At 33.9% G+C, this 72,089-nt stretch overlaps 2 protein-coding genes and 3 pseudogenes across 2 annotated transcripts; 3 read left to right on the forward strand and 2 right to left on the reverse strand.

Annotated features, from left to right (window-relative positions):
- Positions 1–7,999: 7,999 nt before the first annotated feature.
- LOC120125627 lies at positions 8,000–10,319 on the reverse strand (annotated as a pseudogene).
- An 11,106-nt stretch (positions 10,320–21,425) lies between these two features.
- LOC120125637 lies at positions 21,426–23,588 on the forward strand (annotated as a pseudogene).
- Positions 23,589–23,994: 406 nt separating this feature from the next.
- Positions 23,995–28,839, reverse strand: LOC120125649 (ubiquitin carboxyl-terminal hydrolase MINDY-3-like). Its single transcript, XM_039144026.1, has 6 exons — positions 28,774–28,839; positions 26,327–26,478; positions 25,641–25,764; positions 25,361–25,546; positions 25,127–25,198; positions 23,995–25,010 (listed from the first exon to the last, which is right to left on the reverse strand). The coding sequence occupies exons 1-6, from the start codon at positions 28,810–28,812 to the stop codon at positions 24,459–24,461; spliced, it is 1,125 nt and encodes a 374-aa protein (XP_038999957.1). The 5' UTR covers positions 28,813–28,839; the 3' UTR covers positions 23,995–24,458.
- A 30,638-nt stretch (positions 28,840–59,477) lies between these two features.
- Positions 59,478–61,244, forward strand: LOC120125258 (uncharacterized mitochondrial protein AtMg00810-like). Its single transcript, XM_039143737.1, has 5 exons — positions 59,478–59,632; positions 59,726–59,801; positions 59,913–59,958; positions 60,076–61,058; positions 61,143–61,244. The coding sequence occupies exons 1-5, from the start codon at positions 59,478–59,480 to the stop codon at positions 61,242–61,244; spliced, it is 1,362 nt and encodes a 453-aa protein (XP_038999668.1).
- Positions 61,245–65,120: 3,876 nt separating this feature from the next.
- The window catches only part of LOC120125659, an 11,619-nt pseudogene continuing 4,650 nt past the window's right edge, over positions 65,121–72,089 (forward strand).

The raw sequence follows: 72,089 nt of genomic DNA on the forward strand, positions 1-72,089 counted from the left end.
CCTTTAATATTCTACTCATATACATACTTAAACTAATTTATACCCATTTATTTCATCTTAAACCTCAAAATTCTATCTCCATAGAAATCAATAATCACACCAAATGTTCCATGTTACTCAAACTTAATTCTAACACTTCTAGCTTCTCATTCTCATATATGACAAGTCAAATTCATCCTCTAAATTCATTTAAAACCTTTTTATTCAAATTTTAACTTAAATACTCCAATCTTTGATCCATATTATCTTTTCATCTTATAGTTTTAAGATAACTTAAGCTTTTAAGCTTAAGTATCATCTTATGATTAAAACACAATCTTAATTTCAACTAAAAACCAACTAATAAGAAATCTCACCTTGCTCTTGGCTTCCACGTGAAGAAGAAAGGAGAATAGAGAACTCTGGAAACTGGAACCTTGCTCCCTTCATTTCCCGTTTATCCATATAAAAGGAAGAAAAAAATCTTTCTGTGAAATTACCATTATACCCTTCATCTAATCCAATAAGGAATTATCATATCTAAATCATTGAACTTTCAGCTATCCACTTTTATCCCCAAATTCTAAATTTTACCATTTAATCACTAACCCGTATTAAGGATGTTACAAATCTCCCCTCCTTTTAAGAAAATTCATCCCCAAATTTTCATTGCACACTTTTTGATAAGAACATTTCTCCTAATGTTCTATGTTGCTCATCTACTTACTCTATCAATCCTTTGGTTCTTCAACTAACTTTTCCTATATTCATTCATTACTGTCGCTTTATATAACCAGTAGCATCAATTTTTATCGCTCAAAATCATAACTCAATCAAATTCTTGAGCAATCTTTAATTGCCTTGCAATAATAACCAACTTTTTCCAACATCACTTAACTACTTCTAAACTTCCTTAATACATATAAATCATTCTTTATTCCTCTGATTAATCTGCTTGACCAAGAACATAAAATTTATCACATCTGCTTCTTTAAACTTTATCCTTTCATTTCCTTATTCCATTATTCCTTTATTCAAACAATCAAATCTTCTTATACAATCATATATTTCTTTCATGCTCACATACTCTTTTCCTCTCACTTATGCTCATCTCAGATTACTGATCTTTATCATCTCTTCATAACTTTGATAATCAACACTCCTGCAGATCTTATTCTTCGTAAAGTCCTTATTCAAATCACAATACACATATCCTTGACTTCCTTCAACATAATAAGCTTTTACTCTTTCACCACATCACCCGTACATAATCAATCCATAACCATTTACAATTTACGCCATACTCTGTAGCTTATCCTGTCTCATCTTTAATCTTTTAACTACATTCTTCATCACTTAACTTTGTCAGTAACAGTTCTTCCAATCATATGCACTCTTTCCGTCGAAACTAACTCAGTATTTATTTGTTTAAGTTATTCAACTCACATTTTTACTCGTTCACACCACAATTTTTCCTGGGTTCAAACTCAGACATTACCCTTTTCCTTTCTAAACTTAATTTCATATTCATTCTTAACTCCTTATTTAATCTTCCAGTACCAAACTCTACTATTCAAACGTATTTGTCTTCCCAGATTTGATCATTTGATATGGAATACAACTAATTCCAACCAAGGTTGTATTTGAAACCCAAACTAACCAATTCTTTTTTAATCCTTTGAACTCTCTCCTTAGAACTTAACACTATAACCTCCTTCCATCGGAAACATCCATTCATAACCACTTGCATATCTCATTTCCTTTACTTTAGCCTAATAGTAATTCCTTCAGTTTATCAAACCCATTCTTATCCATACACGTTTCAATTCCCTTTGTTTCAATTCATAACCTCTATCTCCATATATTTTATACACTTGTTACTGATGCACTTATTCTTAAGCTTTCTGTAAATACTCACCACATCATTTGATCTTTTAACTTTCTTATGATGACACTTGTTCACCATATTCTATCGTATCCATGAAATAATAAGAATACTTCATATCACTTTTCTGATTCGAACCTGTGAAAACTTCTATCATTATTCTAATATGATTTCAACTTTCTGAAATCAGTCTTTGATCTTATGAGGCACTTCCTGAGGTGTCCGCTCTTCCTCTTGCCTGGCCAGGGCAGGTGAATTTCTACTACCATCAGGTTCACCCCTCAATCTTTGAAATTTTTCCTAATAGATTTCTACTATATTAAACTAATCTTATTCTATTAGCAAGACAACATACTCCTTACAATGTCATATCAGAAAATTTTCACTTTGTGTTGGCATGTACATTTTATGACACTTTGGACTTCGGTTTACGCCAAGAATCGATTAAACCTTAGCTCTGATACCATTAATTGTAACACCGCCAACCCGTACCCGACCCGAATACGAGTCTGAGGTGTCATATTGACTTTTCAAACTTTGACTCATGACAAAAACTCGAGAAAATTTAAAACTTTTATTAAAGTCATAGATGTTTATTTAACTCAATCAATTTGTGCATGCCAACTATATCAATATACAGAATCCATCTAATTCAAGATATCTTTTCTCTGATCTTCGGTAAGAAGTACTGAACTGTCTTGCTCCTCTTCACTTTTCTTCTAGCTTTCCGGAACCTACGTGTGAAATACTCACACGCTAAGTCGATGACTTAGTGAGGCATAAACATATAATTCCTACTAATGCATTCAATCTATACTTATTATATCAGACACAATCATACATTCTGTCATGCAACCACTATCCACTTGTACACACACCATTCACATTTCTATCATATATCATTATAAGTAATCCAATTTAACAATTGATCTGGTACCTATTATATTAGTTTTGTCATATAACACACACATCATTTCTCAAGGAAGGACACATCACATCATAATTCTTATAACAGGTTTCATAGCACAAAACATGTAAATCATATGTAAGGTATTTATATTATCTCTTTATTAGTCTTATTTTCGTTCTTTATCTTTTTGTCATATGTTCTTGCATCTATTCCTCTTAACCAAGCTATATACACATCTCATATCACATTTATCACTTCACACCATAAAGATTACAAACCAATCGCATACTATCATGCAAGGTTCTTTTATATTATTTCCTTTATTAGCCCATGTACACATGTGAGAACCATAGATATGTGAGTCTATAGAGGTTGCACTAATGCTGTCACCACAGCTCATATAAATTGCACCGAAGTTCCATAAGGTTGTCCCTAAGGACCACATATCATTCCTTAAGAATCATATACATATGCAAGGATCAAGTATGTGTCTCAAAAGACCTCACACATGTTCCAAGGAATACATATATGTCCCTAAGGACCACGTAGACCCTCGACTCTTGGCATGCCAACTATACCCCTAGCTCTCAAGACACATAACATGGCATCTTCTTTTATACTTATCATTTCACATAACATAGTTCACTTTCACATATCACGTAGCTTATATACTTTTCGTGTCATTTTACATTTCTTGAGACCTTGCTTACATTCTATTATTATGACTTCTCATAATTACATATACACATAATCTTATAGTTCATTCACATAGCTCATCATAAATTTTTATAAGATCACACTCATTCACGTAGATCATTTCCATATATTCACCTGTATCTATTTGTTTCTCATATAATCACATAGTCTTATAATATTTCATACTACCTCATACATCACATCACCTAGATACATACTCAAATACTCATAGTTATAGTTTAAATTATTCCTATTCACATCATTCATGGTCATATAGCTTCCATCACAAAAGTCACTTATTTTATCTCTTTTCATGTATTCATATTTATCATATAACACATAACCTATGTCATATTTATAAAACAGTATTTTATATTCTATGTGCATATCATCACTTTATATCCAAATCTCCTAAGATATTTATTCTCAGTTCCTTTTATAGTTCAGTCTTATCTAGTTTTCCTCCATTCTCCATAAATCTTACAACTCTAATGCACAATTTCCCAAATTGATCATATCATACTTACTTGTCTCATTTTGTTTCTTATTATTATATAACCTTTACCATATTTGCCTAATTCAGTTCACATACTTATCACATATGCAAGTCTTCTAATAAATTATCATCAAAAGCTCCTATAATCTCCTATAACTTCATAGATCTTTACCATGTAATTGATCTTACATATCCCTATAACCAGTTCTATCAATATCTCCTATATATATATATATTAATCTCATATTATTCTATAGTAATGTTATTTAACTTATCTCACATTTTATTTAATCCCTTAAGTGATTCCACCATTCCCTTATATCTAAATCAGGTAATTTATATCTTGTTCCATATTTTTGTCACTTTCACTTGTTAACACATAAGTCGTGGTTACTTTACATAATTTGTGATCCTATAACTTATATCTCATGTTCATATAGCTCATATAACAATTTTCCTATAATACATAAATCATTGTCATATAACACATATCATAAATTCATACCACATAACATATACGAACAAAACATATTCACACAATATCAAACATAATCATTCTACTCCTACAATCATTGGAAACAGACTTGTCGCAAGTCTAATTTCCATATACAATACGTATATTATAATAATACGCACTCACCTGGCCTCACTAGTCAATATCGATCTCTTATCTTTTCCTTGATCGATCTTACTTGCTAAATATACGGAATTGCTTTACGCTTAGAATCTACATAAATGTACATTTTAAGGCAATTATTAGATACCTACACCTTGTTAATTGGATATAGCAACTTAAACGAACCTATTAAACCAATATTCATAACTTTTCTTTAGAGGGGAATCGTTCCCCTATGACATTCTGTATTTCTGGTTCGGTTGAGGGGTACCGATTCCCATTGAATGGGTACCGATTCCCATTGAATGGGTACCGATTCCCATTGAATGGGTACCGATTCCCCTAGCCCATAAATCATGTTTTGAGCTCGAAAATCACTTCATTTTCAGCTCCACACTTCCTATTTCACTTCCTTTAATATTCTTAACTCATATATACATACTTAAACTAATTTATACCCATTATTTTATCTTAAACCTCAAAATTCTATTATCCATATAATAATCAATACACACCAAATTTTCCATGTTACTCAAACTTAATTCTAACACTTCTAGCTTCTCATTCTCATAGATGACAAGCCAAATTCATCCTCTAAATTCATTTAAACCTTCTTATTTAAAATTCACTTAAAAAACTCCAATCTTTGATCCATATTATCTTTTCATCTTATAGTTTTAAGATAACTTAAGCTTTCCTTTAGCTTAAGTATCATCTTATGATTAAAACCCAAGCTTAATTAACTAAACCACTAATAAGAAATCTCACCTTTGCTCTTGGCTTCCACACGTGAAGAAGAAATGAGAAAAAGAGAACTCTGGAAACTAGAACCTTGCTCCCTTCATTTCCACGTGTTATATCCTATATAAGGAGGAAGAAAAAAATCTTTCTTATGAAATTACCATTATACCCTTCATCTAATCCAATAAGGAATTATTCATATCTAAATCATAAACTTTCAACTATCCTACTTTATCCCCAAATTCTAAAATTTTACCATTAATCACAACCGGTATTGAGGATGTTACAGTAATCTTTATCTATTCTCATTCAATTCTGAGAAAGATAAGGATGGGTAATGAAGAATGGCCCATGGCATAGCTACAATAAACCCTTGTTGCTTAGGAAATGGGAACCGAACATGTCAAAACTGAATTTTGACTTATCTAGAATCCTTATTTTGGTACATTTATTCATGTCCCTCTAGAATTGTTTTCGAATGTAGGCCTTAGCTATATTGCAAGTTCCATAGGTTTCCTTCTTTCTATGGATTTTGTCATTGCGATTAAAACTAAACTCGAATTTACGAAAGTTTGTATTGAGATTGGGGCAACTGATATAATCCCTAAGTACATCGATGTTATCCTTAACAATGGTCAAACAATCTCAATTATGTTGAAGTACCGTGGCTCCCTCCCTGTTGTAATAACTGTAATATGTTTGGTCATAGTACAAAAGGATGCAAGCATAACTCAAGTTTTTTCCCAACCTCAATCTTATTTAGAGGAAAAAAGACACTGTCACCTCTTCTACACTGACTCCAGAGGCAGTTTGTACTGAGGATAAATAGGCTCTTAAATCGTAGTTCCGAATTGTCTGTGAATAGTCTTTGTAAGGATAATGTACATGAAATCTATTAGCTTCAGACCCTTCCTTTTCTTCTATCCTGGTTCAGAGACAATTTGTACTGAGGAAAACCAAGTCCTAAATTCTACTGTTCCTGAATTGACTGTGAATAACTCTGTAAGGATAATGTGGCAGAAGAAAATGCTAAGCTTCCTGATCTGTTAGGCAAGAATGTTGATACCATTCCAATCCCAGCAACTACTAAGAGAGGAAGAGGAAGGCCATCAAAAGAAAACAAAGTCTTAACAGGTTCTGCTAATCGATTCGAAATACTTAATTCGATCGATGAGGTTCATCATTCCTCAGAGAACAAAGATAAAAAACATAGAGCTGCAGCTTCAGGTGTGGCTGATCTGATCAAAGAGCTTAAATTAAAAAGAAGACTCACCTCGACAAGTCTAAGGGTTCTATAGTTGGAAGTAAAGAAGGGGACTTGGGCTCCTCTTCACAAGGTAAATGATTTCTGGAATGTAGGAGGGTTAACAACCCATCTTAAACAAGGCAAAATCCTTAAAAGGGCTGTAAAAATAAAGTTGATATTCTCTGTTTGATGGAAACTCGAGTGAAAGTTGAAAAATCAGCTGACATCTTAGCAACATCCTTTGAGACTTGGAATGTTCTTAATAATTACGATTATGTAGAGAATGGAAGAATTTGGTTTTGTGGAGAAAAGATATTGACCTCACATTATGTTATGGGGCTCAAAGCATCTCAGTAAAAGGAATGTTCCATGAAGATCCCTTCATTATTACTGCAATCTACGGCAGTAATAACGGAATCACGAGAAGGCAGCTTTGGATCGACCTTAGACATATAAATCAAACTTTTGTAAACCAAACAAATTATTCTCAAGAGAATCAAAATAATCAAATGGATTGAATTGATAATTTTTATAGATTATTAGATTATGTATATATAATAAAATAGTTGAATTGATTTATTCTTAATGGATATTTAATTCCATATAAATATAAAATAAATTCAAAAGTTTGTATGATTTAGATTTTCAAAATCAATGCTCAACCCATATTAATTTTAAAACATTCTATTAATTCAATTTAACTACCATTTGTTCACTCTATATTTAGATAACCATTGTCACATTTAGGACTAGATTGAATACAGTTCGATTGAGTAATCACAGTAATTAATAGATCACGTTGAACTGAAGGAATTAATTCATCCTAATCACACTTCGATTCTTAAGGGGAGTGTAACAATTAAAGTTATCATAATATTTTAAAAAAAATATCATCTAATCCTATTAAATTATTTTTAATTATATTATATCAACTAAATATGTATAAAAATAGTATAATTATTCTCTTTCAATTATCCTATTCCTATAGTGTTAAAACATCAATAATTAACACTATTTATTAATGATGAACAGATTTGAATTTGAATTTTTTAATAAAAAAATAGAGTATTGAATAAAATAATGGAGATGTGATAAGTACAGATTTAGGTTTTGGAAGATTGGTTTTGAAGTGGAAAGAGGTCCCATGACACTACAAGTGATATTTCTGCATTATCTTTTCTGCAACACCACCATTTCCCCTTTCTTATGAATTCACATGTTGAAGTGAAAAATGAAGCCAGAAGAACAAGTATGCTTGAACAATTACCATTTCCAACACACCACAGGTCTCTTTCTTTCCCTCTTCATTATTGTGTGGAATGAGATTTTGAATCTCTTTCTCAACTTATTTTTTAGCCCAAAAAAATAATAATCAAAATGAACCACATAAATGCTACACCTCCACCCATAAGTGTACTTACCTCTAAACATCACTCGCACGACCCCATGGAAGCCGCTTCGCTGCCTACGATTTCGTACTCATCCCTTCATCATCTCTTCTTCTTCGTCATCGCCGTCGTCTTGGTTTTGATCGCTTTCTAAGTCTTCCATTCCGTGATCACGTTGGTGGTGCTGTTGATAAGGCTCGGAAGAGGAGGAGGAGGAGCCATTGCTGCTCGGGAGTACCATCAAGGGAACTGAGTTTTCGGGTTTTATTTGATTGGAGGAGCTGTCATGTTTGTTCTTTTCTCTGTATAAAGCATCAAGTTGGTGAAAGTAGGGACATGTTTTGGAATCATCGGGTCTTGTCTTGTGGTTATCTTTAACCTTCTTAAGTACTTGTTTATGTTCTCCCATTTCTCTTTGCATCGTTTGGCATTGCGATGTAACCCAACCTTTTCATTGCAGCTGATACTCCTCCCATAATGGTCCTTTTGGACCACTGTCGTGGTATTTATTGTCCAGCCTATTCCTTAGCTCAATCAATGCTTGAACCTCCACTTTAGGCCATCTCGATGGGCTTGGCCTGTAACTTGGATCCCCATTCTCCGTCTTTGACACAGATAAATCCAGCGGAGGCTGTGGAGCAGGCACTGCTGCTGCAGCCGCTGGTAGTGGCGGCAGTGCTTGTGCCACCGTCGTATCGACGGTGTTGGCGGTGGATTATTTAATTTATTTGTGTCTGGCCGGGTTTTGCTGGTCGGATATTTTTGCAGGAACGCCTTTAGAGCTGCATTCTTTGCCGCTGCTATTGATCTTTCTTGGGCTAATAATTCGCGTTCTCTATTTTTCTCGCCTCTTGCGTTCGCCAAGCTTCTTCACGAGTCATTCTTTCCTGCTCGTGTTTCTCTAATGCTTCCAGGAATTTCTTCTGCATCTCCTCCTGCTCTTGAACCACCTGCTTCATTAGCTTCTCGAAAAAGCCCTTCCATTTTCGTTTCCTCTTCCTTCGACCTTCCAATTCTAAATCCGAAGACGTCGATGAGGAGGTCGAATCCGACATTAGATCTGCGGAGATATTAGGAAAAGAAGGAATTGTAGGGTTTATGTTTATCGGTACAATGTTTTGAGGCAAACTGGGTAGTACTGTTGTTGCTGATAGAAAAGTGACATTATTAGTCTGACTCGGAGGATTATTAGCTGCGCCATTGTCGCCTGGGGCTGAACTGGAGGCTTTAGTATTGGCGGCGGCAGCGCTGCTGCAGCTGTTGCTGGGGAGTGAGCGGAAAGATGGGTTTCCAGGGCTAGAAGTTGATCGGAAAAACGATAAGTCTTGCCGTCTGATTTACCAGTTCGGCCATCTTTGGTCCTCTTTGTGATACTTGAAAACATTCTCGAATTTCTCCTTGCATTTCTTGGCACTTCGATGATACCCAAGCTCTGCTAGTTTCCTGATATCGACGTTAGAGAAAACTTATACTTCAATTCAGCAGTAAAAAAAAAAACCCCCAAACGCTGATTCCCACGTAAAATAAACTACGAACTGAATTTCACATATATCCAAACAATAAAATTTTAATAGAAGCATAAAGAAGAACTATGTTAATGGGAACTGATGACGGGAAAGTAGAGAGAAATGGACTAAAAATTATGAGCAAAATCCAGCTTAAGATTCCCTGTGAAAATATTGGGAAAAGCAAATGCCAGAAATGATAAAAAAATCCAATACCCGAAATGTCCAAATATCTTAATCATATGGACACTGAAGATGCTTAAATTCTCTCAACTTGAACTTATAAAGAGAAAATAAACAGAAAGAATACAATTCGAAAACACAGATCTCCACTCATTAAACATAAACGAACTTCAAATTTTCCATCGAGTTATCTGAAAAAGGGAATAATTAGTAATAATATCACCTGGAAACCTCTTCCCATAATGGACCCTTCCCATAATGACGCTAGCGTCACGAAAGGTAACATCCATGTCCGACCTTATCTTCAAGAGTGCCAAGTCTCTTGCCTCGGCCACCGGTGCCCCCGTAAAAACGCTCGCCTTCCTCAACCCTAACTCTCTCATCGTCACCCGAATTGCTATTATTGCCATTGGAGCCAAACATGTTGCCCGCTACGACGGCACCATCTCTTTCAGTACTGCTTCCATCACGAGCTCCACCGCTGCTAACCATAGAAGCAGCGGCGACGTTACCATCGCCGCCGCCGCTCCCAAGAGCACCAGCAGTTGTGTCACCACCACCCATCATATATGATTTTGCAGATACGACAACTTCGTTTATTTCTTTCACTTCTTTACCCCCACCCGGCAAGAGCTTGCGATTTACTTGCAGCTTTCAATGAAGAAAGGGAAAAATAATAAACTAATATGAAAAAAAAATGAACTCTGTACGCCTCTATTCGATCCTATCTCTCTGAACAGAGAAAAGAGGGTGGTGAATTGCTTCTTCGTTTTCAAAAATAGTTTTTGTTTGGGTGAATTTATTAGTAATTTGTTTTTGTTTGAGGGATCTGCTTGTCAATCTCAAGATTTTTCCTCATCCATTTTATTGGAATCGTAAGGATTTAATTTTATTTTTTTAAAAGACAGTCTGTTAAAAAAGTAACGAGTGGTATGGGTTTTATTGATTTATGAAATAATATATAGGAATTTATAATTTTTATATTGATTTGTATAGATATAAATAAAGCATAAAATTATTAATATAATAAACTTCGAAAAAAAACATAATGCATTTTAAATGCATACATCAAATATATGTAACAATTTAGGTTGAGTTTTAGAATTTTATAATTGCAAGAAGAAATAATAATAAATAATTTTAAAAAAAATGAGACATTGCAGTGGGATCCATTTTTGAAATAAAACATGTTAGACGTTGTAGGTCATGTATTAGGGGCCAAACCATTTATGAATCGATGTAAATTGGTGTCCATTTTCTGTTAGGTTGCAACCTACCGTCATATTATTATTTCCATGGCTATAAATCGATCTTAAGCCCCATCAATTTTATCCATGATTGGATTTTTTTTAAATGAATGTTATTATGAAAAATTGGGACCATTTAACTTGGTTGGTCAATTGGATTGTTTCACTAATCCTGTCTTAAGAGAGGTGACTTGTACCATACAATTAGTGTGGGATGTGACTCCCACGTCCAAATCAATAAGTTTAAAAAATTGATAATTTATTTAATTCAGATAATTTTAATATGATGAAGTTATCAATTTTATTTTTTTAATATTTTAAAATTATAAAAAAATCAATCTAACAGATTAAATTATGAAAATTTTAAATTAAACATTTGTTTTATTATTATTTAAGTGTTGTTAACATCGACCCGCATGAACCCATCGAGAATATACATTACATTATTTTTCTGTTACGTAGTTTTCAAATTCAACGGCCCTTTTGATTCAGTGCAAATGCCCTATGAGTTGTGATAAGGTTATTGATAGCTATTTCCAACATTATTTTTGGAAAGAGATTTGTCATTTCATGTTCAGTTTTATTTCTTTACTTAATCTCTGTTAAAAAAAACAAATAACGTCTATGATTTATGTTTCAAGTGCGATAATTCAAGTTTTCTTATTTTAATAAAACTGAGATTTAGAACTGGATATTTCTAATGTGTTTTACTTCATATGTTTCTTAGTAGTGTATAAAATATGTTCAAGGATTTTATCTTAATTTTAAAAATATTCAATTTAACTTTAAATATAATACTCTCTTTTCCCCCTAAAAAAATAACTAGTATAATAACCTTTGGTTAGTATTTAGCAAAAATCGAATGCAAGAATTAAAGGGTCAAATATTGGTACGATCACTTTTATTTTAGTTTTGTTCACTTTAGATCACCGATATTAAAAAAATTATAATTCATTTACTTATATTATTGATTTATTAAAGTTTGATCATTTACATTGTCGATTGTTACATTTGTTGATTGAGTGATTCATGTTAGTTTGATGATGACATATTAGTAAAGGGAATAATTTTAAATTTGACCCCTACACTTTAGATATAACATTATGTTAACCCTTGAAATTGATCAAAGTTTATCGTTGTTGGTCGTCACTTACATCGTCGCCACCGATCATTGTCATCGATGACTGTTGGATCCAAAAAAAAATTAGTTCGTTTCTGTTGGTCTCCTGAACGTGTATATGGTGTTCATTTCACTGAAAAATATCCTAAACTCAACATATATAACGATAAACAATGAGATTGATTTGTGCTATTGCTAGACTCAAATCATAACATTTAAATTTTTTATTTTTTTATTATTTCTACTTTCATACTCTTAATATTCTTGATACTTAAATTTAATATCTCAAGAAATAACCACAAGTAACGAAAAGTTACTAAAGTATAGACTAAAGGTTTTACTTTCACATGGGGATTGGGGTGGTACGTCATGTGAATGTAAACTCACACACGCACGCTGTCAACCATGTGTACATTTATGTCCCTCCAGCTCACCAAACACACATCCCACCTTCTTTCATCCTCAAATTTTCTCCTTTCTTACAACTTGACAATTCTCGTTCCCCATACATATACACCCTATAAATAGATAAATATTAAATTTATAAATATTATCTTTATCATATAGGGTTTTCTTTCCCCATCCCAAATTATTAAAACGTCATCATATATTCTGTGATTTTTCTCGACCTCTTATAATATATCATGAGATTGAGAAATTTGGTTGGTTGAATAAAATTATATGCTTTTAGACTATGGTTATGGGCTGTAATATGAAAAAAGGGTATAAAATAAAACATCAACTTGCTGTAAAAAGCAACCATCCACTGAGAAATGTCATCTTTTGATACTTTGTTTTCTAAAAAAAGGTAATGAGGCAATCACTTGAATGTGACTCATCGGCATGGGCTCAAATGAAATGTTCCAACGACTTGTAAACTTTTCGAACAATTATCACATCTTACACTTATCCTATTGGTTCTGTTATCTTCTAATTATGAAGTATATAGAAAAATAAAAGATGCTCTTATGCTCTACGTTATTTTTCATTTTTTTTATTTAAAAGACTTCGTATTTACGACATAAAATAAGGGTTCATTTATGGTAAGAATAAGATCCCCCCTCCCCAAAGAATAAAAAGGATTGAAGTGGAAGAAATGAGCAATCACAAAACCATGTGCGGACCGACTTAAATTGATCGTTTATGTACAAGACATTTACATTCAGTTTTGAGTAGAATTAGAACATGGAAGCGTTTGTTTGAACCTTGAGGCATGGATCACCCCATAAAATGTATTAATTATGGTTTGAGGACATATGTTTTGACAAATTCTAAAGTAAAACCCCATAAGTCCCATATTGAGAGATATAATGGAAAGGGAGAGTAATTACAAAAAGAAACACGTTTCTCCCCCCCCTCATTTTCACTTCCACTTGTTTGGATAAGAAGATAAGCTTTCGGGCTCGTATTAAAAGTGGGCCTACATAATTATTAAGAATAAACTACGTAATTTCTTTTTGAAATTTATTTTTTTTCTTCTATTTTACTTACGCTACTTTTAATTTTTTTAATTTATACATTGAACTTTCAAATTATTTATGTTTTTTCACTACAAATTATTTTTATTATTATTATATGATGTGACTTTTATTATAATTATTAAAATATAAAAATAATTTAAAATAAATAATAAAATAGTATTTTCACTTCTTCACCTTCTGCAACATCACCATTGCTCCTTCTCATCACTGTCAACCATCGTCGGCCTTCGGAACCGACAACTGTTTGATCTTAAATTATACTGAGAGACTCACTTTGACATGTCGAGTTCGAGTCTGGTGGTTGTTTCATCAGAAAATGTCCAAAAACCCATGAATCTTGACTAAAAAATTTCGATTTCCTCACTTTCGATCTCCTATTCATGGACTTCGGAGCATGTTATGACAAAATGGATGTTGGATTCAAATTCAGGGGATCGAGACGAAGCGACCCATGAAATCTGGAATCGAATGGCCAACATATAATGCAGTCAACATTTCGATTTTCTTACTTTTGATCGGATTTAGAGCATGTTTCGAAAAAAAATGGAGGTTGGATTTTGACTCAGGGGTTGGGGCAAAGCAACAGATGAAATCTGGGATCGAACGATCACTATCTACGATTGTCGACGATGGCGTCTAACGTTGGTGAACAACGAACGACCACCATCTGTTTTATTTTTATATTTTACATTATTTTTATATTAAATAATAAAAAATACTATGTCATACTAAAATAATAATAAATAATTCAAAATTACCAAAACATGAGTAATTCGAAATTTCAGTGAGTAAATTAAAAAAATTGAAAGTACAATAAATGAAATAAGAGAGAGAGAGACTAAAATTTAGTGAGGAGATGTGTAATTTATTCTATTATTAAATTAGTTTAAAATATTATAAATTTTAATATTCCGATGATATGTTTTATATGGAATATAACTTCATATATTATGATATTTGAATGCCACAACCGAAGCTTTTGATTTTGTACATAATTATTAATCTACTTTATAAATTTTAATATGCTAATGATATGCTTTTATATATTATGATATTTGAATTTCACATCCGAAGCTTTTGATTTTTGAACTAATGACACCATCACGCTAAAACAAGCAATGAAATGGAGTCTAAATTATTTAAGATGGTATAGAGAATTTTATTATTCATATTTGAACAGGAGACGTTAACGGTAATATATATTATTTTTGAACGGTAAAATAAAATATAGTTCGATAAAAATTGGATAATATATATATAAATAAATATATTGTATGGTCAACGCTTATCAGTGAGCTGTGCCACCGCGTGACTCGTAAGGTATACGGCTATACGCTACAGCAATGCATAAATTTTGGGTAAACTATCCTACTAGACACCTGATTATTGGTTTAGTCTATTTTGAACCAATACAAAATCTTGTAAATTTAATCACTAAAGTTACAAATTGTTATCAATTTAATCACTGATTGTTAAGTTGATAGTGAAATAACTGACATCAAAATTTTTAAATAGATAAAATGCCATATTTAATCTTTAATATTCTTAAATTTATTAATTTGGTCTTAATTCTAAATAGACGATAAAATCATTCCATTGACAGGAGACTAAATCATGTTTCCAAGATCAACTCTATATCGGCCTTGAACAGATATATCTACTCTAAAACAAGTTTCGACAACCTTTGAATCATTCATTCTCTGGTCTGGTTACGTCAACACATAAAAGATCAAATTCATTCTTGAAGATCGACTTTGAAACAAATTTTATTCATTTAACTCTCAACAACTCTTAAAACAAAATCATTCATCTAAGATTAACTACACGTGTCCCTTATATCTAAAACTTCAAAAAAAAAAGGTAATCGAATAATTTATCTAAAGATTGTAACTTGATTTCTTATTAATATTTTTTTCATTTGCACTGAAATTACAGAGTTGGTTTGAATTCACTTTTTAGTACAATTACCTCCTATTTTAAGTTAAAGGGCAGTTTAGGCATTGCATGATGTTTGTTGGTCCATCCTGTGGAAAAAATTGGAGGACAAATCCTAAACTGGTCCGAAGGAATTGTGCCTTTGCTAAGAGCAGTTGGAGGGAGTATTACTATCAGGCCCAATCAAAGGTTAAGGATTATTGATCTCATGCATGGAAATTAGGGGTAAATAAAACTATATTCAATTTGAAAAAAATATTATTTTTAAAATTTTAAGTTTTCTAAATTAATTTAAAGTTTTGATTGGAATTTTGAATGTTAAGTTAAATTTAAATTTGTGAAATTCAAATAATTGAAAATTTAAAAACTAAAATGATATGTTCCGATCTTTAGGTTAAGGAGGCTTCTTTTAGGGGATAGGGCCTAAAAATAATTTAGTGTTTGAAGTTTTTATGTAACACCCTAATTTAAAGGCTAAATTTTAAAAATTATAAAATATTGGATATAATTGGTATTTTGGAAGAAATTAATGATTAAATTGTAAAATCGTAAAGTTGGTAGACCATTTTAAGAAGTGTAGGAAGTTCAGTGACTAAACTCACGGTTTACCCATTTTTTATGGGATGAACTATAACCCTTCTCTGTGTGTTTTCTGTAGATTTTCCCAATTTTCCCTCTCCTTTAACCATCCTTTGAACTCCGATCTACTCACAGTCCAGCCCCCGTTTGACGAACCGAAACCATCATCGTGTTCGTTGAACAAAAACCCTCAAACCTTTCGTCATGAATTGTCGTTGTTTGTCGTACATGTCAACCGGAAGTATCGTCGGTTTTAACTCAATTTTCGTTGGTTTTTCGTCGATCCGACCATCCGTTTTCGACACCTCCCGCACCATCGTGTTCCTTGATCGTTCCGAGTCCACCGGTGTCCTCCGTGTCTCCGTAGTCGCCGACGCGTGAGGGGTGATGAAGTCAAAGCTTTCGATGTTTCGGAATCGAGCTCTCCACCATTCAAAATTTTGAACCGAGCTTAGTAAGTGTCTCAAAATCGCTTAAATTATTTTTAGAAAATTTTTCTGTAGTTTTTCCGTCGCCGAAGGAGGTCCCACGTGCCACCACTGCGCGTGGGAAAAGCTCTGCCGCGGCTTGGATGCATAAAAAAAACCGGTTTGACCGGTCTGACTCGAACCGACCCGAGCCATTGACCCGCGTTGACCGTTGACTTCTGTTGACCAGAACTTTGACCGGTCATTGAACGACCATTGACTTCTTCCGGGTAGACCTATCCTTAAGTTTTTCGATGTCCTGAATCTGTTTTTTGGGGTTCGTTTCGCCAAATTCGAACCCGATAAGCTGTTTTCACTGATTTATCATCCGATTTGATCCGTTTTTTGGAATTAAGCCCCTTTTTATAAAATTTCTATTGTTATGTATTTGAGGAATTATTAGAAGTTGAATTAAGAATCAAGGATGTTTGAATGGAAATTAATGGCCGATCAGTATTGCACAGAAATCGAGGTAATACTTTACTACATTTTCATGCTTTGTGGAACATGTTGATATTGGCAAATGCATGATTGAACATGTTTGGTCACTTTTGGGTTTTTAATTAATTCATACACTCGATATGGATGCGGTAAAAATTCGGTAAATGAATACGACTCGAATGACTGATATAAGAAATTGAGGGATTTTTTTGAATTAAATTACGAGTTCTGTGATCAGTGATAAAGGAATTAGCCTGGATATGTAACTTATAATTTATTTCATCAAAGGTTAAATATTAATGGTACTTGGATGAGAAATTATGAGAATACTCCGATAGGGTAAAATTACGAAAATACCCTTATGTTGTAAAAAGACAAGATTTGACCATGGAAGTTGGATAAAGGATTTTTAAAGATATATTGATCTGATGAAACTACTAATGTGCATAAGAAATGTTAGTTTTGCTTAGAAAATTTGGATAACCAGTTTTTAACCCCAAAAGAGTTTGGGCAAGATTCTAGAAGTCTATTAAAGAATCATTTCAAGATCAGAGAATGTTCGGGAAAGTAATTAACAATAGGATCTCTAAACAATAATTATTTTCATTAAGAGTTAATATCGAAATTATCTGGTTAAGAAATTACAAAAATGCCATTGAGAGGTAAAAATAGCCCGAGTTGACCCTGAATGAGAAAGTAATTTGAGGATTCGTACTTGACTCGATAAATTAAGGATTTGATTGTTAAGATTCTGTCTTTGTGCAGAAAAATTCCTGACATTACGTTTGTAAAATCTGAGAAGGCACTCGACCCGAAAATATCCAAGTTATGAGTAAATACCTGAAGAATAATTTATCGATAGTGCTCTTTTGACGGAATTGTACGAAATGACTGAAATAAATGATAAGTTTAAATTCGATAATAAGATTGGGCGAAAGGAAATGATTGTAATACACTGGATCTATAAAATGACCAGAATACCCCTATAATGGAAATGACCCAAGAATATCAACAAGCTCAGGAATGCTGGGATATCCTCGAGCTCTGTAATGAATGGAATAAAATTAAACACTAAAATGACCAAAATACCCTTATGACCTATACTGAGTAAATGACTTGGATTAATTAAGAAATCCAAATAAGCATAGACGTTGGACTACCTTTAAAAGTTATGGAACATAACTTAAGTGAGCCGATCAACCTTAATGATATGTCAGTACCTGAACGACATAAATATTACTTGAATGCATGTTTGTCTTCTCAAGTTTGGCTCGATGTTAATTTTGGAAGTATTCAGCTTAGCTCAACTCTAGATCGTATTCAGTACTAAGAATTTGATATTTGTTCGACAAATCAACCACGAAGACCGAACCAAACTGAACTGAACGGAAGTACAATATGTATCCGAAATTCAGAAACGTCTGAATTACTCTGGATAACCCTGAGGTAACTGGAATGGACTTGACTGCTAAATGAGCTAAGTAACCTCAATGACTGAGGATTAAGTAAGTGATTTGGATAAGTCTGGAAACTCTGATGAGTTTACAAGATGTACTATTCTTATGGGCCATGATCTACAAATCAAGCACATCAGTATTTCATGATATCGTGGAAGCGTGAAAATGAAATAAAGACCATTGGAAGATATATTCAGCGATGATTATGAAGATGATATGTAGACAAAAATTTATGGAATTAAAGAATAAATACCCTGGAATGGCAATGAATTGACCAGTCGACAAGCATTTATTCTGGGACCTATTCATCTCGAGTTGTTCGATTATTCGATCAATCGACATAGTTGTAAAGGTCCTGAATCTTCGTTCTTCCTTATCATCCCAAATTACTCTAGTCATATCTGAAAACACAAGTAACTCAGATGTAAAGGATTTTGAATACCCTTCTGATTACGTACAACTTCCGAAAATTGTCTGAATCAGATATGATCATGATAATTCATATTCTGAATAACTAATAATTCTGTCAGTTAATAAACTCTTCCAATAGTGATTCTAACTTCTGACATTCTATCTATAAACCGAAGATCCGTGTTTCTCTGCCCGATAAGATTATTCAGTATCTCTGAATAATATCTGGAAACTCTAGTGTGTTCCCTAATCATATGAATGTTTTATCTGATTTCCGATTTGAATTATGTTCTGATTTCCGATTTGAATTATGTTTTGATTTCTTATCTGAATTTTGTTCTGATTTATGATATGGATTCTTTTCTGATTTGAATTATGTTTTGATTTCTAATATCTCCGTTTACTGACGGAAAAATGTTTTAATTGGGCGGTTTATTGTTGGAGGAAGAATACTTACAGGTTCCTCGGTTTTGTGCTCATGGCCTTACTGTTGTGCAGGGGGTGTATGATTCTGGGGAACCTACACATTATGATGTATTCGGTTGGGGGAATTTATTATGGTTTTTGATAAATGTTTTATTTGGGGGTATTGTTGGAGGAAATATATATGCATGCTCCTCGGCTTTGTGCTCAGAGCCTTACTGTTGTGCAGGGGTTGTATAGTTCTGGGGAACCTATACATTTTGTTCGTGACAGATGGGGGAATTACTATGGTTTTTTTAAAATTTTAAAAATATGTTTTAAAAATATATGTATCTTTTCACTGATTTTGTGGGAACACACTAGATAACCTATTCTGATCTCCTGAACCTAAACATTCGAAATATTTCCATCTGAACTGAAAGCTCACTATCTGTTACTACCTGAAATACCAGTAGAATCTCTGCTCAACATAAAGATTTGTAGATGTCTGAACCGATAAGGAAATATATGTTTATATGTATTTGCACATTCTTCAACATCATCTGGTAGTTCGGTATTACTGAGCTTTCCAAAGCTCACCCTATTACTCACTATTGCAGGTTAAAAGAATTGTACCAGTGCAGTTATCGACTTCATTAAGGGAGTTCTTCCGACGTTGTTTGCAGAGTATGATACATGTGATTAGGGGGCATGTAATTATATTTTGTTTATATACGAGTATGAAAATTTGTTTTATTTCTGCATACTGATAAATCATTTTATAAGTTACATGTTTTAATAAAAGTTTTAAATTTTTCTCTATTTTTACAATGGGTCGCTCTGGTGGCCCTAATGTGACACTCCAGATCGGATCGGGTTAACCGCATCAGTCTGAGGGGTTACATTTTATTTTTATACAATTATATTTTTTTGATTCGAGGGTGGATAAAATTTGATACAGTTGAAAAATAATAGAAATGAGATTTTATATTTTGTGTAAATTGGTATAAACCAAGTTATTTTAATGGTTAAAAGAATAATTGTTATCTCTAGAGGTTCAGGTTCGAGTACCATAGATTGTAAGGATGTTTGAGTTTTCATTATCAAATGGTTAAAAATCTTTAGAACATATACTACTTTGAAATCACCCTAAATTAATAAAAAAAATGTCAATCGAGTCAAGTTAAGTAATTTTTTAAATTCAAATTAATTTAAATTTTATGGCTAAAATAAATCAACTAAATTAAATAATAAATTAAAAATAAATATCACTCAGGTCTTTATAAATTTAAAAATTCTGTAAAAAATTAGGATAAACTACACGTTTAATATTAAAATTATTATTTTTTACCTAAATTTTATTTTTATTTTTCAAAATCATTTATAACATTTAGTTTAGGTTTCATTTTGGTACTCCGTCATCGAAAACTTAACGAATTGCTATATGTGACATTTTTATATGTAAATTACATAATTCATCACTCAATTATCTTCTCACTCCTATTTTGGTTACTAAAGTCTAAAGTTTTTCAATTTAATTGCTCAACTTTCAAATTGTTCATGTTTTAATCACTCTAATTTATTTTACTAATGATTTTTGTGACATGATTTTTTTATTATTTTATTAATGTATAATTAAAATAAAAGAATAAATTTGAAAGTTAGAGAGATTAAATTAGAGTAGTTCGAAAGTTAAGTAATTAAATTTAAAAAAATTAAACATCAATTGCCAAAATAAGAGTGAGAAGATACTTGAGTGATGAATGATGTAATTTATCCATAAAAAGTACCACATACAACACATCCGTTAAGTTTTAACGGTGAGATACCAAAACAAAACAAAAAGTAAACGTTAAGTATAATTTTGTAAAAAAATAAAAGTTTTAAGTATAAAAATGAAACAAAAATAATAGTTTAAATACTAAACTTGTAGTTTACCCAAAACATTATGGTGGCAAGGAACAATAACATAGGAGAGAAAATGAGAAGAGTCGGATTCTTTTAGGATTTTATTATAACAACTGGATATTACGTGATGAAATTAATTTTTTAAAATTACGTGATGAAATTAATTTTTTAAAATTACGTGATTAAAATAAAATAAACTTAAAGTTTGGTGACCATCAAGACAATTTCCCTATAATATCATAACTTGTGTATCTTATTTAACTTGCAACCTAAAAGGCTAAACCCTTCCCTTTACTGTACCCGAAGAAGTAAAGAGCAAAAACAGAGAAAGAATGGCAAGCGAATAAGAGAGTGCGGTGAAGGAGCCTTTGGATTTGATAAGGCTCAGCCTCGACGAACGTATTTATGTCAAGCTCCGCTCTGACCGGGAGCTCCGTGGCAAGCTTCATGTACGTTAACTCTAGGTTCCCTTTTCAACTACTTTATGTTCCAATGTTGAATCTTCGAATTCCATTTTAGGGTTCCTTAATTTGGGCATTACTTCTTGTTCCCCTTTTTGATTTAGGATATGTTATTTAGGTAGTATCAGTTAGCCCTTGAGAATATTCCGACTTCTATGTTCATATCTGAATTGCTATCAACTGCATATTAAATATTAATTTAAATATTAATATATTCTAAATAAAATATATAAATAAATTAGAAGATATATTAGAATATATATTTTAGAATATACTCCCATACAACATACTGCCAGCTTGCATATTTTAATATACTCACTTTATTATTCTATTAATAAGAATATATAATATTAAACATGATTATGATATTCTACTTGTACTTCAAGTTATTATAAATTTATAACAATAAATTAGGGTATGCTTAAATATGGCTAAACAGGATGAATCAAAATTTTGGTGTATCTTTCCCCCCCTCAATTTCCATGACTTGCTTTCCGATTGATATGTGCTGCAATGATGTGGATTTTTGGGTGATTAGTAAATTTTCTAAATCCTCGTTTCTAGTTCATGGAGAGCATGAGATGAAATTGTTATTCTGTTTATTGGATGATTTCTTTATGTTTAATCTTATTTATGATGTTGATATACTATATCAATTGTCTAAGTTCTTTTCTGTTCTAGTCTTTCTGTTGTATCTATTTGTTTTAATTGCTGCCTGTTGTCTGTTGGTCAATCTGATTTGGTGGCATTTTATTCAGCTGCTTGAAGTTGTTTTCTACCAAAGCAGTGTGAATAGAGATGTTATGTTGTTGATGCTGACCTCCGACTTCATTTTTTTTTCTTTTTTCTTTTTTCTCTCTCCCCCTTTAAGTACTTTTCAAGTTTATGCCTTCTACCTTTTCTCTCTTTTAATTGTCTCATTAAATATAAAAGAGAACTTGCTTCTCTCATACTATTTTCATATGTTTTTACTGATAAATTGTTGCCTTTGTTTATTTATTGTCCACAGCTTTCATGAAAGATTGGTCTTAACCAGAGCAATTGCAACATGATTTTGTTGTTTTTTAACATCTATACTCTGGTTCATAACAGCAAATGCCCATTCATTTGTTATGATATATTTTAGTTTCAATGTGCTGTGGTAATGCAAATGGTTTTCTTTAACTTTTTGGTAAGACGTCAAGGGAATATATTTTTCTAGCCATTTACCATCTGAACTATATAGGTGATGGTATGAATACAGATCACTTCAGTTCTACAGAGTTTTCCCCCCCTCTGTAATAGGAATTAGTGATTATGTTCTTATTACTTTCTGTTATAATTTGCCTTAATGTTTAGAAGCTTGTAACTCTTCATTTTGATGCTTAGTTCTTCTTTAATGTGGTTTGCAGGCTTATGATCAGCATTTGAATATGATTCTAGGGGATGTTGAAGAGGTTGTTACTACAGTTGAAATAGATGATGAAACCTATGAGGAGATTGTTCGGGTAGGTTATCATATCTCTGTTCCCGTTCAATATGATTAATATTTGTTTTGAAAGCTAATATGTGAACTAGAGGTAGAAGGTGAGCTTTACTAAGCGTTGGCTCTAATGGTGTCATTAGTAACTTTGATGTCATTCTGGTTAACCCCATATTAACCATGAAGAATGCTTGCATTTGTTTTATTAGGCTTAAAAGTTACATTTGTTCACAAGGAAAAACATGAACTTATCCTATGAAAATGGAGATTTCAAGTGAACATGAATTTAGGGTTTTTGTTTAAATCAACTGGTTAAAAGAGAGATTTCATGTTTTTGGATGATGATTCTATTTTATCCTTATTTCAGACTACAAAGCGCACAGTTCCATTTCTCTTTGTAAGGGGAGATGGAGTCATACTGGTTTCTCCACCTCTACGGACTGCTTGATTAGGAGAAGGAAGTTTCTAGCACACTTTCTGGGAATGGACCACCTTTTGTCAAATTTCTTAAACTAGGCTGTTGCTCCTGTAGTATTGTTGACTCCTAAAAAGATTATTGCAGCATATTTATGAAACATTTGTGCATTTTTAGATCATCGATAATTTTGTATGGTCATCCAATTTCAGACAAAGGGGATAATGGAACAACTGTTTTTCATTGTCTGTTAAAGTTTGGAACGTGGACCATTTGGACATGAAATTCTAGGCTATTATTGGTCAAGATTACTCCTATATAGATGTTAAATTTTTATTTAGGTTACATATGTAATCGCTTAGCATTGCTTCACATCGTTTTATATTTACTTATCAACTAATCAATTTTAGTTTAATATTGTAAAAAAGATATAATGACAAATAATTCATAAATTGCAGTGAAAAAAAAAGAATACAACACTTGCACACTAAAATGCTGCTCCACTAACAGCAAACGCTAACCTGAATGATTGACCTAAAACCTTTTCTTTTTTGGCCTCGGTATATAAGAATTGACACATGAAATTTGAACTCGAATGTTGATGATTACAGCAAATACACAACAGAACCTGAAACAAACGAAACCAGAAAAAATAACAGTGTCCTGTCGTTTGCAATCAGCCAGGTATTACCACTTTGTTGCCGCATTTTCTGTCTCATTTAAGTTTCGTTCCAGCATGTTCCTCGACAGCAAGGAGGTGATTGAATACAGTCAGACTATACTAGGAGGGTCCCCAATCCAATTACAAACAGCACGAGGCCAGCGAGTTCTAATGCAGTCCACCAACGGTGCATGCTGCGGAGGTTGTTCGGGCTTAGCCACTTGAGTGTCTTTCCCACTCGATTGGTGAACTGATACATCTGCCATGAATTCCTCCGGGGTCCACTCGGGGGTGCTGAGACCCTCAATTTCGTAAGCCTGGGTCTTTGTACCGGAGACTCACCTCCCACTGTTGCTCGACTGCTGTTCAAATCTGATTTTGCATTACCATTGAAATGGTAAAGGTCAAATATCTTTCTACCCATCTGTCCAGTTGAATCCTTAAGACCTCCCAAGTTCTTGTCCAAATCCAAAATAACCTGCCAGAACTCACTCCATACAATGAAGCCCGAGGCTCAAAGGCTATCGAGTTTGTCAGATGGAAGTAGGATACTTGTCTCCCTGAGTACTTGATGGAAAGCTTCCACACTGATAAAGCCACCACCTCCACTCTGATCCTGGACATCAAAGGCTTTCCGGACCTGTGATTCCCTTTTTCCAATTCATTCTCATCTTGAACAGTTGTATCCCGAGCAAACAGGACCTTATAATGCGACTCACTTCCAACAACCCATATTGGCCATTTCGGGCACTTCAGATTTTGACCAACCTTACAGAAGTTAAGGGATTCTAGAAGAGTGAGGAATCCAACCTCCACCCTTGTAGGTATACCCTTCAGAAACATGCCACCACCTAAATCCATCATCCCGTCGAATACATTTGGAACAGCTTGCCCACAGAGCAATAAGTTCACAATTTCCTGAAAATAATGTCGTATAAAGTTCAATTACAATGGAATAATGCATCAAGGGCGGCACTACCAATTTCGAGATATTGAAGCCCCGTACATTCAATGGATATAAACAAATTTACTACCTGAGAAGCATGGCCAAATGGTGCAGTTACTAAGGGTAGGCTGGGATCATCCCGATCAGCTTGAACACGATCCTAGCGAAAAAAAAGGAAGCACGGATAAAGTTACATCCACATGCAAACAAAATCTTAACTCTGGACATACCGGTATATGCTTCCTCTTGAATTTCTTTCTGAACTACCAGAATATTGATGAAGATGAAAATAAAATGGAGATTTAAAAGCCAACAAACTCACCAGTCCTCGAGAAAGTAATGCCGAGATAAGGAATAGCAGTGCTCCCATGCGACTTTGAAAAATGGGAATCATTGCTTCAAGCCTCTTAAAGGCGCTTGTAGATGATGTGAAAGTGACTACTCTTAGAACTTTCTGCAAATCAGAAGCTGATTCAATTGAAAGGCCTTCAAGTGCTTGTGTGATGAACTGAAAATCACAAACAATTATCAGCAAGTAATAACACAAAAAAGGGCATAGCGGCAAATTATTAGCATGTTCAGGTCAACCCAATTCCACTAACCACATCCTTTGAGCTGCCTTCGGATCCTTCAATTCCGCCAGAAACAACACTTAAAGTTGCAATTACAGCCCTTTTGTTATTTCCACATAAAAACAATATCTCTCTCGTGCTTTTAACCAGGGCTCTGTGTTCAGAAACAAAATTTTAGCTGAAATAGATAACAGGGAAAAAGAAAATATGAGCTATGAAACAGCTCAAAAACTAGAATAAAAAAACAAATATTCCTCCCAAATGGTTATTGCAGAAATAATGCAAAACATATACCACTAGCAGTCCACATAAACAACAATACACCTCAGGAAAGAGACCTACAATTGAGAAATCAAACATGCCACTTGATTTCACCTATCGAGATCAGGCATTATACCTTTTCCTAATTTCCAGTTTCGTGAACAGATAACAATTTTAGCAATCCTGATTCTATCATTCATGAAAGCAATCAATAGAAGGAACTTTGAAATATGTGGGAGATAATTAGATGATTAATAAAGTAAATACAAAGGCAAGAATATGCAGGAAAAGGATTTACAATGTTGGACAAAATTGCAATTAAAAGTGCTCAACTTGTTTAATCCTTTGATTTCATGAACTATAATCTAGAAAACTTTGAAAGAAAAATAAATTAAAAAGATTTGTCCTTATGCAATTTAGAATACATCATACAATTACCCGGCAAAATTAATCACCTTGTTTTTGCATCTTCAGTAAAAGCAGAAAAATTATTTGACGCAACATACTGACTTAAGGCTGATCTCCTGGAACTCAAATTCTGTGGCATGTTTGCTGCAACTTTACCCAATTCATCCGGAAAGAAAAGAAGATGTTTAAGAACAAATACCTGGACAGAGAAAAATTATTGTCAGCAGAAGCGGCATTGACTATTTATCAAGTGAAAAACATCAGAACAGAAATCATTCTTGTTGTATAAGGTGGCCATTCTAAATAATGTAGTACAAGGTCCAACCTAATACTTTACATTAGGTCATCAAATCATGCATCAATTGAAGATTTCTTAACAATTAACATCCCAAAGAAGTGCATAAAAATAAGTTAAGTGCATCGCCGGTGAAAATAACAAGTTTAAGTTGATTTAACAGCTATATTTTAAATGGATCCAATGTTTCTTATATTTGAATGATAATTCAGTAATACATTTGTTCTATTCAATGACAAAAAGGTATGAAACAAGCTATCCAAAGAAATAAAGTTTTTCTAAAGTCAGTGCATAATATTAACCCACTCAGATGATAAAATGATAATTACATAATTTTTTGTTTCACATAAGAAATCAAATAACTGTTGACAGTATTATGACTTCAAATGGCACACCGATGGTTTACAAGCTGCATGGTAGATGAAACTCATATACACTAAGATGTTTCTGGATTTAAATCTACATAATATTTAGGCATGTATCAGACAATAAGCAAAATAATAAACTCCACATGGATATAAAATATAAACTATGTTCAGTGAAAAATGAAAAAAAAAGTCGGCTAAACCAGTAATTTCCAGGTCAGGTTCATAACATTTAATCATAATACATTAACATGAGGCATTTATAAGCTCCAAGAATTGCACCTTGTATGTAACAGCTTCTAAAGCATCTACAAACATGTTTTAAGGCTATTCTACAGCCCAAGCTTTAATTTGGCACATCTAAATGATGAAAATTGAAAAGCTTAGGGAGAGCCTAGAATAAACTTTGTCAGTTGATACTGAGCATCCATGTATGATTCTAGGAAACAAAAGTTTCCTTTTTCATTTCCGATTATCTAAATTTTATGTGCAAAAGGTATTTCAGTAAATTTCAGATCTGATCTGAAATTTGTTGATTTTTACTCTAAAGATGAATAATTGCTAGGCTTTACCCGATTGTTCAAGATGTTTATTCAATTTTGATATTTTACCATCAAGTTAAAGATATTCTATAACTTCATAAATTAACATATAAGATGTAAGTTCTTTCAATTAACATAGGTATAACAGATATGTAGCACCCTAAGCATAAAAGGCCTATGGAACCTTAAGAATCATGCTGAAAAGTTAACTTTTCATGCATTATCTGAACAAGAATTGCACTGAGCCATTACAAGGTTTTAACCTAACTGAAATAAGCGGACCACCAAACTCAACTTTGAAACTGCTAAATATTGTTCCCAACACTATTCGCAGGTATTATTCACCATACCAGGACAGCTCTCCTATGTGATTTTCTAAATCCCCAATTTCTTCATATTCTTAACCCAGTTCAGAAACAAATTCTAATTATTAGTCAACAATATGAGTTTTTAACTAAAAAACCCTAGAAGTTAACCTTAACCATCCTAACCATTCATATCAGTTTACCATGAGATAAACATGTGCATAGTAGAAAGTGTTCATTAGTCCAGCAATTCATTTGAAAAACATTATGGATTATATCTAAAGATACCAAAGAAGAGAATATTTATGCTACGTCTGGTTACATAAGTATTAACAGAAGGAAAATCTTAATTATTACTTCAGTTTTAAAATAATTTGTTATAGCATAAAGAAGAATTGGTACAAATCTAAACTCGAAATTAGAAAGATAAGTAAAAACTCGAGTAAAAATAATACATATTCAAAACAAAAAATATATTTATTCACTTTATTCATATTCAAACTAAGGCATGTGAGTGGCTAAAAATTATCAAACAAAGTTTATTTCTAACTCATGTACTAAAACATGGGAGAAAAAATAACACTATTACCAAACGTAGTTAGACTCCCAACTAACATTGCTTTGATACCAGATAAAAATTTGTTTACCTCATGAACTAAGACTAAACCTTCCACCAACTACAATAAGCATAAGAGATCGAAATGAAGTACACAAATTCCATCAGTCTGATAAGCAAAGAACAGTCTATAGCATATGATAGTCCAGTGCAGCTTGATGCTAGTGTAATAAATTTCATTTGCAATTTAGGTCGCCAATTTATCCTGGGGTCAATATCCTTGACCACAATAAATAAGGAAAATTCAATTGAGCCATCAATTATAATTCTTTAAGTAACTCCCAATCTCCGAGTACTAAGCTTTTTTTTTTAATTAAAAATAAAAAAAATAAAATAAAATCTTAAAGTAATAGTAAAACACTACACTTCACCTTATACCCTGATTGATCCACTGAGCAAGTATACACCATTGAAAATAAATGATAGGCTTCTTTCTCTGACAATTCATTGCCTAAATTAACTTCTTTAGGGATTGTCTCAGGAAAGGCGGGTTAATATACGACTAATATACAGCATTACCGGATACATTAAAATGTATTTAATAAATTCGGTTTAGCGGTACCTATTATGTTGACAACTAATAATGTTTTAGGTAGAAAATATGAAAAACTATTAAAAAATTTGGTAACCGGTAAACTTTGGTTATCGGTAAGTATCTATCCTTTTTATAAAAGTGTCCATACGTTTAACATATCAAGTAAATTTTACCGGTTTTGTCATAATGAATCTGGTTTTGTCATATTTTTACCTGTTATATTGTAAATTATCTATCCTTTTTATAAAAGTGTCCATACTTATTTCACTGTGAAAATATATTTATTATTATCTTTAGTTAATATTGTTAAATTTAAAATCTAAATAATATTTTATAAAATATCAAAACAATCAAATAATTTTTGTGTAAATGAAATTATTAAATTAATATTGTAGGTGGAAAACATGAACACTATTAAAAAATTGAAACATAAATTACATAACTTTCAAAAAAGTATATATCATTTTTATAAAAGTGTCCATACTTATTTCACTGTTGAAAACATATTTATTATTATATTGGTTAATATTGTTAAATTTAAATTCTAAATATATTTATAAATATCAAAACAATCAAATAAAATTTTGTGTAAATTAAATTATTAAATTAATATTGTAGGTGGAAAACATGAAACACTATTAAATAAATTGAAACATAAATTACATAACTTTAAAGCAGTTTTAAATCCTAAAAAGTGTCGATACTTTTAAAAAAATATATCGATCCAAAACGATATACCAGGTAAAAATATGATAAAACCGGTAACAAAATGATAAAACCGGTAAATTTAAAAGTGTCGATACGTTATATAAGGATCGACACTTTGTGAATTTAAAAGAGAAGCAGTTATAGCGCCTATAATGTGTCGATACTTTAAAAAAATATATCGATCCACAACGATATAACAGGTAAAAATATGATAAAACCGGTATCAAAATGATAAAACCGGTAAAATGATACCGGATATATTGAAAGTGTCGATACTTTCGTAAGTACGTGTAATAAATTATCGACACTTTCAAAGAAATAGGTAATTATCCTTTCGAAAGTATCGACACCTGACATAAAAGTATCGACACTTTTGTATTTGTATCGATTAAATATAAATAACATATCCGATGAAAATATAAGGCCATAGCTAAATATCCTCTGAAAAAAGATAGAACGGACGAGTTTTTGAAATCGAAGAGTAATTGTTGCTGCATTTCAGAAGGCGTTTCTAAAGCGAAGTTTGTTTGTTTGTTGCTGCAGTCGAATCGAAAAGTATGTTGTCGAAACCCTAATTTTTTATTATTACAGTAATCGCGATAGGGTTTTTTATGTGTTGTTTGGGGTTTTGGAGTAAGGAAGCATTTGGGACCGATTGCAGGTAGAAATAGATATTCAAGGAAAAATATAAATGTCGATACTTTTATTAAATATTATAGGTAGAAAATGATATTATAGGTTGTATAAATGTGCCGACACATTTTGGTGTGGCCATTCAAATTCTTTTGAAGAAAACCGTTTTACCACAAGAGTAGTTATCTATATTGTATATTGAAAAGTGTATGTAACAAATAATTTGATTTGCGTAAACTGATATATGAAGGAAAAATAGAGTCAATGGGTTGGAAAATTGTTGGTGGAGCAGATGACTTTGAAATTGAGGCCGAGACTCGAAAGCAACCAAAGGGTGGATATATGTACTTCTAGTAAGTATCAATGTCTTTTTGTTATTATTGTTGAAATGGTAATTGGATTAAAGTATCGATAAACTTTAAATTGATTACAAATTTTAAATGTTAACAGTATGGCCGAATGCAAAAGGATGAAGGGAGATGGCACACAGAGCGGTTCGGTATGTAAAATGAAATTGACATTGAGTAGTATTAGTATTTAGTGTTAATGTATGATTAAGAAACGTTTATGTTTAATATTAGGTGAAAAAAGATGTGAGGTCCAAATGGAATTCAATGAGTGATGCTGAAAAGGAACCTTACATCACACAGTCAAGGAATGATAGTAAAGAATACAAAGAACGGAGGAAAGCACATGAAAATAAGGTATTCATTAAACTTGTAAATACGTTGATACAAAATATATAAGAACTATAACATTATATATTGTTAAAAAATGTAGGAAGTGTCGACAAGATGCAACATTAAAAGGGTGAATTTATTAATTAAACACCTTAAGGAGAAGGGTCAGTTGAATGTGCTGGGAGAAAGGTTTTGGATCGTTGATCGGAGTAAGGGATCGACCTATTCGGAGGGAATTGTGTCGATCCTTGATGGCACAATTTGACGTCAGTCAATGTATGGCTAAGTATGGTGATTATTCATTCCCTCTGGGGGTATCGACTGCTGCAGCCGTATTGGGGGTACAAAACAAAGGCAAAAGTGTTATAGAAGTCTGTAGGAGTAAGAACTGGAAAGCACTTGCCTCCAAATATGGTTTGAATCATAAGGTGACATATACTGAAGTTGAAGAGGATATCAAAAGTGGATCTTACTTGGGGGATGAGCTGAAGACCCGAGTTCTATTGTACCTTGTCGGTATATTTCTTTGTCCAACGGGTGATACGTCAACGAACAAGGAATATGAAGCTCATTTGCGATGAAGGCTTGAAGGGTGAATTCAATTGGGCTGAATATATCCATTCGAGATTGATTGAATCAATTATCACCTTTAAAAAGGGCAGCCAGAGATACCTCAAAGGGTGCATAGCAATCTTAGAGGTAAATGAGTTGAATCACTTTTTTGTGTTTTATATAAAAATATAAATTTTATTATAAATGCAGGTTGCACTGTTCGATTTTTGGTCGGGCTGTGAGGCAGTACCGACTTATGAAAGAACCGGAGTGGCACGCATCCGTGCATGGGGGAAGGAAGAGGTGGTTAGAGTGATGGTGAAGTTGAAGTTGGATAGAGGGAAGAAGCAAGAAATGGTAATAAATGTAATTAAATAATATTAAGAATATAATCAATGTCTTAATATTGTAATTTAATTTTTTGAAGGTTATTGGCAAGGATGTAGAGGAGGCAGTGGAGGCAGAGGAGAAGAAAGGAGGGATGGTTGTATTGGGGGATGAAGGTGAGTGGGACGACGTGAAGCAAAATAGAGTAACTTCGACATTTTGATGTCTGAATTGGCTGATATCAAAAAATCCAATTTGAAATCATGCAAAGACAATCAAGAGTCGAAGAGAAACTTGATCAAGTCGTAGAGAAACTCGAGAGGCATAAGGGGGTAGTGGAAGGAAAAATAGATGGAGTGGTGAAAGAAGTAGAGGTGTTGAGGGGTGAAGTGGTGAAAGAAGTTTCGGTGTTAAGGGGTGATATTAAGATGGTGACGGGAGAAAAATTTGAGGGAGTGGTGAAGGAGGTTGTTGATTTGAGGAGTGAACTTACGGGGGTGAAGGGGGTGGTTGATAAATACTCGGATGAAGGAGCTCAATTGAAGGGTGAAATAAAGATATGAAGAGCTATGTAGAAAAAAAGTACGATGAACTGAAAAATATGAAGAAGAAAAGAAGGAGGAAGAAGAAGAGATGGAAGAAATGAGGAGGAAGGAAGTCGATGTCATTTATACACCGGAGAGTGTTATAGCAGCAGTTTTGGATTCGGAATGTCCTGCACCCCAGAAGAAGAAGCAGAAGGTAAGTTAATAAAAGAATACTTAATTTGATTTTTATTATGTTGTTGTGACAAAAATTTGTATGCAAAATTGTAGGTTGAAAAGCGGACATTCCAACCGGAATTGATGACATCGAAGCTGCAATTTGTGATTATTTATGGAATAGCGAGTTAGAATCGGGGTAAGTGAAATATATTGTTTTGTGAGTGATATTTAAATATTTCATGACAAGATATTAATCCTAATGATTCATACAGATATTCTGTAATATCAATAGGAAATCAATTCGCTACTGTATACGACATTGCAACGTTGAAGCCTACGGAATGGGTTGGCGGTGTGGTAAGTAGAAAGTAGAAAATAAATAAAACTTATTGAATATGTTCTGATTGTGTAATTAATTTTGTTAGGTTATCGATTTGCTCGCCTGGACCATATGCTATGATTCTCAAAAGTCACACCGGAGGATTGGCTACCTTCCATACCTCTTAGTGGTGAGTTAAATTAATAAATATTGAAAAGTAGTGTTATAGACGGTAAATTAATAATGTTTGTTGCGTAATTACAGCAACAGGCGTTGGAAGCCAACAATAAAGAAAGTGTTGAGAATATTTCTACCTTCTGGGGTGTCATATTGGATAACTATGTGAAATTCACCGACTGTGAGAAGGTAAGAAACCATACCAATTGCAAATGATGTTTTCGGATATAGAATGTTGAATTTTGTCAAATTGGGTGTGAAATTTGTTGCAGATAATGATCACAATAAACTACCATAATTCACATTGGTATCTGTTGGTGTTGGATATGGTAGATCATGTTGTAACAATATATGATAGTATGTTTACAACTGAAGCAGCTAAACAGAGAGTGAAGGATGCTAAGAGATTGGTATGTATGTATGTATGAAGGACATTATGTAAATTATAATGCATAATTTTTTTGGTGCATAACTTCTTCTATTTTAATGCAGATTAAAATATTAGATTCTTATAATAAGAAACGCATTTGGGTTGAGTCATGTGGATCTCTAGGAAAGTATCCCTTGAAAAATTTCAAATTTGTGGAGCATAAGAAGAATAAGCAATTGAATGGGTATGAGATGTTATCACAAATAGAAAGCTTAATTTATGCAGTATTCATCATAATTGACATGTGTGGTTTTCAAATTTTGTAACAGATATGATTGCGGCATGTATGTGATGATGTGGATGGAATCGATCGGTTCTACAGGGGCAACTGGTGATTTTGTAAGTGGATAGAAAAAATTGTTTGTGGTAAAATTGTTAAAAGTCGTAGATTGAATGCTGTAGTTGACAATACTTAACGTTCTGACAATTTGAATATAGGTTGTTGGAGACTGGGATCGATCGCGAGTATTAAACGATCTCGTAAGCCACAATCAAAATGAACAAAGACAGGAGATAACAAAAGCTGCAATATTACATAAGAATAACAAAAGGATGCAATGATGTAAATGTCGAGTTAATTTTGTATAAGATTTAATTTTGTATACGATTTATATTTTGTATGTGAATATAATTATGAATGAGATGAGAAAAGTTAGCAGTATGTTGTTGTACATGTTTCTTATACACATTAAGGGTCATGTCGATACTTGGAAGTAAAAGGAAAATTTACAATATGGCCAACAGGGTGCACCCATAAGTGTCGATCCATATATAAAAAAGTGTCAATCCCAAAAACATCGAAAACCAAAAGTATAATGTAATATGTAATTTTTCAATCTAACCGGTACAATTATACCGGTTTTATGAGATGATATGTCTAAATAATGTGTCGAAACTAATATAGTTTGTGTCGATATTTTTTTCCAGAATGAATGGAAAACAGGGTGCACCCATAAAGTGTCGATCCATATAAAAAGTGCGATCCCAAAATCATCGAACCCAAAGTATAATGTAATATGTAATTTTTCAATCTAACCGGTACAATTATACCGGTTTTATGAGAGAATATGTCTAAATAATGTGTCGACACTAATATAGTTTGTGTCGATATTTTTTTCCAGAATGAATTAAAAACAAGGTGCACCCATAAAGTGTCGATCCATATATAAAAAGTGTCGATCCCAAAATCATCGAACCCAAAAGTATAATGTAATATGTAATTTTTCAATCTAACCGGTACAATTATACCGGTTTTATGAGAGAATATGTCTAAATAATGTGTCGACACTAATATAGTTTGTGTCGATATTTTTTCCCCAGAATGAATGGAAAACAAGGTGCACCCATAAAGTGTCGATCCATATATAAAAAGTGTCGATCCCAAAATCATCGAACCCAAAAGTATAATGTAATATGTAATTTTCAATCTAACCGGTACAATTATACCGGTTTTATGAGAGAATATGTCTAAATAATGTGTCGACACTAATATAGTTTGTGTCGATATTTTTTTCCCAGAATGAATGGAAAACAAGGTGCACCCATAAAGTGTCGATCCATATATAAAAAGTGTCGATCCCAAAATCATCGAACCCAAAAGTATAATGTAATGTAATTTTTCAATCTAACCGGTACAATTATACCGGTTTTATGAGAGGATATGTCTAAATAATGTGTCGACACTAATATAGTTTGTGTCGATATTTTTTTTCCAGAATGAATGGAAAACAAGGTGCACCCATAAAGTGTCGATCCATATATAAAAGTGTCGATCCCAAAATCATCGAACCCAAAAGTATAATAATATGTAATTTTTCAATCTAATCGGTACAATTATACCGGTTTTATGAGAGAATATGTCTAAATAATGTGTCGACACTAATATAGTTTGTGTCGATATTTTTTCCCCAGAATGAATGGAAAACAAGGTGCACCCATAAAGTGTCGATCCATATATAAAAAGTGTCGATCCCAAAATCATCGAACCCAAAAGTATAATGTAATATGTAATTTTTCAATCTAACCGGTACAATTATACCGGTTTTATGAGAGAATATGTCTAAATAATGTGTCGACACTAATATAGTTTGTGTCGATATTTTTTTCCCAGAATGAATGGAAAACAAGGTGCACCCATAAAGTCGATCCATATATAAAAAGTGTCGATCCCAAATCATCGAACCCAAAAGTATAATGTAATATGTAATTTTCAATCTAACCGGTACAATTATACCGGTTTTATGAGAGGATATGTCTAAATAATGTGTCGACACTAATATAGTTTGTGTCGATATTTTTTTCCCAGAATGAATGGAAAACAAGGTGCACCCATAAAGTGTCGATCCATATATAAAAAGTGTCGATCCCAAATCATCGAACCCAAAAGTATAATGTAATATGTAATTTTTCAATCTAACCGGTACAATTATACCGGTTTATGAGAGGATATGTCTAAATAATGTGTCGACACTAATATAGTTTGTGTCGATATTTTTTTCCCAGAATGAATGGAAACAAGGTGCACCCATAAAGTGTCGATCCATATAAAAAGTGTCGATCCCAAAATCATCGAACCCAAAAGTATAATGTAATATGTAATTTTTCAATCTAACCGGTACAATTACCGGTTTTATGAGAGAATATGTCTAAATAATGTGTCGACACTAATATAGTTTGTGTCGATACTAATTTAAATATCAAGTGTTTTCCACCGTTTATATAGTACTCTTAATCGAGAAACCCTAAACATAAATGCAAGCAGGCAGATCTTCCTCTTTCTTCTACCGTTATCATAAGTGACGATCAGATATTCAGGTAAATTTATCGATATTTTATGGGTTTGATTGATTTCTATATTGGAGTTTTTATCCTGAATGTGTTTGTGTTCCATTGTAATAGGGGTAGCATCCAACCAAAATGGCTCCAAAACGTCAGCGTCAGAAGCGAGGTCTTTCTCAAAGCTCTTCTCAACCCAGTTCTTCTCAACCACCTCCTTCTGTAACAAACGATTCTTCTGAGGCAATCAGGTCCTTCGAAACTCTGAACTTTAGATCCGACATGGAGAAACAAAGATGGCAGACGAGTTTTAAAGTAAGGAAGATTCGTCCCGAACGTGTCATTGACCTGGGTTTCTGTTTGATGATAAATATGCATTTAGTTTTAAATCCACATTTACATCTTGGGGTTGGCTTGAATTCCTTGGTGTAGAACCAAGATATTATCCCAACCTAGTTAGAGTCTTCTACAACAATGCTTCCTTACAGCACGAGCCTAATAAGACTAATATAATAGGAATTAATACACATGTCATGGGGAAGGATATATATATCTCCAGAAACTATTGCGGAGGGTTTAGGTGTAGCGAATACAGGGGATTCAGATGAAAATGGTGTAGATTGGTCTACAATTAAACGGGTTACTAGAAATAGCCCAATTCACCTCGATGTAGAGTCGAGAGTGTTTCACAAAATGCTCACATGGTATATCCGGCCTAGTGGGGGAAAACATTCAACGCTTCGAGACAGCGATTATTGGTGGATAGCAAAGTATAAATCCAAAACGGCTCCAAACATTGCAAAACTCATATTTAATACATTGTATATATGGTCACAAAGGGAGCAACAATTTCAACTACACTACCATATGGATGTGTCATCACCCATCTGTTGAAGAAGAAGGAAGTGATTTTTCGCATGACGCCCCTGTTCGATTAACCCGCAAGATTGACATGGTATTATTAAAAAAGCGGGATATGATTTTGTTGAAAAACTCGGTTGGAAGCGTGTCAAGGAGGTCGGATTAGATCAAGAGAGGGAGGAAATGGACCCGTTGGCCATGAAGAAGAGCAACCAAGTGGAGACGCAATGATGGAAGAAGCAACAGTTGCAGAGGATGTCACAATTAAGACCGTGATGGAATACATGGTCAATTTTCGGGAGCATATTGATTCCCTTGTGAGTGGAATGCGATCCGATATTTCATCATTGCAACGTGAAGTCTCCATGTTGCATAACGAATTACGTCAACGACATCAAACGAGTTAGGTAATTCATTATCTATGTTTCTTAACATTTACACGTTCTGAACTTTATTTTATTTCTTTTAACAGATGTGGACAACCAAGCGGTCGCAGAAGATGAAGCTGACGATGAAGATGACGATGATGATGATGACGATGAAGCTGGCGATGAAGATGATGACGATGATGATGATGATGATGAAGATGATGATCCAAACAAGTATATCGTGTCTGCAACGCCGCCTTCAAGAAAACTTTTAATTTTTGATCTCAATGGTGTCCTTGCCTACATCCCAAGACTGCCGGCAGGTTTTAATTCTATTCTTTTGTATCCATTATTTTAACATATAAGCGTAGAACTTTAATCTCATTTTCTTCATGTTGTAGATGTTGTCCTCAGAAGAGGATTATTTGAATTTATGCAATTTTGTGTCGACAATTTTGTTGTTGCCCTTTGGTCTTCAAAGATGAGGTTAGAACATGTTTGAGGCAATTGAATTACTGTAGTCAAAATCGTTAATATACATTTGAATGTTAACATTCAAACTTGATTACAATCTCAGGCATAACGTCGACCGTGTACTTGAGAAACTACCTGTATTTTTCCGAGCATTTTCTATTCGTGTGGGTAAGATGAATGTCATTACAGTTTGCTGACTTTTCGTTGTCTATGATTCCTACATATTTATGTTCGACTGTTTGTGAACAGGATCAAAAAAAATGCAAACATACGATTCTGTTACCTACTGTAAAGATCTCAATGATGTTTGGAACGCGTGTCCAGATTTTAACGAGCTAAATACACTTTTGGTCGATGATTCAGCGGAAAAAATGATTATAATCCGTAAGTTGCATTTATGCAATATGTTTCTGATCAGTTGAACAGGTGTTCAGACATTGATTATTTTAACAACTTATGTGTTTATATAGAAATACAATTACATATGTCCACATACCTTTGACGCTGCTTCCCATTCGAACGACAAAGCTCTAGGTATGACACAAATTTATTCATGCTTATGCGAATTTAATTTATTGTTAGTAAAATTGCACCTCATTAGTTGATAATTGAAATTATTTATGTATGTCCTCAGAAAAAGGCGGAAACATACGAGAGTATTTGGAAAATTTGTTGAAGGCCTCTAATGTTCCGGACTTCGTTAGAAACAACCCTTTTTCATCGGATTAATTTTGTTTGTCGGTACATTATTGAACATTCTTGTGTATTTATATTTTGGTGTGATTATATTGTATGTATATTTTCATAATTATTCCATTTGCTTCTATGTGTACATATACATTTGAGTGTCTATACTTTTTAATATATTGTAAAGTATCTATCCTTTTTATAAAAGTGTCTATACTTTTTTCACTGTGGAAAACATTAATTTAAGGTTATCTTTTGAGTGAGTTTTAAGATATTAATTAGTAATTATAGGCGTCTAATGATTAATTTTTACGTTACGGTATATATTATTGTTAAATTAAAAATTCTTAATATTATTTTATAAAATATCAAACAATCAACTAATTTTTTGTGCAAATGAAATTATTAAATTAATATTGTAGGTGGAAAACATGAACATACTTAAAAATATTGAAACATAAATTACATATCTTTAAAAAAGTATCGATCCTTTTTATAAAAAGTATGGACACTTTCAACATATTATAATAAAATAGGTAAATTTGCAATATAACCGGTATAAATATACTGGTCTTATGCGCGAATAGGTCTACAACCTATATCGACACTTTTAATATTGTGTCGGTACTTTATGTCCATATTGGAAGAAAAATGTGTCGATACGATTTAAAAAAGTGTCGACATTTTACACATCGGAACCCATAATTATAATGTAATAGATAATTTTGTAATATAACCGGTATAAATATACCGGTTTATGAGCGAATAGGTCTACAACCTATATCGACACTTTATAATATTGTGTCGGTACTTTATGTCCAGATTGGAATAAAAATGTGTCGATACCATTTTAAAAAGTGTCGGTAATTTGAAGTAACGCGGTTTTTCTTCCTTCATTCAAAATATTTATATGTACATACAATAGGAGTGATGTTGATACTTACGATATATTATATGGAGATCGTTGTCATTCCATTCCGTCTTCGAAAAAATCAGTTGATGTAGGCTGTGTGCTTGTACTCAAACTAAGCTTGACTTGAGGACATGTTAGTTTGTTATGCCCCTCACCGTTGCAGTACCCACATCGCCTAATTTTCTTCTCGACCTTGTTCTTCGACACTTCTTTTCGCTTGCGTTGTTTTCGTTGAGGGTCACGAACATTCTTTACTACAATGCTCTGGTTGACTGAATGATTCAAACCAAACGAGTTTTCTAATTCTTCTATTAGTTTTTTCATCTCATCTCTTGCGGTTTTGAAAGACTCGTCTGTCTTTGATGCAATGTAGCATAACCTACTTGACGTTGAACGTAGAGCAGCGAACCTTGCCATTTGCATCACTTCTGGAGACACATTCAAATCAACATAGCTGGGTGCAGAAGCCTTCGCATCATTAGTCCACCTACTTTGAATCAAAGTCCCGGGCAAATATGTGTAGTCCAATTGCTTCAAAATGTGAAGTTGATGGCGATACGGAAGTCCAACGGTCTCGAATTTTTTGCAGGAGCAAATTAGAGTTTTCGTACGAGAATCAAAACTAATTTCAAATTTCCTATTTTTTTCTGCGTACTTTGACAAAATATAATGTTGACATTCATCTGATAAGGACTTAATCTCTGCCTCAATCCGGTACAATGTCTCCCGTATAAGTTCATCTTGGAACACGAAAAGATTCGCGGGTAAAAATCGCAGCGGCATGGCTTTCAAGGTCGACCAGTTTTGTGATCTGGAAGGGCTTCGTATGGGAACTTAAGTAATCCGCTTTCAACTCGTTCATACGCATTCTACTAATTCCATCTTCAATTGCACGAACAACATCTAAATATGTCTTCTGTGTTTCAGTGCAATAGCTAGTGAAGCATTCATAGACTCGCACCTTTGTTGAGCGAATATTGGCAAAGAAATGACCGGTTAGATATGCTTGTGCCCATAAGTGTCGTGTATTTCCCTTCTCAATCACCCATGGATGCTTTTGGACGTTGAATTCTGAAACAATCGAACGCCATTGAATATCAAATTCCTTGGTTGTCCACCAGGAAGCCATGCATTTTGAGAATGCTGCTGTAAACTTTGGGTCACCAATGTTAGCTTGTGCATTGCGAGAAAGATGCCAAGAACATAATCTGTGCTTAGCATAAGGGATAACAGATTTGATAGCCCTCTGCATTGCCCTATCCCCATCGGTTACAACAGAAATAGGTGATTTATTCATCATGGCTTCTAAAAAATTCTGTAGCACCCACTCGAAAGATTGAGACGTTTCGTCAGCGATTATGGCAGTGGCAAACACAATTGTGTTATGGTGATGATTGACACCAACAATAGGCATAATTGGTCGACCATACAAATTATCTTTGTACGTTGTGTCGAACGCAATTACATCACCGAAGCATGTGTAATCCGATCTCGATGTAGAATCCGACCAAATAAGATTATACAATGCCCCCGATTCGTCTACCGAGTATGTCATAAAAAACCCGGGATCATCATGTTTCTTATAATCAAAGTAGGCAATAAGCGCATTCACATCCCCATCGACGATTTCCTTTGCTTTACCTCTTTGAAGTGCATTGTAGAGGTCTTTATGTGTAAATCCAACATTATGATAGCCCCCTGCCTACTGCGTTAAATAGTTCATTACTTGTGACGTGCCAACACCGACCTCTTTCAATGTTGTTGCCTCATCGATATCAGCCTTACTTACAGCTCGATTAGAACGCATAAATGGTGTCATAGCAGATGTGCACAATGCATGATTATGTTTCTGATCAGACTTACTTATAACCCACTGATCGTTTGTATTTGTTGCTGTAACTACGACTCTAGCCTTACATCATGTTCTTGTGACTGGCGTATGAGCACGTTGACGATCAACAGTATTGACTTTTGATACTCGAAACCCTTTTGGAACAACAAAATTCTTGTGTCTTCACATTCCCTTCCACGTCAAGCCGTGTTGTTCCCTTACGTGCACTAAACCCATGTTCCCGTGCGAATCCCTTGTAAAAGTGCCAAGCTTGATCACGTGAACAGAAGAGCTGACCAACCAATCTGTCAGATTCATCAACATTATGTACTTCATGGCATTCCTCGGTTGGCTTAACATTGTCTACATCAGTATTATCCATGGCAAAATTTTGTTGTGCAAGTTCAGTGCTCCAGGAGTTGATGGATATGTAAACAAGGTTCATTTTGAACATGTTTCTGTCGTGCTGCTTTCAATAGGATGTGGCATTGGTAGTGGTAGTTAAAGGGTGGGTACAACATTAAATTCGCAGTACATATTTAGGTATGTACAATAACTACAAGTATATTATCATTTTAAATTCGCAGTACACTGTTAAAAAAATTGAAACATAAATTACATAAGTTTTAAAAAAGTATCGATCCTTTTTATAAAAAGTATGGACACTTTCAATATAATAGGTAAACATATGATGTAATAGGTAGCCCTTATATAATGTAATAGGTATCGTTTATATAATGTAATAGGTAGTGGTTATATTGTAAAGTGTCTATCTTTTTTATAAAAGTGTCCTACTTTTTTCACTGTGGAAAACATTAATTTAAGGTTATCTTTTGAGTGAGTTTTAAGATATTAATTTAGTAATTATAGGCGTCTAATGATTTATTTTTTACGTTACGGTATATATTATTAAATTAAAAATTCTAAATAATATTTTATAAAATATAAAACAATCAAATAATTTTTTGTGCAAATGAAATTATTAAATCAATATTGTAGGTGGAAAACATGAAACACTGTTAAAAAAATTGAAACATAAATTACATAACTTTTAAAAAAAGTATCGATCCTTTTTATAAAAAGTATGGACACTTTCAATATAATAGGTAAACATATGATGTAATAGGTAGCCCTTATATAATGTAATAGGTATCGTTTATATAATGTAATAGGTAGTGGTTATATTGTAAAGTGTCTATCCTTTTTATAAAAGTGTCCATACTTTTTTCACTGTGGAAAACATTAATTTAAGGTTATCTTTTGAGTGAGTTTTAAGATATTAATTTAGTAATTATAGGCGTATAATGATTTATTTTTACGTTACGATATATATTTATTAAATTAAAATTTAAATATTATTTTATAAAATATCAAAACAATCAATAATTTTTTGTGCAAATGAAATTATTAAATCAAATAATTCAAATTGAAAATTAAACAACAAATCAATTAAACATTGTTGTGGGTACATTAATTGAACATTGTTATGGGTACATTATTTGGATTAATTTCGTTGAGATGGGTTATGTATAACAAAACAATCTATCTCGCATGTGAGTACTTTATTCCAACCATGTGACAAGTGTGACAACTCCATCAACTCACAACTCAGCTTTGAACTCAATCAATATTGTCTTTTAGCTTGATGGTTCATAAAGCATATTACTTGAACAGTATGAATCAATTATGCAATTTTCATGTTCAATTTAACACTGCATTTCAAATTCATTTCATATGTAATTGGAGTTTGAATTTAAATTTCAATTTGAGTTTGAATTTCAATATATATTCGGCTCCACTATAAATATTAGCCCAAGCCAATATGCATGTTATCATTTGATTATTCCTAATTTCCATTGTTTTTTTTCCAACGTATAAACGCGAGGGAAATCCCGACCATTTTATTTTTTGGTCAACTTTAAAGCGTCAGAAACGTTTCGGGCGTATGATCTGGGTGGTATACAAGAAATGTAACAAATAGCAACTAAATCATAAGTTGAGTACCACCCAAATCATAAGTCTGAATACTTCCGATGCTCATCAAAATCCAAAGCTCATATGGTGCCAAGCAAAAGGAAATCAAAATCCAATCTCATATGATGCCAAGCAAAAGGAAATCAAAATCTACAACTTGAGTTTGAACATTTATAGATATGTTCAGTTGTTATCATGTTGGGATTTTCTCGTTTTTGATTGCTTGGATAGTTGTTCTCTTGCTTCTTCAAGTGTTCTTAAGGTTATCCTTTGAGTGAGTTTTAAGATATTAATTTAGTAATTATAGGCGTCTAATGATTTATTTCTTACGTTACGATATATTTATTATTAATTAAAAATTCTAAATATTATTTTATAAAATATAAAACAATCAAATAATTTTTTGTGCAAATGAAATTATTAAATTAATATTGTAGGTGGAAAACATGAAACACTGTTAAAAAAATTGAAACATAAATTACATAAGTTTTAAAAAAAGTATCGATCCTTTTTATAAAAAGTATGGACACTTTCAATATAATAGGTAAACATATGATGTAATAGGTAGCCCTTATATAATGTAATAGGTATCGTTTATATAATGTAATAGGTAGTGGTTATATTGTAAATTGTCTATCCTTTTTATAAAAGTGTCCATACTTTTTCACTGTGGAAAACATTAATTTAAGGTTATCTTTTGAGTGAGTTTTAAGATATTAATTTAGTAATTATAGGCGTCTAATGATTTATTTTTACGTTACGATATATATTATTATTAAATTAAAAATTCTAAATATTATTTTATAAAATATCAAAACAATCAAATAATTTTTTGTGCAAATGAAATTATTAAATTAATATTGTAGGTGGAAAACATGAAACACTGTTAAAGTATCGATCCTTTTTATAAAAAGTATGGACACTTTCAATATAATATAATGTAATAGGTAAATTTGCAATGCTATCGGTATAAATATACCGGTTTACTTATAAAATAGGTAAATATAAGCGCTACCTATTACATTATATAAGCGCTACCTAGTATGTTATTGTACTTTATAATATTTCCGGTTAAATAATATAACATAACCGGTCTAAATTTTAACCGGTCACTTGTTTAACCGGTCACGCCGTATATTAACCGTTTTTTAGGCGCCGCACCGCAGAACCACCCGTAATAGCGAAAAAGGTTGTAACTCAATTTTCGGTTCAAAATTTCCTGCAAAATTTACGACATCCTAATAAAATTTCATATCGATAATTCCATATTACAAAATGACATTTAGAGACGAAATTAAAATTATTTCCGACTCGAACGGGAATCTGGCAGCGGGTTTGGTTCGAATATAGTGATAAGCTAGATCCAAAAAATGGGACTGCCGAGGACGAACTTTACTGGAAGCAGTTCCTATCGGTTGAAAATACCACGGCCGGTCGAGTTGTAGCCTTAAAAGATCGACCGCCACACGACAACGACGATAATACCTAAAACAGATCCGACAATGGCGTTAAAAGCCTCCCCACGACCGGCGAAGGTCACTGGAGCATACCACCGGCCGATTAGGCTTACCCTCGGTGAACGTCGATCTTATAAAGGCCATGAACGGCCGATTATACGTGGCAGTGGCGATGTTTTTAGCGAACCAAGCTCGCAATTTCAACACAAAACAACCCCCGAAGACGGGCATCAGTGACAGGGTTGCGACGGGAACTCAAGCGATGGCTGACGAGCTTACCTTTATGGAGACGGCGGCGGGACACGGCAAAAATCAAAGGCGACTGTGCTAGGGTTTACACAAGGGGGAAGAAGTTGGGGAAGGGGAAACCGCACAGTGAAATAGTCGGGGGGAAGGAGTCTGTTTAAAACTAAAATGGGTTTATTACAAAGTAAGCCATTGAACTCTCTAACGTTTTGAAAAGTGGCTCCAAATTTTACAATTTGATTACTATTCTCAAATTAGGAATTTAGCTCAAAATTTCCCAAATTCTAAGGTTTAATTTAAGGGGAAATTGGGGTGTTACATTACATGACAATTTAAAAATAATAAACAAATCCATAAGTCATCAGTTGTAAGTGACATGAAAAGCACCATTTGTTAGATTTAAAAATAATAAATAAATCTCATATATATTACAATAACAAATTATGGATTAGAAACTAAAGACCCTTCATTAACAAGTTCATGAAGAAATCATGATGTGATATGCTTCAAATGTGATGCTTCCCTTTCATCACTTTTTTCTCTCACGTTCTCATCAAAGGAGTTGAATAATAATCTTCTCTCCACCCTGGTTTTTTGTTCCTTGAGCTCAAATCACTTGAAAAGCAGTAAGCTGGGCTATATAGATTGAGATTCTCTCTCTTTCTTATGAATAACAATAATGACCAAATCATTCTAATGTACCTCTTTAATACATGACTCACATCGAATCTAATATTCTTCTTGTGATTCTCTTTCTCTTTTGTTTCTCTAACATTTGAAGCCCCTTCTTTGTTGTCTTTTTAAATTGAACAAAGAGCAAGATTTTGATTTATTCTTCATTTTTGCTTCGATTTCGTGGCTTTGATGATGATGACGACTGTGGCTAACCCTTTCGGGTTTTTGGATATTGTCTTCGCTTTTGATGATGGGTTTTTGCATGCCTTGGATCATCGAAAAACACTCTCACAGGAATGTTAAAGTTGTTCAATGAACTTGTTGATAAACGTGGGAACAACAGAGGTTTGAAAGGAGATAAAGAGGAAGCATATCACATTTGAAACCCAAAATATATATGGGATTAGAAACTAAAAACCCATCGTTCAAGCATCTTTAAGTGCACCTTCATTTATGAACAAACTCTTCTTTATATTTTTAGAGAACCTATTTAATGATAGCTGATGTGTATGGTTAGTTAAGGAAGCTGTTAGAGCAGTTGCTAGTTGGTTAGTTGTTAAGCAGTTAAGGGCTGCTGTAAAGTGTTGTAAACTCTTGTATATAAGGAGTATTATGGATCAATAAATGAAGTGCATTATGTGTCAATACGTTACTACTATATGTTGTATTCTAATATGGTATCAATCGCCATAAGTTCCTAGAGTCGTGTGTTCTTGCTGCGTAAACTCAGAGAGTACTGGTTAAGCGTGGAAGCTGGTTGGTTGATAACTTGGTATGATGTTCTTGATCAGATAACAAATCTTTATGTGATTCTTATTTTCTTTCTGTTGAGTGATTGTGATGCAACGTTCACTAACAAGAAAATCAATGTGGTGCTTGATGAAACAAATTTCTTGCTATGAAAACAACAAGTTTTACTTACCGTTCGCAGTCATAGACTCGAGTGCCTTCTTACTGGTGCTATGTAGTCCCCACCGGAGATTACTGTTGATGAAGATGGCAGTCTGGTTCCCAATGATGCTTACGATGACTTTATAGCCCAAGACAGCGCATTAGGGTCATGATTATTATCTACCATTAGTCTAAATCTCCTATCTCAATTTGTGGGAGCTGAGACAGCTGCATCAATTTGGGCTACGGTGCTGCAATACTTTGCAACTAGATCTTCAACCTCGGTGATAAGCTTACATTGCAAGCTTCAGTCACTCAAGAAAGGAGAAGACAACATGCATGTATATCTTGCTAAAGTCAAAGAAATTTACGATACCTTGGCTTAATATAGAAGCCCCATTCCTTTAGTAGGGTATATTGCCAGCATCTTGAAAGAACTCCCGCGTGAATACCAACCGTTTATGGCTGTTATAATGTCGAGTAGTGAAATGATGCCCTTAGACAAGGTCTGTACCATGCTAATAGATGCAGAGACGCAAATCGCTGGTTTTACAGCTAAAGAAAAGATCGTGATGGAAGCGGCTCATGTTGCTCGTGGGACTGGTGATTACTCTAAAAGACCTTATACAAATTATGATAGAGATCATGTTACTGCTACTGGATCAGGTGGCAGGTCGAGGACGTGGCAGACCACGTGTTCAGTGCCAACTCTGTGACAAAATTGGGCACTTAGTTAAACGATGTTGGCATCGTTATGTGAATCATTTCAGATTGTTAGCAACAATCAGTCAAGGTATGATGAAGAATCTGCTCAGGCTCATACTGCTACTTATGATAAATATGCATATATGTGTTCTTCAAAGGGGTATCGGTCACATGCTTTATTGAGTTTTGATACGTCTATGGCTAAACAAGAACAGTGGGCCATTGATTCTAGAGCCACTCACCATGTTACACCGGAATCAGATATTGTAACTCATAAAATTGGTTGCAGTGGACCAGGTAAGCTAGTTATTGGTGATGGTGCCTTATTACCTGTTGGTTTGGTTGACAATACAATAATGAAATCTGGTTCTAGAATATTATTAGTTATTGACCTACTTCATGTACCTGGCATAACACAAAATTTGTTATATGTGTCCAAGTTTGCTAGGGACAATAATGTGGTGTTTAAATTCTATGCACAAGGTTGTTGTGTTCGTGATGCAGCTAATGGAAAAGTGATTCTTCAAGGAAGAATGTAGGAAGGACTTTATGTGTTCCCTAGTGTTACTATGGCAAATGTTTTAAAAATTCCTGTGTAAATATTGCTAAGGCTGGTGATGTCTACAGCCTTTGGCATAGGAGGTTAGGGCATGCAACATATGATACTGTTGTCAGTGTGTACAAAGCCATTGATGTACAAGTTAATAAAGATGTAAATAAAATTTGTGAAGCATGATGCATTGGCAAAAGCCATAAATTGCCCTTTTACTCTTCCAAGACTGTCTATATTGAACCATTTTCACCTCTTTACACTGACATATGGGGGCCAGCTCATATAGTTTCAAACATCTATCGCTATTTCTTGTCATTTGTAGATGCATACACAAGACATACTTGGGTCTACTTCTTGAAAGATCGATCGCAGACAGTAAACACATTTAAGGTATTCCAACAAATGGTTGCAACTCAGTTTGAATTAGTGGTGAAGGCTGTGCAAAGCGATTGGGGTGGAGAGTATTGAAGCTTGTCAGCTGTGTTGTTAAAAGAAGGGGTTGAACATCGTGTTGCCTGCCCTCACACATCAGAACAGAATGGCGTGGTTGAGAGGAAACATTAACACATCATTGAGCTTGCCTTGGTTTTGCTAGCACAAGCTGCTATGCCCTTGTGTTATTGGTACTGTGCAGCTGTCACTGCAGTGTGTTATTGGTACTATGCAGCTATTACTGCAGTGTTCCTTATTAATCGACTTTCTACTAAAGTCTTGGATGGGCTGTCACCTTATGAGAAGCTATTTAGCAAGAAGCCAAATTATGGCTTCATGAAAGTTTTTGGATGTAAATGCTTTCCTCACTTGAGGTTGTTTCAGCAGCATAAACTGGAATTTCGCTCTCAATCGTGTACATTCCTTGGTTACAGTCCTCAGCACAAAGGCTACATGTGTTTAGCAGCTAGTGGCTGAATATATGTCTCAAGACATGTTGTTTTTGATGAGTTTAACTTTTTGATGAGTTTAACTTTCCATTTGCAGGGCATGAAGGATCGTGTAGTACATCTTTACCTGTTAAACAACGGTTTGCAGAACTTGAAGTGGTGGCTGACATAAGGTAGTTTCGAAACAACATGTTTAATACAGGTCAAGAAACAACCTCTAATGATATGAATTTGGCTGACTTGTCTGAAGCAATTCCTCATGAACTTGATAGTGCAGCAGAAGATGTTGTAAATGAGAATTCTAATAGTGACACTTCCCTAGAAACTGCTGCTCAATGAAGTATTAATGAAGAAGGTGGTGAAAATGGTAAAGCTAAAGTTGAAGGTGATGAGGCTTGTACAGTTGAAGTTATTGAATCGGCATATCAGAGGCAACCTTTGGCAGTGACCGGTTCGGTTGACAATGTTGTTCCCTTGAGAGATGTGTTTAGACACTAATTTTCTAGCGCTACATGTCTCCTCCCCGAAGACTTCTCCTGCAGCCAATTTTCACAGCAACCAAAGAGCGTTAGAAGTCTATTTTGTATAGGATTCTAAAAATAGTATGCTTTTTCCATTATAAATACATGTAATTCATATCATTTGTAACACACGAATGGAGATACGAAATACAAGCAGAAATTACGAGTAATCTTAGAGCGAAATCAGAGTTTTTTTTTCCTGTAAATTTTCGAAGAGAAATACAAGGTAAATATAGTACCTTTTTCGAGTTTATGCTTGCATGCTTGTGTCTCGTTACATTTTGTATTCGAAAAACACCAAAGAAAACGATTTTTTGCTGATGAACAGGGGCATTTTTCTGGATCTATTTTTATAGATCTAGCCCCCGAGACTTCTTTTCTTGAGAAAATACTTTGATTTTCGGAATAGGTGTGAAAAAGGGGTAATCTCACTCTTGGTCCCCTCGTTTATAAAGGATTTAATTTCCACCCTGAAATCCCAATTCATCCTCAAAGTACTCCAAAATTTGTCATTCGATTTTCTATTTTTACATTCTAGTCCGTTTTCTAGATTGAATTTCAATTTTCTTCTTATTTTATTTAATATTACATTATAGTATGTATTTGATATTACTCCTGTATATTTTTATTATTTATTTCCTTTTGTTGTTATGTATATACATGTATCATTATCATTTTATTATTTACTTATTTTATTTATATGTTATATTATATATATATATTTTACGTTATTTTTTAATATTTTTCTTTATATATTTTTTAGTTTACAAGCTAATATGTATGTATTTCCTTTTTTTTTACCTTTTTCCCTTCGTTTTGTTTATTTATTTTATTTTATTTTCTTTATTCATTGATTCATTTTTCCTATTTTATTTATTTTTTTATCTTATTCCATTGTCTTTATTTTTTTATATATTCCTTTTATTTTCATAATCTCCATATCAACTGTGTTGTTTACTTTTCGTCCATATTTGTTAGTATTTATTTATTTATTTTTGTTTATCTCTTCTTTATTTCATTTTCTTTATTTTGAATTTATCTTCATCGTTTTTGTTTTTCTAACACTTTTCTTGATTATTTAAGGGTTCGTTTTCCAAACCTTAGAGGTGAGTAATTTGGATCGTCATTTTATCTTTTAATTTAACTTACAATTTTCTTAATCAAAGACAACTGGAAATTACGTAGTACTGAAAGGGCAGTTCAAGGGTGCTAACCCTTCCTTGACTGTAACCGACTCCCGAATCCGACACATCTTTGGTAGGACGCAGACCAGTTAAGAAATAGGGTGTCCGATCAACCCATTTGCTTTAAAATAAATGATCGGTGGCGACTCCTAATCTATTTTCCTAAGTCGAAGCCCAATTCTGGGGCCCAACCGAAAGACTATTGCGACAGCTTGGCGACTCCGCTGGGGACACAGGTAAGTGATTCAGGCTAAGGTAATTTCCAGTTGTCTTTTTAATGAAAAGGGTAAGTTTAAATTTTAAGGTAACATTTCGATCCTTATTACTTACCTTTGATTATATTTTTTCGAGTAAATAGTTGAACTGACCATTTTCTAGTAATTTCAGCTTTCCAAACTTTTTCATTTAAGGCTCTAAACCCGAGCTCCGAACCCGTTTTAAGTGGGGGTGAAAGCGACGCATTCGTGTGAATTTATTCACCGCATATGCCAAGCAAGTAGCCTTCGGGATTCATATACCTTATGTCTTCGTGTGAATTTATTCTCCGCATAGACATAAGGGAATGTGTCCTCTCGAGTTTAACTTAGTCCACACAAGCCTGTGATGGGTTTAGGACTAAGGGTCTGGTAAGCCCAAGGGGGCACCAGCAAGGAGAACTCGGGTACCATTTTTTAGAACCTAAACCGGGAGAATTTGAAGAAATAGAGCCTACCCCAAAACCACATTCCAAAACCTATGACATTTCTTTCCTAACCATGTTTTTTTTCTCTTATATTTTTTTCTTGCCATTATTTTTTTTATTTTTTTTATTTCTATTTATTTTTATTTTACTATCTGTTTGCCTTTGTGTTTGTTTTTAAAGCATTTGCATTGTAACAAGAGGCCATTGATCCCTAAAAAGGTATTTATTACATAAAATAATCTAAATTAATGGATAAAGGTGTTGTAATACAAGAGATTAAAAACCCCGAGGTACGACTATGGTCCGAGAAGACTTAGAAGGAAAATGGAGATAGTCTTCAAGGAAGTTATGTGTCAGAGCTAGTTAGCTACACCTCTATCAGCCTAAAGTAGAACGACGTGCAAGAGCTTCGGGACATCTAGGGCAGTTGGAAGAATGATCAGAAACAGAAGTTCAGCCAACGGTATGGTGACATTGCATTGTTGCTTCAAATCAAGACTGATGAGCCCTTGATCAGAGCCTTTGTTCAATTCTGGAACCCGGGATACAGTTGCTTCACTTTTAATCAGGAGGACATGGTACCCACCATTGAAGAGTACACTACACTGTTGCACTGTGAAAATATCATACTGGAGTGAGCTTATATTAAACAGATCAAAAGTCAGCCTTTCAAGAGTGCACTAGCCAAGGTTGCTGGGGTTGACGAAAGATGGGTAACAGACAGAGCTCGATGTAAAGGCAGTGGGAAAGGAATTGTCTGGCTTCATATCAAGCAACTGATGAAGGACCATCCCGATAAGTGGAAGGCAATATACCTGTTTGCACTGGGTCTGTATGGCCTGATTATATTCCCGAAGACTTTGAGGTACATTGACGCAGCCGTGGTGGAACTGTTTGAGAACCTTTCGAAACAAGTCAACCCAGCACCGACCATCTTAGCCGAGACCTTTCAGTCTCTCAACCATTGCCGAAGAGCTGGCGAAGGTAGATTCATTGGGTGTGTTCAGCACTACGTATTCACCTTTGAGAGAGTTCATCACCATGAAATGGCATGAAGTCGCTTCAAAAGAGAAGTGGATGAAAGTCTTCACTCATCTCCATGATCAGGATATTACCTGGAGAGCCCCCTGGTTGTTCCTCAGTGACGTTCTTTTTCGATGTGGGGACTCCGACACTATGACCTTACTTGGACTTTGGGTGCAGTTAGGTATACTCCGTTGTTAGCACTTAGACAGTATGAGGCACGTTAGTTTGTCCCAGCAACATGTGGACTAGCCAGATCAGAGTTTGAGTATCACGGTGACAACTATAAGAAGATGATCAAGGAAGCAGTCGATTCATGGAAGAAAGTATTCCGGATAGATGTTGTAGCTGCCAGAAACATGCTTACTCCGGACTATATGGAGTGGCGAAGATTGAGAAAAAATGACAATATCCCGGTGCCAGACTGTGAGGACACCCGAACCCTGGAAGAACATCTCAGGCCCGTCTTTTCTGAACTTGAGATAGCCAAGATAGAGTTTGAAGCTGTGAATAACGAGCTGAAGCAGAGGGTAAAGGAGCTTGAAGCTGAGCGCTATCAGATAGTGCTCTTCGACGGAGGTTTACAGTGGCGTTTTCGTTGGGAGCAAGCACAACAAAGGGTGAAGGACAGAGACGCAGTCATCCGAGACTTCCTGGATCAAGTACAGAAGGCAGCTCGTCATCTACACGGCCTGACAATGGAAGATGGAATGGTCCGACAAGGCATACAACCAGTGACAGATGAAGACAGAAGACTTGTCAACCTACTAGAAGTTGTTCGGGGTCTAGAGGATTTAGTCCGAATGCACCTTTGATCGTTTTTATGTCTCTTACAAGATAAAACATTTTTGTCTAAGTAAAGATTATTTATAATAATGGACACTTTTCTGGATCAATGCCTCGAACATTTCATGCATTATTGCATTTTTGCCTTTTTGCCTTTTTGCATCTTCATCTACATTTTTAAGCATTTTCACAAACATGAAATTAAGTCATGAAGGACTCGATGAAGTGGATTTAACCACATGAAAGCAAGATTGTAACATTAAAGAGATTGATCAGCTTATGGTAGGACAAAGCCGACCATGATGATCTAAGAAAAAAATCCCCATATCCTAAGGACTACGATGTTGAAGTTGTTAGCTATTACCACATAAGAAGCCCCAAACATTCCTCTAAGAACTATAAGGCGCTGAAGCGCAAGATCCAAAACCTGATAGATTCAGGAGCATAAACGGCCGAAGAAGGGGGCATGGCATATACCATTTGCACTTAGAGGATTGTTTTGTTTAAACACGTCTCTATTCTTTCATTGTTTGCTTAATCTTTTAAAGGATTGAATTTATGCTACTTTCTAAGGTGGAGCAATTGAACAAATTCTAATCTTTAGTTCTTCGAATATTAAATGAATTAAGGATTCTTTTAATTCTTCAAGAATTATAGATTTTTGACATATGGCAAGGTTAGACCTTTCTTATCCTGTCTCAAACCCCAAAACAAAATACCTTGATTATTTACCCAAAGTAACTCATGGTCATTACCAAAAAGACCAAATTTTGACATTACATCCCTTTGAAATTCATGAACATTACCTTTATCTTTTTGATACACCCACACCTTTCTTTGAGTCAATAAGATCACACCATTATATTTTTAGACTCAAAATTGACATTTTTACACCATTAAAGCCCACAACATCGAGTTGTTCATTTGAACATGAGCATTCTTCTAAGACATAACTTGGGAAATCTCGTAGGGAGCTTGAACATTAAGACATCTGGGGGGGGAAGAAGAAGAATTCATCCGAAATAATTTTATCATGCATTAATTACACTGTTTTCATGTAAATAGAATTAATCCTGAAAATCTATCCCCATGGGGATACCTCTTTTGTGAGGACTTCCATGTATGAAATGATGAACGGTTTTCTTTCTTTACCCTTCACATCAGGAGAAAAAATATATCCCTTGTGTCCCCTTTTGAGCCTATAGTATTTTTCTTCTGATTCAACCCTAACCAAGGATCACCCTCCACACTGGGGGGCAAGGTGGAAGAAATCTGCTCACATGAGTGAAGACATCAATCCAAAGGAAATACCAAAAGGTGGGCCAAATACCAAATGCGAAGATTCAATCAAGAATAAAAAAGAAAAGAAGCAAAAAAGAAAAAACAAGAACAAAAAAGAAAAGAAGCAAAAATCAAAAGGGACAAAAAGTACATGTAAAGATTCCCTAAAGACAAATGGCACATCAAGCTTCAAACTATGAGATTGATCAAGCACAATCATTCTTGAATCACTGAATCACTTCACTCGAATATCATAGAGCATCAGGAGAAAGAGACATTTTGAGCAAGACAAGATCGAGGGCATCAGAATGAATTGATCTTGGTTCAATACCCTGAAACACTTATTTGGGCCTATTTATCCTTTTCTTTCATAACCATGAGCCCTGGCTTACATTACGTGCCTTAAAAGTCCATTCTAATCATACATGGATTTCTAAACAAAAGAGACTATCTTCAGATTTCATCCCGCCCATAAGGATTAATTTGCAAAAAAACAATGTAATTAATACATGGTAGAGAAAAATGAAAAAGGGGGTTTAAGACGTAAATCCTGAATAACGTCTTGAAACCAAAGGAGGGTTCGAGTTGAAAACCTGAAAAGGCGGCTCGAATATAAAAATTGTGCAATTGAGGCGATCACATAAATTCCTTGATAAGGCATCGCACAATCCGAGTGTGACAATGAAGGTTGGGAGTCAGAGAACACTTCCAGCAGAGAAACATGCAAGCTACCCCATCAATCCTTTGAGCATAAAATGCCAAATCTTTGACCAAACACGATAATCTGAGACTTTTTTATCCGTTCCTTACTTAACCATTTCTCAAAGATAGCTTTGATCTTGACACTTGTCAAATGGCTATAATTTATTGAAGGATTAACATTGTAATTAATTCTTTGATATCCGATGAACTCTAGTTTTATGATTCGTCTCAATTGTAAAACCGTAAAAGTGACAATATTTTCAAAACTTTTGGTTAAACATTTTTTGAAACTCTTTTAATTGATATTTTCATAAATTTGAAAATAAAAGAGAAATAAAAACATTTTTTTCAAACAAGACAGTCTCTCTAGAGTGAATCTTGGTAAATGACATGTGACTCTTAGACATAAAGTTCGTGCTCAGAATCAATGCTGAAGCAAGAAATGAGGAACATTTGGGGCATCTTTGAAGATTCAACATCAAATATTGGGACATTTTTGGATATTGGGGCATCTTTGGGGATTCAACATCCTAATGCGAATTATCAGACCTTCTGAAGGCATTTCCTCCACTTGCAGGAACAAGCAGGCAAAAATGAGGCTCTATCCAAGAGATAAATGACATTAATTCATGTTGCATACTTGAGAGCATCACATTTATCATTTTTAGCATATATAATTTTTGCAGCTTTAGAGTCAAGTTTCAGCTTCAATGCGAAAGATACCTGATTCAAAAGAGTTTGTAAAAATTGATAGTGGTTGCTTAACTCAGTAGCAAGGAGCTACACCTCAACTAATTTGATATATTGAAAGATCGACAGATCTTAGAATCAACTTCAAACGAGTTCGAGAGCTAATTCAGAACTGATCCAGTTTGCATTTTCAAGTTGGATTTCAACTTCACGACGAAGGATATCCAATTCCTGGCTCAACTTCACGGCGAAGGGGCCACCCACGGTTTCAACTTCACGAGGAAGGGAATCGTGCTCACCATTGTCTCTCTTGAGACAGTTTCCCTTGAAACAAACTTTGTCTCTCTTGAGACAATTTCCCTTGAAAAAAAACCTTTGAAATTGTTTCTCTTGAAACACAAACCTTTGAAACATAAACATTGAAAACATTTCCCTTGAAATGAATTTTGTCTCTCTTGAGACAGTTTCCCTTGAAACAAAATCTTTGAATATGTTTTCCTTGGAACTAATTTCATCTCCCCGTGAGACAATTTCTTTTGGAACTAAGTTTTGTCTCTCTTGAGACAGTTTTTCTTAAAACAAAATTTTGTCTCCCTTGAGACCGTTTCTCATGAAATAACATATATCTTTGATATCGTTTCCCTTGAAACGAATTTTGTCTGTTTCGAGACAATTTCTCTTAAAGCATCATCTGAACCGTTACACTCAGCTCAGGCACATACTTGGGATGGTCGAAAGCATTTCTCAAATCAAAAAAATAGAATGTGCACATCAGATTTGAATATTTGAAGAATTCGAGATCAGGGATCAGAACTTGAAGATTCCAGAAAAGCAACCGGAGATCGAGATTTCTCTCCTGAGCCAAAAAATAACATATGTTGCATATGCATTTTAGGCATACCTAAGAGCATTACATAAATCTCATCACATATATGCATAACTTTTTTAGGTTTTAGCTAGAGTCAATTTCAACTTCGCAGTGAAGGATATTGAGCTCAAAGCTATACAATCAACTCGAGAGTAGATTTTAACTTCGCGACGGAGGATATCTAGCTCGAAGCCAAACTTCACAATACTTGGATTTCAACTTCACGATGAAGGATATTCAAGTCAAGGCTCAACTTCACGACGAAGGGGTCATCCACGATTTCAACTCCACAATGGAGGATATCGTTACCACACATCCACGATTTCAACTCCACAACAGAGGATATCGCGCCACCCGAGACAACACAAGTTCAAGTTCACAACGAAGGGACGACTGGTTGTCAACAAACAACTTCCCAATTTCAGAGCCAATTTCAACTTCACAGCGAAGGATATTGGACTCAAGACAACACAAGTTCAACTTCACAACGAAGGGACAGCTGGTTGTCAATAAAAAATTTCCCAATTTCAGAGCCAATTTCAACTTCACAGCGAAGGGCATTGGACTTAAGACAGCACAAGTTCAACTTCACAACGAAGGGACAACTGGTTGTCAACAAACAATTTCCCAATTTCAGAACCAATTTCAACTTCACAACGAAGGATATTGGACTCGAGACAACACAAGTTCAACTTCACAACGAAGGGACGGCTGGTTTCAACAAACAATTTCCCAGTTCCAGAACCAATTTCAACTTCACGGCGGAGGATATTGGACTCGAAACAATACAACCTACTTGGATTTCAACTTCACGACGAAGGGTATCCAATTCCAGACTCAACTTTACAACGAAGGGGTTGCCAACGATTTTAACTTCACAACAAAGGGAATCATGCACACAAGCAACATCCATCTCTAGATTGGATTTCAACTTCACGATGAAGGATATCCAACTCAAAGAAGGAGCGTCTGTCAACACACTTTTCAGTTTCAGAGTCAATTTCAACTTCATAGCGAAGGATATTGGCCTCGAAACAACGCAACTTACATTGGATTTCAGCTTCACGACGAATGATATCCAAATCCAAGGCTCAACTTCACGACGAAGGGGCCATATTCGATTCCAACTTCACAAACAGATTGACCCATCTTCACGACGAAGGAGTCATCTGTAACGCAGCAACACCGAAGTCTTCAGGACAAGTTTCACCTTCACGACAAAGTATCTTGACCTAGAAGACGATTTAAAGGCCACTCGCCAAAAGCTTTGAGTTTGTTTTCAACTTCACGACGAAGGATATCGTGCTCAGAAGCTTCCAGTTCAACTCGACCTCACGACGAGGGAGTCATTCCATATTTCAGTTCAATTTGGCAAACCAATCAAATATCGGATTTCAACTCTGCGATAAAGGATATTCGATATGAACAAAAATTTGTGTATTTTATCTTTGCCCTATTTTTTGTTCCACGAAAACGGACAAAGAGGGGCAGCTGTAGACACTAATTTTCCAGCGCCACATGTCTCCTCCCCGAAGACTCCTCCTGCAGCCAATTTTCACAGCAACCAAAGAGCGTTAGAAGTCTATTTGTATAGGATTCTAAATATAGTCTGTTTTTTCCATTATAAATACATGTAATCCATATCATTTGTAACACACGAATGGAGATACGAAATACAAGCAGAAATTACGAGCAATCTTAGAGCGAAATCAGAGTTTTTTTTCCTGCAAATTTTCGAAGAGAAATACAAGGTAAATATAGTATCTTTTTCGAGTTTACGCTTGCATGCTTGTGTCTCGTTACATTTAGTATTCGAAAAACACCAAAGAAAACGATTTTTTGTCGATGAACAGGGGCATTTTTCGGGATCTAATTTTATAGATCTAGCCCCCGATGCTTTTTTTCTTGAGAAAATACTTTGATTTTCGGAATGGGTGTGAAAAAGGGGTAATCTCACTCTTGGTCCCCTCGTTTATAAAGGATTTAATTTCCACCATGAAATCCCAATTCATCCTCAAAGTGCTTCAAAATTTATCATTCGATTTTCTATTTTTACATTCTAGTCCGTTTTCTAGATTTGAATTTCAATTTTCTTCTTATTTTATTTAATATTACATTATAGTATATATTTGATATTACTCCTGTATATTATTATTATTTATTTCCTTTTGTTGTTATGTATATACATGTATCATTATCATTTTATTATTTACTTATTTTATTTATATGTTATATATATATATATATATATATATATATTATATATATATATATATATATATATTATGTTATTTCTTAATATTTTTCTTTATATATTTTTTAGTTTACAAGCTAATATATGTGCATTTCCTTTTTTTACCTTTTTCCCTTCGTTTTGTTTATTTATTTTATTTTTATTTTCTTTATTCATTGATTCATTTTCCTATTTTATTTATTTATCTTATTCCATTGTCTTTATTTTTTATATATTCCTTTTTTTTTCATAATCTCCATATTAACTATGTTGTTTACTTTTCGTCCATATTTTTTAGTATTTATTTATTTTTTTTTGTTTATCTCTTCTTTATTTCATTTTCTTTATTTTCAATTTATCTTCATCGTTTTTGTTTTTCTAACATTTTTCTTGATTATTTAAAGGTTCGCTTTCCAAACCTTAGAGGTGAGTAATTTGGATCGTCATTTTATCTTTTAATTTAACTTACAATTTTCTTAATCAAAGACAACTGGAAATTACGTAGTACCGAAAGGGCAGTTCAAGGGTGCTAACCCTTCCTTGACTGTAACCGACTCCCGAATCTGACACATCTTTGGTAAGACGCAGATCAGGTAAGAAATAGGGTGTCCGATCAACCCATTTGCTTTAAAATAAATGATCGGTGGCGACTCCTAATCCATTTTCCCAAGTCGAAGCCCAATTCCGGGGCCCAACCGAAATACGGTTGCGACAATGTGAGTGATGCCAATCCCTTGAATTGATATTCGATGCTAACAAGGAGTAAATGTGGGGTATTTAAGCCTAAGTTCTACGTGGCTAGGTATGATGACATGAGACCCCTTAATGTTCATAAAGCAATTCAGTCACCTCATTGGAGAGCAGCATTGCATGCAGAGATTGAAGCCTTAAGGAGGAATGGCAAGTGAACCCTAGTGAAATTACCTGAAGGACGGTCAGTCGTGGGGTGCAAATGGCTGTTCAAATTGAAAAAGAGCCCTGATGGCTTTATTAATAGACATAAAGCGAGGTTAGTAGCTAAAGGGTATTCACAAATGCCAGGGTATGATTTTGGTGAAATTTTCAGCCCAGTTGTCAGATTTGCAACGCTGAACATAGTCATTTCATTAGTTGTTACAAATGGCTGGCAGTTACGCCAAGTGGATGTCAACAATGCGTTTTTGCATGGTGACTTGCATGAATAGGTGTTCATGCAGCAGCCACCTGGGTTCGAGCAAGTAGCTGCTGATGGTAGCCCGTCGGTGTGCAGATTAGAAAATGCGTTGTATGGATTACACCAAGCCCCTCGAAATTGGCATGATAAACTGAAGAATTGTCTGCTTAAAATTGGCTTTAAATAATCTTCAGCATACACATCTCTTTTTGTTCGTTGGGATGATGTTCAGTATGTTTACATACTTGTGTATGTTGATGACATAGTGCTGACTGGAAGCTCCAACAAGCAGATTGATGAAGTGGTGAAGTTACTTGGAAAAGAGTTTGCCCTGAAGGACCTTGGTGACCTTCATTTTTTCTTGGGCATAGAGGTTAAACGATGTGGTAGTTCCTTAATTCTCAGTCAAAGGAAGTTTATAGTAGAGTTATTAATGAAAACAAAAATGAACACTGCTAATCCAACATCTACACCCATGCTAGTGTCTGCTAAGTTGAGTCAAGATAAGGGGGTGCTACTTGAGGATGCCTATAAGTATCGAAGCATTGTAGGGGCATTATTGTATGTTTGTCACACTCGTACAGATATTACCTTCAGTGTCAACAAGGCATCACAATATATGTATGCTCCAAGGCAAGAGCATTTGGTTGCAGTTAAGAGGATTTTGAGGTATCTGGTGGGAACGATTAATCACGGTCTGGTCATAGCACCTGCAGTAGCAGGGTTCAATGTAGTAACCTTTGCAGATGCTGATTGGGTTGCAAGCAAAGATGATCGAAAATCTGTGTCCGATTATTGTGTGTTTGTATGTGACAACCTTATAATATGGAACTCGAAGAAGCAAAATTCAGTATCCAGATCGACCATGGAGGTTGAGTATCGAAGTGTAGTAGATGTTACTACTGAAACAACTTGGGTAGACGCTCTCCTAAGTGACTTGGGCTTTGCAAGGCAGAAAATTCCTATAGTTTGGTGTGACAACAGCAGTGCTGTAGCCATGACAGCTAATAATGTCTATCATGCAAAGAGTACACATGTTGAACTTAATGTGCACTTTGTTCATGAAAAGGTGGCATTGAAGCAAGTGTTGGTGAACTATGTACCAGGGAGTCACCAGGTTGCTGATGGATTTACAAAGCCATTGGTTGGTGCTCGATTTGAAAATTTTAAAGCCAGGGTGAATGTGTAGTCTTTTCTTTGGGAACAAGAAGAAGAAGTAGGGAGAATATTGAATGATAACTGATGTGTATGGTTATTTAAGGAAGCTGTTAGAGCAGTTGCTAGTTGGTTAGTTGTTAAGCAGTTAAGGGCTGCTGTAAAGTTCTGTAAACTCTTGTATATAAGGAGTATTATAGATCAATAAATGCAATGCATTATGTGTCAATACTTTACTACTATATGATGTATTCTAACAGAACCCAAAAAATAAATCCCAAATGTTTTAGTAGACTGAGATGAACTCTAATCCTTTCTATCCATCTAATTTCCATTCAAGAACCCACACAGAGAATGAATTTTGAATTGAAACCTAGATTCAAACCCACAAAAATTCAGACGAAGAAAAATCATTCATTTTTTCAGAGAGAAAATGAGTTTTTTATTCTTATTGGTTTTGCTTAAATGATTCAAATCTTAAACAACCCTTCTTCTTCCAAAGTTAATAAATTCATTTAATTAAAAATGATTTTATTAACTTAATATGACAAATTAAGTGAATATTTGAAAGGTTAATGATGTTCAAATTTTCACCTGATGTGTGTTACAACTGTCTTATTGACGTCGCTTTTTTAAATTATCATGTCACACATTCGTTGAAGGGGTTAATAATATCTTAGGCACCATTATATAATAAATATATAACGTAAGAGATCATTTATCTTTAATTTTTAAATTGATGACTAAATTCAATCAGACCAACTATTAACATAATTTACCCTAGATTAAACTATGGATGTAAAAGAAGAAGAAGAAAAAGAAACAGTGACGAGTAAAGTGGGCAAGTATCAGATTCCATAATGGAGGGCAGGCCAAACCCAGACAGTGTTGTTTTATAAGTACAAAAACGATGGCGTTCTCATTGGTCTTTTATCGTACCTATACCACTGGGAAACAGTCATGTGTACTCGGTTTCGGTGTCTGCCTGTCTTTTATCGTTTCTTTCAATTTTCTTTGACTTCTCGCTAGTATAAACTCAGGTTTCTTCTGAAACTCACTGTTCTCTTTCAACTAAAAGTTCCAGGATGTTTTCTCAAATCCTGGGGATTCTTCATTTTATTTCCTTTCTCTGTTTGGTCTCTTAAAAACCCAAGGAAACAATAGAATAAATGAATAAAACGTTAGAGAATCTCAATTCAGCTAAAAATAATGGTTTTTTCCCCTCTAAGTAAACGAGTTTGATTACTATAGTTGTTGCAACTGCAAGAGATTCCAAGCTCTAAAAAAAATTAAATCGTTGGGTAAACTACACGGGTGACCACTCAATTATGGTTAAAAATCATTTTGACCACCGATATTTCAATTTGATTAAACATACCATTAAACTATTTAAATGCTTCAATCAAGCCACCTGTCATTAACAGTTTACGGAACAGGTGGCGTGGCTGTTAAAAACATTTTTGTCTAATTACAAAATTGGTCTGTATTACTTATATATTCTTTCAATTTGATCCTTATTTTAATAAATTAAATAATAATGTGTATAATCATTCGATTTGAGGATTAAATTTATTTTTAATTTAATAGATTTATTTTCCTCCAATTAAAGAGTGACACATGTCACCTTTTGGTTGAAAAAAATTAAACCAATGCAGGGGGCAAATAGGATTCGAATCAAAGACTTCTTGGGTGAAGAGGGAAGCACCAAACTATTAGGCCAAGACATCTATTTGGCTATCTTCATACAACAAATATTATATATCTTGTTTTTAGTAAATTTTTCGTTAGACAAAAAATAATATAATTAATAAATAAAAATTAAGAATATTTTTACATTAATAAAAAAATATGAATATATAAAACATATTAAAATAATAAAAAAATATTTTAAGTTAATATATTTTTAAAAATTAAGATAAAAATAAAAATATATTTAAGTGAAGATAAAAATAAAATATATATTTTTACATTAAAATAAAAATAAAATATATTAAATATATTGACATAAAAAAATATAATATATTTAATAATTTAATATGAAAAATTTTAAATTTAAGAATTAAGATATGTAAAATATTATATTGATATTTTTTGTTAATATAAAATATTATATTCATATTACATTAATAAATATATTTAATATTAAATTATATAATTAAAGAAAAATTTTAATATGTTTTATATATTTTTATTTTTTTATTAATTTTAAAAAATCTTAATTTTAATTTATTAATTATATTATTTGTTGTCTAAAGAAAATTTTACAACAATACAAGATATATATTATTTGTTGTATGAATATAACCCAATGTATGCTTTGGCCCAATAATTTGATGCTTTCCCCTTCACTTTAAGAGGTCTATGGTTTGAATCCCACTTAGGCCCTTATGCGTTGGTTTATTTTCTTTTAATCACATGTCACCAGTGAGGTTGACTTACAGCTTTGCATGATTAAAAAAATGACGGAGTCAAACAAAGTGAGGTTGGTTAGGTGTCCAAAGTGTGAAAATCTTCTTCTGGAATTTGCTCTGATAATTCGGTTTACCAGTGTGGTGGATGCGGTGCTGTTGTTCGAGGTACCCTAGCTTTCTGACGTTTCTTTTTTTTTCCTGGTTGTTTGTTTGGTTGATGCCTTGATGGGAATGTTGATCAAAACAAAGTGAATGTAAACTCCATTTTGGATCTTTGATACATGTTAAACTTGTTCCTATAAATGTTGAAACTTGAACCAATTGGTTAAATTGAAGGGTTATGTGTAGTTAAGGTTTAGGTAATGGATGTTGTTTTTGACTATGAAATCTTATTAGAATCCAATTGTTAGTTAGTCCTTTGTATATATCAACAATAGGCATGGTGCATTCTGGGAAAATTCGATGGCGGGTGTTGTCCTTTTCATTGTCTTGATGATTAAGTCTACTAGCTTCCTAAGGAAATGAAAGAACTGAGATGGCTTAAGCTTCATTATATTCGAATATCAGAATCTGGTATGGTCATCACAGAAATCTCTAGATTAGTTTTTGTTGAAATCAAAATAATGAAACCACTCAATGGCGAAGGCTTTGTCTCATAGTTTTACTAGTGGAATGTTGTTTGCTTAGCAGCAAAAATCAGGAATCGTGAGGCAGATGCTTTCTCGGAAAAGTCGGAAGAAGACAGGCTTGGTAGAGTTTCTGAGAAATCCCAAACTTCCTCGGAGAAGGGAATAGTAGACTTTAATGGCTCTAAGGTTGCTGGTGATAAATGGTCTGTGGAAAATGCAAATGTTATTAGAAGGAATAAGAATGAAATAGTGAATTCTATCGGACGAGAGCAGGAGGTGGATTCCAATTTGGATATACTGGAGGCTGGTTGGGAAACTGGGAATCGAGATGGAGCAGTTTCAGAGTTCCGAGAGCTCTTGTCGAAGGTGTGCGATTTTCTACCTCAAATCAAACCTTAATTTGGATTCTTATTATGGTCATATGGAATAACTTACAGAATCAAACTGACCTGGATGGTTCTGGTAGAATTCACCTCGAACAAGATCGAGCTGAGCTTCTGAGGAAGCTAGATGAGCTAAAGGAGCAACTTAGCCGGTCTTGTGATGTGGTTGATAAACTGAAAGAGAAGGTTACGCTTGATGGGAGGGTTGTTCCTCCAGAGGCTTACGGTGGTGGTGCTAGTTGGTTTCCTAATGGTTCTTCTGGATCACGGAAGCCCTCAATGCCTTTCTATGGACCTGATAAACGTGCTGCAGAAGCAGGGCCCTCTTATTTTATCTATTTTCCGGAACCATTTGCTTGTCCCGTTGAGCAGGATATGACTCGGCACGGGATGTATCCTACAATGCACAATCTGAATCATGTTCCTGCATATGGAGATCCTTTTGGATCCAAAATGCTTGGAAGAGCTCTGCACCAGTTCCCTGGAAAATATCAACAGCACCTTATCCAGACTTTTCTGGACAGTACAATGAAAGTATTCCTGACCCATTTATGAAATATCCACGAAGTTCAGTGTTGCACCAGGATTCCTGTTCTTGCTTTCATTGTTATGAGAAACATTGGCAAGTCCCAGCACCTATTCCTCCTGGTTCATTTGGCAACAAAAGGTTCCATGATGTGCCTGGTAATCCATTGTACCATATTGACAACCCTGAGTCTTTTGGTTCGCGTTTCCATATGCCCCCAATGAATGTCAATGGTACACAAGCCCATGGTAGATGGCCGAGTGATATTAACTCAGAAATGAATGGTTTTTTTCATCTCCGTCCCCAGAGGGTAGTGTCAGCCAACCGATTCGGGCGAGGAAATCGTAGTAGCCGCTCTGATCAAGAGAAAGTTATGTCAAACAAGGGTACCACACGGCAGAATTCTTTAAAGGAGGCATTACATACAGAGATGGAGGTGTCATTCAATGAGTACTTCAATACTGGGATTTCTCAAGATTCATGGGATGCAACTAGAGAAGTTGATCAACCGAAAATGGCAAAATGAGGTGAATCGTTTTTTGCAAATATTATCAAGAAGAGTTTTAAGGAGTTCTCAAGATTTAATCAAACTGATGAACGTCGGGAAAGTAGAGTAATGATTCAGTTCACGGGCATCATATCCCTGAAGGTGTGGTCAAAAAAGCTGAAAAGATGGCTGGAACATTTCTTCCTGGACAGTATTGGTAAGCCTTCGTTGATATTCTTTCTGCAATTTCTAGTGTATTTAAGCAATTGACATTCTTGTGTTACACATTACTAAATCAGGTATGATTTCCGAGCCCCATTTTGGGGGTGTTCTCGGCGGGCATTTTCTTGGCATAATTCCTTGTAGATTGAATAATTTTGTTGTTTGGTTTTGCCAAAATATACATGATACAAGAAAACTGAATTTCTATTGCAACCTTTTATCGAAGAACTTAATTATCCGATACCAGAAAATTGTGCCAGTGGAACCACTGGTGTTTATGTAAATGGGAGAGAACTCGATCAGAAAGATTTAGATTTGCTTGCTAGTTCAGGGCTTCCAACCGACAGGAATAGATCTTACGTCGTTGAAATATCCGACAGGGTTCTGGACGAGGATACCGGTGAAGAGCTAGAGAGCGTTGGCAAACTTGCCCCAACGTGAGTACATCATTCCGTTCCATTAAGCATAGTACATAACATCTTAACATGGGATTTCTGTGTATTTTGAACAGAGCGGAGAAAGCAAAGCGTCGTTTTGGCATGAAAGCTCCAAGAGCAGCTGCATAATGAGTTTGTTGTCTCGCTCATGATTTCATTGTAAATCAAGCTTACCTTTAAAACCTGCTTTACTTTTCACATAGTTATGACTTTGTAAACAAAATCGACTAAGCGAGAAGGCAATAAGAAATCACACAACATTAAAGGCCCAAAAGAATGGCAGAGGGCAGGTTTTGAGTAAGCGTATGGCAAAGCACTGAAATAATGTTGATCTTCATAAATAAAGTACAGTTATGAAGCTTTTTATTCTCCATAGCATTATTGAGAATCAAAGCAAGAGTTTTAAGGAAGGCAAAAGAGAAGCTACCACAACAATCAGATTTGATATCATTGAACAAACAACTCATGTTCCAACAGCCACCTAACCATTGTTTGGCTGAAGAAAAGCAAGTTGTAAATGCCATCAACTTCTTTCCTATTCGCTAGGTGGTGGTGAAACGGTCTTCTTCTCTGGATTAAGATACGGATCCTGTCAATATTCAGAGGTTAAGGTATACGAGTTTCAATTTTAACATAATCCGCATGGATAAACATCATGTGCTCATTTAAAGTAACCCTTTTCAACCTCCAAAGGAGATTCCATGTTTTCATTCTCTCCACTTGAATTTTTCATTAAATTCAACTATAAATCAAAATTAAAACATTCAAAAGGAATGCATATTTCAACATAATGAAACAACTTGGAATACCGAATCTAGAGTCTCTATAATCTATACAAAGAAAACTAAAAAAAATACCCATTTAAATCTTCGTGTTCCTCAAATTACGATGTTCCATCAATTTCAAATACTAAAAAAGAAGTACAATAGCAAGATATTAAGCAAGATGATCCTCCTAATTACATATATTTTCTAGCATCATAATCAGCAACTAACTATTCTGATAGATCAAAATTTTAGACTTTATGTGATCATTTAAAATTCTCAAAAAAATAAAATGAACGATTTATTTTCCATACAAATTTAGAATCATTCAAGATTCTCAAGGAAATGAATTAACAATTTATTTTCCTTACAAAGTTAGAATCAACGCAAACTTCTAATGATAAAATAAATTCAATGATTTTTTTTCTTTTTTAAGATTATATCTTTTTGTTAAACAACTAGATTAGTAATACTAAAACCCGTAATAGATATATCACGACAACTCAGTTCTTAGGGATGGACACGGGACCCGAACCCGACATGTTATGACCCAATCCGGTCCAATTTGGTTGGATTTTTTTTGAAAAAAAATTGAGTTCGGGTCGAATTAGGTTCGGGTTTAGGGTAAAAAATGCTCAACCCAAAAAAAATATAATTTTACCTTATATATTTAGGGAAAATTGCAATAATACCCTCTATATATTATTTTTTTCAATTAAATCCTTATTTTTATTGAATAAAAATAATATGTTCAAGTTCAGGTCGTGTGGAGTATATCTAATTTTTGGGTCAGGTCGGATGGACCGAAAACTCGACCCATGTCCATCCCTATCGAATCTATTTATCCAACAAAAATAAAAAAAATAACAATTCTTTAATTTTAGCAACCAAATAACCAAAAGGAACTAACCCTTTGATTTTGATTATCGTAATCCAATAATCAAAAGGAACTAATACTTTGATTTTAATTTTGGCAACCCAAAAATCCAAAGGAATTCATCATTTGATTTTAATTTCGGAAACCCAATAATCAAAATGGATTAATCATTTGATTCTAATTTTTAATAACCTAGTGATTAAAAGGAATTAATCCTTTTATTTTTCTTTTGACGACATAATAATAAAAAGGAATCAATCATTTGATTTTATCTTTGGCAACCAATAATTAAAAGCTTTGGATTAAACTCTGAATCCATTTGTTTCTACAAATTTTTTTCAAAAAAAAAATATTAGTACGATAATAAATCATAGTATTTTCAAAACACAACCAATAATTATTATAACATTTAATAATAATTATAAATACCAAATATATTTTTTATTCATGACAAATTCAATATTCTATATTAAATGGCCAAAAATAATTATAAGGTAATAATATCATACCTTTAGGGCCCGTTTGGGTCAAGGGTTTTATCATTTCTCCCAGGAATATTTTTTCCTCATTAATATACCCATGTTTGGATGGGCAAGATTCCCAAGTGAGGGTAATATCTCATTACCAACAGTAAATTTTTGTGTGTTTATTCCTGGGAATGTTATTCCCACATGTGTGTTAGGTATATTTTTATTCCCGTGCTTAAGGGCTAAAATACCCATCTCTTCCCCGTGAGCTTGTATCTTCTTCTCCCCGTGAGATTGCCTCTGCCAAAAATTCGTCGTTTTCCCAGTGAGATTCTCCTGGTAAGATTTCTTCTCCACTCCCTTTCATTTATTTTCCCAGCAATGAGAGAAACTTTACCTTGGGAAATAGAGGACGGAGTTTGGGTTCAGAAAAATAGGATTGGCTTAATAATCGAATGAAGGGGAATTGGGTAGGTTTTTGAAATCGAGGGTTGATTTTGGGTAAAGAAAAATAAAACAGGAAAGAGGATATAGAGGAAGATTGGAGTAGGAAACACAAAATGCACGACATCGTTGTATGGTAATGGTTGTATGATTACTCTTTATTTTCATTTGATTATTCCGTTTCTTGATGTACTGTTTTCTAATTTTTTTAAGAATCGGAATCAGATCAATGCTTCAAACTTCATTACATGTAATTTGTTTTACTTCTCTTTTTTTAAGATATAAATTTCACGTATAATTTGATCCTCTACGTTGCTTGATTTTCTTCGTCTATAGTTGTGAGTTTTGCATGTTTTCATCACTTAATCGGGTCGAATGAATGAAATTACACATTGCAATCGTATTTGTTTCAGTTTGCTACTGTTTTGCTGGATTTCCCCCCTATTTTAATCCTTCTTTTTAGAAGAGTTCTAATTGCTATTGCTAGCTATGCTCTACTATATTTTTTTCTGACAATGGAATTGCACCCTAGAAACTAAAACTCATCATGAAAGAGTGTTTGTTTTCTTGGTTTTGATAAATGTTGGTTCTTTTTAATTAGTGGAAGGGAAATGTTGTGAATTTTGTGTATTGAAGCTGTTGGTCTTGGCTGTTAGAATGCGGTTGTGAATTAGGGCTTTTCTCTATGAAAGACGCATGGTTTTATTGTATGGTCAATTTGTCAGGGGATAGTATTTATATGATGTAAGTGAGTTTGAATTAGCGAAAGTATTCTCATATTAATGAAAAGAAAAGAGTAAGGAAATTGATTATGCTTTCAAATGAAAAAGCATTTTAGACAGGGAGTTGCTGTTTATAGACTTGTTATCTGTGATCATCTTGTTAGATCATAATGTCTTCCTTTGTAAGTTTAATTAGTTGTACTTATTCACCCTTTTGGGTTCAGGTTTGGGATCGTCATTTATGAACCCAACCATGTGCTCTAATTGATGTATTTTGATGCATTGATTAAAATGGTTGGCTCACTTTGATGTCAAGTCTATTGTTCATTGGTTGTTGGAATAATTGGGGATGTAAATTTGGGTTATGTAAAACTCTTTTTAAATATTTATTTAATCCCATGAACAGTGTTTCAAACTCTAGAATTTTTTTCAGTTATGGTGAAGCGAGAAAACACCTTGATGCCAATGGTATGATTGTAGCTTATAGTTATGTTGGTGAAAGATTAGCATCGCTGTTGTTATCCTGTGGTGTTCATATTTGTTATATTCTGTTTTTTCTTGTGATATACAGGGATTGGACAGATCAAAGTTGGGACAACCAGATGAAAGGACCTTATATAAGGTAAGGCTTTTGGCTTTAAGATTAAATTCCATTTGAGAACACTGAAAAGTGAACATTGTTAAATGCTTATTAAGGTGCAACATCGAGGAGAGCCTGCTGATGCTGACTTCTTTCAGATCACAGTGAATGGAAATTTAGATGATGACATATTACAACGGCGAATCCATGATGTTACTAGACAGAGAGAGGCATTCCAACAAATGGATATTGAACTACAAGCTCAGGCAATTGCTAGATCAACAATTCTAGAAATGCAGAGAAGTTGTGATGCTAAAATTGAAGCCCATGCCAATACTGCTGCCAAGGTTGAGGTTTGAATTAAGAATATGATTCATAGCATCTGTGTATATAATATAGCCAACCTATATGATTAAGTTTAGAATGTCATGACTATTTTCTTTTATAAGTCTGAACATTGTACAAACTTTTGATGGTTAATGTTATACTTCTTTTTGTTATGTAGTATATGACTTGCAAGTAATGTGCTAGTTTTCAAAAATTAGCTGACCTTATTCCCATATATAATGGGGTAAGGGGAGGTAGGATAGTAGGTTGTCTCACAGTTCAGGTCCGCTGCATCAATTTGTATAATTACTTTTGAATATGTTTCTAGATTGATATTTGGTTAAGTATTTTGTACATGAACTTGCAGATATCTAACAGACAGTCAGTCCATTATTTGTTGGCTTCGTAGTTATCAACAAATTGTACATACTCACATTATGCAGTTTCATGCTGTAATGTTAACTTATAATGTGCTTCTCCCAACTCTCTTAAATTTTCTATAATATTTTGTTCAATGTGTTACATTTCCACCTAGTATGTTTAACCTTCATATTTTATAATTTGTATTTTGTAAAATACTTTTCGAAATCTTTGTATAGTGTATACACAAATTCATTCCATTATGCATGCATGACCTAGCATGTAAATAACATTCCAATTTGTATAATATTTATAGCATTCACTTCAAATAAATTTAAAGGCACCAATGAAGGGAAATTTGGAAGCTATTTTGTGTGGAAAATATTACCCAACGGAATCATCATGAAAGTTAAAAATCCCTAAATTGAACTTGCTATATTTTTATATAAATTATGTTGAAGTAAAATTTTAATATATTTTTTTAAATAAATTATGTAAAAAAATGTAATATTAATTAAAATTAAAATAATACATCATATATTTAAATAATATAATAATATATTATCGATGAATTTTTATATAAATAATTTTTATTTAAATAATTAGAATTTCACTTGTTAAAAAAATATAGAACAAGGTCAATTTGGTAAAATATACATTCTAATAATTTTTTATTCCTTCAACCAAACACTGTAATCTTACATTATTGCCAAACAAACCAAACACAGTAATGTAACATTCCCAGTAATGTGCTAGGTAATGTTACATTCTGGTAATCCTATTCCCACTGGTAATCTTATATTCCGTGAACCAAACGCACCCTTATTTTCATGAACAATACTATGATATACTTTTATAGGTAAAATCTTACCATAATGATATTACCATAACATAAAAAGAATCACATTAATTCTTTTGATTGTCCCACAACAACAACTACATATGAATTTTTTTTCCTTATAGACAAAGAATCACTTTGAGCAAACCTGTTAAAACGACAGGATAAAATTAATAACCAACGTAACTTTAACAACAATTTATATTTAAATAGATTTGTTCACTTTGAGCAAACCCGTTAAAATGACATGATAAATCTTGAAAACGATTTAATTTGATTTTCACGATTTCCCCAAGATTTCTGAATTGTTTCAGAATAAAAAAAGTAGAAGAAAGAATCTATCTTAAGATTGTTAGAAGTATAGCACAATCCGAGAGGAAAATAAAAAAATCAAATATTTTATTAAATAATTGGAAAGAACAATTAAGAAATAAAAAAACTCAATTTTTGACAGAACAATCGATCAAAAACGAGTTGAGGTCTGCAACTATGTAGTTTCCTTAAGACATTTTTGGTCACTCATATGGTGCTTGAAATCATTGGTCGTCTGTCTCCCAAGATACAACAACGAGATTATCA

The sequence above is a fragment of the Hibiscus syriacus genome, unplaced genomic scaffold, assembly GCF_006381635.1.
Source record: "Hibiscus syriacus cultivar Baekdansim isolate YM2019G1 unplaced genomic scaffold, ASM638163v2 tig00001349_pilon, whole genome shotgun sequence".
NCBI lineage: Eukaryota > Viridiplantae > Streptophyta > Magnoliopsida > Malvales > Malvaceae > Hibiscus > Hibiscus syriacus.

Excerpts from the sequence above, each read along its gene's own strand:
- LOC120125649 (XM_039144026.1), bottom strand. The coding sequence starts at position 28,812 with ATGGTGTATACTTGCTCAGTGGATCAATCAGGGTATAAG. Across the intron at positions 26,479-28,773 it reads TGGATCAATCAGGGTATAAG|GTATTTGTTCTTAAACATCT; the intron begins GTGAAGTGTAGT and ends TTCTCTGTCCAG. Across the intron at positions 25,011-25,126 it reads CATTTGGCCATGCTTCTCAG|GAAATTGTGAACTTATTGCT; the intron begins GTAGTAAATTTG and ends CATTATTTTCAG.
- LOC120125258 (XM_039143737.1), top strand. The coding sequence starts at position 59,478 with ATGCTAACAAGGAGTAAATGTGGGGTATTTAAGCCTAAGTTCTACGTG. Across the intron at positions 59,633-59,725 it reads GCCTTAAGGAGGAATGGCAA|ACATAAAGCGAGGTTAGTAG; the intron begins GTGAACCCTAGT and ends CTTTATTAATAG. Across the intron at positions 59,959-60,075 it reads CGAGCAAGTAGCTGCTGATG|CATACACATCTCTTTTTGTT; the intron begins GTAGCCCGTCGG and ends AATAATCTTCAG.